General features: G+C 33.9%; 7 protein-coding genes and 3 pseudogenes across 7 annotated transcripts; 1 reads left to right on the forward strand and 9 right to left on the reverse strand.

The window, feature by feature from the left end:
- Nucleotides 1-690: 690 nt before the first annotated feature.
- LOC114740279 (eukaryotic translation initiation factor 3 subunit A-like) lies at nucleotides 691-6,240 on the reverse strand. Its single transcript, XM_028928397.1, is given in 15 exon segments — nucleotides 691-764; nucleotides 876-1,077; nucleotides 1,334-1,414; nucleotides 1,585-1,677; nucleotides 1,679-1,795; nucleotides 1,873-2,079; nucleotides 2,184-2,405; nucleotides 2,655-2,816; nucleotides 2,914-3,141; nucleotides 3,505-3,534; nucleotides 3,635-4,003; nucleotides 4,088-4,303; nucleotides 4,870-5,351; nucleotides 5,486-5,560; nucleotides 6,140-6,240. Coding segments are annotated over 14 exon segments (2,514 nt in total). The 5' UTR covers nucleotides 5,532-5,560; nucleotides 6,140-6,240; the 3' UTR covers nucleotides 691-705.
- Nucleotides 6,241-14,812: 8,572 nt separating this feature from the next.
- LOC114740278 (UDP-glycosyltransferase 74G1-like) lies at nucleotides 14,813-17,352 on the reverse strand (annotated as a pseudogene).
- Nucleotides 17,353-19,010: 1,658 nt separating this feature from the next.
- On the reverse strand, nucleotides 19,011-20,879 carry LOC114740280 (UDP-glycosyltransferase 74G1-like). The gene is made up of 2 exons (XM_028928398.1): nucleotides 20,223-20,879; nucleotides 19,011-19,876 (listed from the first exon to the last, which is right to left on the reverse strand). The coding sequence occupies exons 1-2, from the start codon at nucleotides 20,874-20,876 to the stop codon at nucleotides 19,154-19,156; spliced, it is 1,377 nt and encodes a 458-aa protein (XP_028784231.1). The 5' UTR covers nucleotides 20,877-20,879; the 3' UTR covers nucleotides 19,011-19,153.
- A 4,293-nt stretch (nucleotides 20,880-25,172) lies between these two features.
- Nucleotides 25,173-30,302, forward strand: LOC114740282 (serine carboxypeptidase-like 12). Its single transcript, XM_028928399.1, has 14 exons — nucleotides 25,173-25,243; nucleotides 25,331-25,476; nucleotides 25,640-25,716; nucleotides 26,325-26,447; nucleotides 26,582-26,684; nucleotides 26,839-26,876; nucleotides 27,225-27,323; nucleotides 27,443-27,529; nucleotides 27,617-27,763; nucleotides 28,340-28,411; nucleotides 28,877-28,995; nucleotides 29,785-29,898; nucleotides 30,038-30,083; nucleotides 30,219-30,302. Exons 1-14 carry the CDS (start codon nucleotides 25,173-25,175, stop codon nucleotides 30,300-30,302), a joined length of 1,326 nt encoding a protein of 441 aa, XP_028784232.1.
- Nucleotides 30,303-30,760: 458 nt separating this feature from the next.
- On the reverse strand, nucleotides 30,761-32,469 carry LOC114740284 (UDP-glycosyltransferase 74F2-like). The gene is made up of 2 exons (XM_028928400.1): nucleotides 31,791-32,469; nucleotides 30,761-31,545 (listed from the first exon to the last, which is right to left on the reverse strand). Exons 1-2 carry the CDS (start codon nucleotides 32,454-32,456, stop codon nucleotides 30,772-30,774), a joined length of 1,440 nt encoding a protein of 479 aa, XP_028784233.1. The 5' UTR covers nucleotides 32,457-32,469; the 3' UTR covers nucleotides 30,761-30,771.
- Nucleotides 32,470-35,302: 2,833 nt separating this feature from the next.
- Nucleotides 35,303-38,042, reverse strand: LOC114740285 (UDP-glycosyltransferase 74G1). Its single transcript, XM_028928401.1, has 2 exons — nucleotides 37,242-38,042; nucleotides 35,303-36,184 (listed from the first exon to the last, which is right to left on the reverse strand). The coding sequence occupies exons 1-2, from the start codon at nucleotides 37,899-37,901 to the stop codon at nucleotides 35,462-35,464; spliced, it is 1,383 nt and encodes a 460-aa protein (XP_028784234.1). The 5' UTR covers nucleotides 37,902-38,042; the 3' UTR covers nucleotides 35,303-35,461.
- An 899-nt stretch (nucleotides 38,043-38,941) lies between these two features.
- Nucleotides 38,942-40,933, reverse strand: LOC114740277 (UDP-glycosyltransferase 74G1-like). Its single transcript, XM_028928396.1, has 2 exons — nucleotides 40,236-40,933; nucleotides 38,942-39,880 (listed from the first exon to the last, which is right to left on the reverse strand). Exons 1-2 carry the CDS (start codon nucleotides 40,887-40,889, stop codon nucleotides 39,158-39,160), a joined length of 1,377 nt encoding a protein of 458 aa, XP_028784229.1. The 5' UTR covers nucleotides 40,890-40,933; the 3' UTR covers nucleotides 38,942-39,157.
- A 5,328-nt stretch (nucleotides 40,934-46,261) lies between these two features.
- Nucleotides 46,262-48,945, reverse strand: LOC114740276 (UDP-glycosyltransferase 74E2-like). The gene is made up of 2 exons (XM_028928395.1): nucleotides 48,738-48,945; nucleotides 46,262-47,167 (listed from the first exon to the last, which is right to left on the reverse strand). Exons 1-2 carry the CDS (start codon nucleotides 48,918-48,920, stop codon nucleotides 46,379-46,381), a joined length of 972 nt encoding a protein of 323 aa, XP_028784228.1. The 5' UTR covers nucleotides 48,921-48,945; the 3' UTR covers nucleotides 46,262-46,378.
- A 3,302-nt stretch (nucleotides 48,946-52,247) lies between these two features.
- Nucleotides 52,248-60,577, reverse strand: LOC114740283 (serine carboxypeptidase-like 17; annotated as a pseudogene).
- A 4,953-nt stretch (nucleotides 60,578-65,530) lies between these two features.
- Nucleotides 65,531-68,951, reverse strand: LOC114740275 (gibberellin 2-beta-dioxygenase 8-like; annotated as a pseudogene).
- Nucleotides 68,952-70,244: the final 1,293 nt, after the last annotated feature.

Consider the following 70,244-nt stretch of genomic DNA (forward strand, 5'->3'; position numbering starts at 1 on the left):
TTGATTTCAACATACCATCAAGGATAAATAGGTCTGGGACATGCCTCATCTGGAATTCCGATTTCAACTTTGGGTATCCAATACACTCAACCTCATACATAAGATTACAGGCCTGTTCCTCAACTGAAACCACGGCTCTATGAGCATTATGCAATAAATTGAAGTCTTCCATAATAAACAAGAACCTAGAACTCAAAACATGATAGGTTACAGACAAAACTTGATAAATCGTTCAATCATCGAGGAGCAAGCGCAAAATTAAGCAATGCCCCACCAACCGGTTGCCCCCCTGTTCTATTGCAAAATCAAGAGCCAAGTTGATCAACGATCAGCTCCACGCCTGGATGAGGACCATGCTGACGACGACCTTGAACCCCCACCAGCACCAAAGCAGGTCTTCGGTCATCACTACGCCATCTGTCACCATCCTGCCTGCTAGGGTTTGTCCATCGATCAGCTTCTAAAGGAGCACAGGGTTTGGGACTTCAGCTCTCACGACGGAACTTAGGTACGTATTTCCCAGGGGCAGAGGCAGCTGCAGCCCCTGCCGCAGCTGGTGCAGTAGCGGTGGTTCCAGCCTCCAATGGGCGGGCTGGAGGTTCAAGAGGCTTCATCACAGCTGCTTCACCCCTTCTGCCAACAGTGCTTCTTTCTTCTTCCTCTCCGCCTTCTCTTCAAGTTCCCGCTCTCTTTGCCTCTGCTTTTCTAGTATCTCAGCCAATTTCGCCAAGTGCTCAGCCTCTTCTTCTTCCGCCTCTCAGCCTCTGCAAAGTCATCAATGCCGATGAGCAAGGAAAATATACCAAGAAAGGATCTGACCGTGGAGCAGAGCATTTATAATCAAGTGCTGAGGAAATAGTTTCTGGTAAGGTTACCTTCACGCTTCCGAGCTTCCTCCTCTTCACGCAATTTTTCCTGTCTCTCTTCTTCTAACCTCAGATAATACTTCAACTTCCTCATCTTTTCCCTCTCCTGTCTCCTGGCCTGTAAAATCCTTGAGATTCGCTCCTCTCTTTCCCGACTCAACCTATTAAATTCTGCCTGACGAGAACTGACGACTCTCTCTTGATAAATCTCCTACATAAAGTTATCACATGCAGCATAAGTCAGAAGAAGGGCATGTTGGTGAGAAAATGAGCAGATTGATCCCACTTAAGTAGAGAACAGACAGAAAGCACACAAAGTAGAAAATTAAAAGACTCGAAACAGAACTCTCTAGTTACGTTCTCAAAATAGTTTCCATCCAATATAACGCAGATATCACGAGTCATCTATTACAATTCCTTAAAGACCGCTAACAGTTAACAAGCCACAGAAGTTGATGATTACTGACTTTATTGCCAACCATACGAGCCAGCCTTTCCTTCTCCTTGAGATCTCCCTCATGGCGCTGTTTGCTAACTTCAACCTCAAGCTGCATCAAAGCATAGTGGGTCAAAGAGAGGGAAGATATTATTTATTCATGCAAAAGAATATACACGTTACACAAACAGTAGTGCACATCCTTCCAAACAAAACAGAAGAAATAAACTATCACCCGGGGGAAAAAAAAAAAAAACACAAAACACAGGAGAGGTAAACTACCTGTTGCTCACGCTCATGGAGAAGCTTTTCTTCCACTAGGCGCTTTTGATATGCAGCTTCAATCAAGGGAGCAGCCTCCTCTCTTTTCTTTTGGCTCTTTCAAATAGTCCATTGTTTTAGCTAATTTTTGTAGTTTCTTTTCCATTTCTTGTCTTTCCCGGAGTTGTTCAGTCAACGTCAACTCCATCAGTGTTTGCTTGGTCAGTTTTTCCTGCCAGATATAACTCACTCTCAGTACGTCCTAACCAAAATAATTGGAAATCTAGTCAGAAGTAGACTTCAACTTACACCCTCAATGATTGGCTTCTTTCCCTTCTTTTTAATACGCTTCTCAGCTTCCTGAAGCAATGCTTGAGCTTCTTCCATTTCTCTCTCTTCTATTTCTCTGAGAATTCTCTGATTCTTCCTCTGCTCATACTCATTGGCAAGTCTTCTTTGTTCTGCTTCTTCAGTTATTTTCTGCAGTCTCAATCTCTTTGATTCCTCCTCTCTTTCCTTTAATATATACAGGATTAAAGGGAAAATTTAATCTCTTAAAATAAAAAATGATTAAATTGAAATTGCAAGCTCTCATGCATCACTAATTCACAAGACCATACCATTTCAAGAAGCTGCCGTTCTTGTTCTTCTTTTCGCTTCTCAATAATTGATTTCCGTGCAAGAAGCCTCTTGTGTTCCTTGGCAACAACTTCATTCAAGGAGGGAAGCAAAGCTCCAATTTTTGATGGTTTTCTATCAGGAGGATAAATCATTTGTCTCGCCTTGTTCAGATGTTCAGCAAACTTAGCCAAGTGATCCCTTAAGCCATCAGACTCTAGATTCTGCAATAGAAAATACGCAATTACTATTTACTTTAAGTACAGTAGGGCTAGTAAGAGCAGGGATTCTAGAGATTTCACGATGATGTTAAATGAGATTAATTTTCAACATATCACAAGTTATTTTTCTGCAAAAGCAAAATCTATTGCCAAGTGCATCTATTATTGAACCATTATGAGGTGAAATGGCGTGTTGTCTTCTATGATATCATGCGTTAGTAAGGCAACTAAACCAACTGAATGGCAACATACCGTCTTGCAGAAAACTACAACCTTCCTCATGTGATCAACTTTCATGGATACAAACTTATGCTTAGCAGCATCCACAGAAATCTTCTCCACAACAGAAAAATCAAAAAAGGGGATCATTCCAGATAAGGTCTCAATCTTCATTGTCTGGTAAACGTTGGACACCTGAAAAACCAAAGGATAACATTTAGCACACAGAATTCAGCATGTCCAGAAGAAATGATTAAATATCCAAAAATTGACACCATATATTAAAATGCACCTGCTGTAGCAACCTCAAGGTAGCTAGTTTCTCCAATGCTGGGACATACTGACACAGCTGCACCTCAGGGACAGAAGAAGCAGTGGAGAGCTTACCCCCCAACTTAGATATTTTAGTTAGCAGAGGCTGAACTTTCGATGGAAGATCCAGGGGAAGAAATTCATGTTCCAAGAGATGATAAATGTCCTTCACTTCCTGAGTCACACAAGACATTACACCCTTGGACACCTGTAGTGACAACCAGAAGACAAACATGAGGATGATTGAACCCTTTGTTGGGGTCAATATAACACATACTCCAAACCCTTTGTTTTAAGCCCATTATTAATTATGTCCAAACTGCAGGCTTAATCAATGGAAGGGAGGGAGCAAGACAAAATCAACAAGTAAAACAATCATAAAAAGGTGTCAATGATATAGAAAATTCTGGTGTCCAGAATTTAAACAAAGTTTCGCCACCTAATGCTTTTGGTCTCATATTTGCCACCTCACTAAATTCCCCTATCCACAAATCATGCAAAAAGCAAAAATAAATTATCAAGAAATTAATGCAGATCAAAAGTATAACTGAACAAAAAGTTTCAACCTTACCAGTTCAGCAAGAAGGGCTGACCTTGAAAGCTGAGGAAAAGAAAAAAAGGTGACAAAAGCAAAATAGTTAGATTCAAGGAAAAAGACATTGATACACTAACTTGAGAGAACGGTTAAAAACGTATGTTACCACTTCTCTGCTCTCAGGTTTACTTTCAAGGTTAAAACCAATGAGATTAGCCATCCTCAAATTCCTCTCTTTTTCATGCTCCAATTCCAAATGAGATGCACCTTGAGTGTGATCATGGGGAGGCACTGAAAGTGCAGCCAGAACAACAGACGAAGCTATCAATTGAAGATCTTTCTGGCTCAGATTCTTATTAAAGTTCTTCTGCAGTAAAAAGAGCCTGAACCACGCATATGCATGATATAGATGGCTTGACGATATCCAAAATATTTCTGTCAGCTTAGCATAGTAGAGAACCATCAATGATGCCTTGGGTGTTTTCTTGACAATGCACATAAGTCCATGTATATCTTCAATAGATCTAAAAGCTTCCTGCAAAATTAAAAAAAACTTTTCAACACTCCATTGACAGACACTTTAAAGACATGTAAGAAAAACTAGGAGAGAATGACTAACCTGCCAGAGTTCAAGCTCAGTTGCAACTTTCAGCTGCTCAAATCTGGTATCTAGATATAGTTGCAGGCTTTCAGGTGCTGAAAGATCAGGTCGGTCACGTTGGTCTCGATATTTATTAAGATTGGCAAGATGGTTTCTTATAATTTCACAAAGTCTGCGGAACTCTGTTGTTCGCTTATATTGCTTACAAAATTGAAAAGCCCGATGTGCTGTCATCTACACAAAGAAAGATAGTTAATTAAATGTTCAAAAAATTCAGATCAAATCAAGGAATATAAAATGTCAAAATAAAATAACATCCAGCAAAAGCAATAACATGCCAAACGCAACCAATCAATAATTCACTACTGTTAAAATTTTAAATTTAGAAACAGTGTATTATTAATCAATATGGAGCAGTTACATGGCAATTAATCACACTGTCCCCGACGCCAGGAAAATTTTTAAGCAGTTCATGAGGCTCTCTTATGTCCCAGATATCCCAATTAAGATTACTCTAAGACTTAAGAAGCATATGACTTCCGGATGGCTGGCACCCTCCATAAAGTGACCAATTAAAAAAAGGGTATTACATATCTGCAGGAAATTTCAAGTCCAACGACAGTCCATATATCAAAGGCAAACACAAATTTAGAAAGAGAGAGATCAATAAATTAAATTGGTTAGGGTGAAAAACTTTGGAGGATAAACATTAAACTACTTTATAAACAACAGCATCAACGCCTAAAAATATAGAAAACGCAGAAGCTACAGTAAAATAAAAGGGGGGAAGAAAAACTTACAGCATATAGAGCTTCCAGTTTTGAATTGTTGCGTAATATTTCAAGCACTGTCCTATACGTTTCCCAGAGAAATTTAAACCATGGAGTAACAAGCTCCCTGTCAGATCTCTCTTTTCCTTTCTCTCCACTCACATAACTAAGCATCAAGTCCTCAGGCCTTTTATCTGCCTCTAAATCATCAACATCGAGAGCCTCTTCCAATGCCTGTGCCTGGCTGCGAGCTTGTTCAGCCTTCTCCGTTGACAGATGCATGAAATGCTTGATCACCTCCTCCAGTGAACTGACATTAACTTGCTGACATATAATACGATACTGAATGAGCCCATCCTTCGCAAATCGCCCTTTCCGCATGTCTACGCACAGTTCTACATATTTAAACATTATCCTTTCAAGTGTCTTCTGCCATGCTCTATATCTTTTTGAAGTGATAAGGCTATGTAGAGTTTGCAAAGCATCCTGCTTCTGTCCAACATTAATCAATTCTGCACATTGAATTTTACATAGAATAAGTCCACGGCATTACTACATTTGAAAATAGAACCATATCTTCCAACAAAGACATGAAAGTCTCTATCTAAATGAAATAAGAAGGTAAAAGTTCATCGCTCAAACTTACCTTCCGCTCTTTTCAGAGCATTCTCAGGCTTCAAAAAAGAAGTCATTTTAGGCTTTCAGCAGAAATCAACTATCCCTGCTCCAAGATGAAATAGAAAATGACCAACATGAGAAAACATATCTCCTATTAACCGAACAAAAGAGAAAAACCACATCTGCGTAAAATATCAGGGGGGCCGGGGAAATCTGGGAACAATATAGAGTTGCGTTTACAACCCCCCCCCCAAAAAAAAAACCTTCGATTATATAGTGGGAAAAAAATCCATCCAAGTTCAACCGAGCAGAACAAAACATTGCCGAGAATCAGTGAATTAAGAGCTCACTGATGCGCCCATAACGACAGCCTTAACGTGTCACCAAAATCAGGTGCAGAGAACAGATAAATAGCATCAAGTTTACGATCAAGACTACGATAAACAATACAGGGGAGAAAATTAGATAAGCTGTAAACAAAGTTACAATTTTGAAGATCACGAACGATATTAAAACCCGAGAAATCCATGCGTCCAGTTAAGGTAGGATGAAAACCAAACAGAAGCAACAGGGATTCATCATTACGAGCGTTTAACATTTACAGAAACTCAAAACGGGTGTGGCCACATAAAAAGAGTGAGATTGAGAACGAAAAGGCGGAAAATCACGGAGAAGAAAGAAACCTGTGTTGGTTGTTCTCAGAGTAGATCCTACAGAGATGGCCGCCCTCCTACCACTCTCCAGCGTTGTTACCCTAGAGAACACGAGAGCGCAAAGAGTTAGCGATGCCTTGTGCCGAGGAGCTTACCTCTCCCATCATCACTTAAAATAATCCGGGCCGGATTTTAGGCCATTAACGGGTCGAACTTCCACATCAACATTCCTTTCGGGCTCAACCAGACCGCCCATCAACTGGGCCCATTAAGAGATTTGCACCTTGCAGGTTTTTCCTTAAAAAAACAGAGAGAGAGAACCCCGGGCTTCCATGGTTTTCCCTTCTGTTTTTTTTTTGGACTGAATGTTTCCCTACTTTTCTACTCTTCCTTCGTTTTTTTCTCCTTGAATTTCTCTCTTTTTTTTGGTGAATAATACGGGGCCCAAAGGCCCAATCTTATTAATCCTTCACAAAACATAGGATATCCACCCCCACAAAATCAGCATACAAGTGCTTTCATACAATCAGAGGCGGCACCTCAAAATAGCCTCCACCTCATCAATCTCAAAACTAAAATTAAAAAGTCTATCAGCACAGGAATTTCCTTCTCTATGCACATGCTTAATCCTTATTCTCTCAAAACTAGTCAAAACATTCTTTACAGCTTTCAAAAAATTAGAAGGATGATCAGTCTCATGCAACAAGCTACGTAAAATATTAATAACAGTAGAAGAGTCACATTCAACAATAAAGTGATTAATTCCACCACTCCTTGCCATCTGCAAACCTGTAAACACTGCCTAGATTTCAGCCTTGATAGCTGAACACTTACCCAATCTTTTTGAGAACCTCTGATCCACCTACTATCACACCCTCTCAACAAGCCCCCACAGCCGGCCAAACCATTTTGCCCCTTTGATGCCCCATCCATGTTCAACTTGATCCAGCCAACCTTTGGAGCCTCCCAACCAATGTACTGTTCTCTCTAGTTTGAACCACTTATCCCTCCACTTTCTCTGAATATCAAAATTTCTTGAACATATCTGTCAATACTACTACAAGGTTCCTCAGGCAAAACAACCCCTTCCTCAAATAATGATTTGTTTCTCTATTTCCATAGCTACCAACATGTAACACCAAAAACCACTCTTCACCTTTCATCTTTACAACCCAGGCACCATCTAAACCAGTCTTTCCCATTTAGCTGGAAAAAGTCAGCTTTATAGGTGAAACCCTCCCACCTATTCCAAACATACCTTGCAACACAACAATCTCTAAGTACATGCATAAGATTTTCATTAATCCCTTCACACCTGAAACAATACTTAGAACCTCCCAAAAATCTCTTCCTTCGTTCAGCAATTAGTAATCTATCATGAGTTGCCAACCATAGAAAAACTTGAATCCTTCTTGGACCCTTCCAATGCCAGGTCCTATTGTAACATCCTTATTTTTATCTAGTATTTAATTAAATTTATAAATAAATATATTTTAGTATTAAGTTAATTATAAAAAAAAAGTTAGATATAGGCAAATTATCATTATTATTATTTTAATAATGTTTTTGTGTGTTATTGTGTGTGTGGATGATATTCTAGAAAATTAAATCATAGTATAGAAGTCCCACATTGACTAATCTTTAGAGTGAAGGAGGTTGAGGAGCCTATATATAGGAGCTAGTGAGTGGAGCTTGAAGTGAGTAAATAATTTTCGCACATATCTGAGGTAGTCTCAGAAAAGTGCTAGTTTTGAGTTTATTAACCGTTGGATCGGACTGAAATTTGGTCAGCCCATTTGGGACATCCAAATCGTTAATTTCAACGGTTGGATCATCATTTTGATCTCCGAGTTACAATTTATTAGGTACGTTTTTAACTTATATCTTTTGGATTTAGCAGATAGAGTCCTGAATAGTAAATTAGCATTTTAAAGTTCATTCACCGTTAGATTGAGCTATAATTTAGAGGATAGTATCATGATAGATAGGAAATTAAATTCAACGGTTAGATTAAGGGATTAACTTCTGTAGTGAGAATAACCTGGTTCATACTAAGTCTATTTGTCTTAAGTCCTTCGAAGATGGAATATAAGTTATAAATTTACAGTTTGTCTATTTACATTATGAATTTGATGATTCTAATAATATAATATAATAATTAAAGGATATTTAAGTAAGAAAAATTTAGGAATCGAGTCTAAATCATATATATATATGTTCTCATTCCAAACCTTAGAAAAATGTCTTTTAGGCTAGAGTTCTGAGTAAAAAATTAAAGCTTTTAGAGGAGGAGTTAGAGGCTAAAATTTTGTGAGTAGCAAACTCTAATACTATAGAGATAATATTTAAATTTTGTTTGTAGATATAAACTCTATTGTGGCATTTTCGAGGTTGGACTCTGGTTGTAGTTGACTGTTAGCTAGGAGACCAGGTAACTAAATTTCTATCTGTTGCATGCTCTAGTATGAAGTTGGTGAGCGGCTTTATAACTAATTCTATAAAAGTATATTACGTTTTGTATAAACTGTCTTGTGGGATGCTATTTTAAAAAGGATTGGCATAATTTGTATTATAAGAAATTGGTGATCATGATTATGATGTGTTATTATGAAATTCTGTAGATTATGCATATAAATGTGTCATTTTGAACCTTGTGCATCTATTTTGGGTGGGGTAAGGAGGTAATTGGAGTTATTGAGATTCATATACTTGCCACGTGGTATTAGCCTCCATACGGAGCTCTATGGTTGGCTGCTATTATTGTCCCACTAGTTCTTCGAGAGACTGCGACACCCCACTAGTTCTTCGAGGGGGGACCCATGGTCCACCGAGTGCTCTGTGGTCTTTGGCTGGTCCACATCATTCGTATGGTGAGCTTGTCAGAGTTGCCAGTTAAATGGAAAGAACTTAGCCCATGGGTCCAGTCGGCGGAAATAAGGAGGATATAAGGATGGATTTGGGTTCAGGAATTGCATATGACATGGGATATTCATTGATATTTCCATCTTTTAAATAAATGACAAGTATGTTATCTCTTTTGAAAGGTATCAATTGACTGAGATTGGTGGAAATATTTGTCTTGTATGATTATTGTGAGTTTAAATGTTAAATAAATGTTTATCAACTATTATTAGCTCTGTGTATCCCACCTGATACCTCTCTAGCCCATGCTAGGGTGTGGGATAGGTAGGGATTTAGTTACTGAGACGTTGTCTCATTCCTGTTGCTTTACCATTTTCAGGAAACAATACGTTAGCGGGATCTTCGAGGAAGACTCCTGAGGCTCAATAGCTGTAGCTGACAGTGTAGAGCTTCTGGACCTTATTTTTATGCAATCTTTTCGTATATTGCCACGCATCAGGTCTGCATTCATTTGGGACTTATTTTACCTTCTTATATTTTTATGTCGTTTGACTTAATGAACGTATTATACTTTCTATCTTTAGTTTATTTTGTTTGGACATTGGACTAGAGTGCTGGTAGTGGGCCTGAGGCCCTTAGATTGCATGTGATTGAATTATTGTGGATCCATGATGTGATAATGACAATTTTGGCAAGTTTAGTTGTGGCTAGTGTTGACTAAGATAGTCAAGTCTAAACTGCTATTATAATTTATCATTCAGAGGCGTATTGTTTTATAACCATGTTGACATGATTACAAATATAGGTTATTCTTTTCTAACCATGATAGCCTTAATTAAGGTCGAATTCTTTTCTATCATGGTTAGCCCCTTAGTGATGTGATTGTTCTTAAATAACCATGATAGGGTATGTTTACTAGTTTTAGTCCTTTCTATCATGGTTAGTTCTGGTTAGTAAGTGGTGGACGTTACACCTATTCCATACACTATCACTCACACCTTGTTCATTTCTTAACTTCCTGTACATATAAAAAAATGCTATACTTGTTGTTCACACCACCTCCCCATTTTATCTTATCATCTCCCAATTCTTCTTTTGGTGGTAAATTAGGAAGAATGTGGCTACATTTCTCTTCTGATAGAAATCTCGTTATTCTATCAAGGTTCCAACTTCCGCTTGCTGTCACCATGTCTTTAACAGCAGCATCTGCTACTTCTCTGTCCAGATTAACATTACATTTATCCATTAATTTTTAACCATCCTCAGCCCAAACATCCAAACCTAACACGCTTGCCATTCCCAATTTCCCATTGAATACTATCCTTCAGGTTTGGCCATAGTCTTACTACATTCCTCTAGATCTCTGAATCAGAGCTCTTTGCAATCCACTCATTATGCAGATCCTTCCCTCTCTCATACTTTCCCTTCAGCACCCTAGAGCATAAATTTTTAGGCTACGCAACCACTTTCCATCCAATTTTTCCAAGCAAAGCATCATTCATAACTCCCATGTCTCTAAGACCATATCCTCCCATGTTTTTTGAAGAGCACATCATGTTCCAATTTATTGCATGAATCTTCCTCCTTCCTTCCACACTATTCCATATAAAGTCCCTTTGAATTTTTTCTAACCGTTGTCTCACTCCCACAGGAATATAAGAGTGCTGCATATGGTATATGGCCATCTAACTTATTATTGACTGAACAAGGGTAATGCGACCAGTCAAGGACAAAGATTGTCTTTTCCAGGCATTCAACTTATACTGGATTTTATCTGTTAAAAACTGGAATTTACTTTTTTGGCTCCTTCCTTGAGTAATATGTGCACCCAAATATCTGCCCAAATCTTCCATCCTCCCAAAGCCAGTCATGTTGCAAATAACATTCTGCAACTCCCTATCTATATTCTTAGAGAAATAAACACTTGTTTTTTGAGCATTAATTTGCTGTCCTGATAGCTCCCAAAATTCTTCTAAAGTTTCCAAAACATTTATGTCCTGATTAACAGAGGCTTCACAAAACAACAGACAGTCATCTGTAAACATTAGATGAGATATTTTAGTACCTTTTTTCCCTAATCTCAAAGGCCTCTAGACCTTACAATTAACCCTATTATCATATGGGTTAACTTTTCCATTCCTAAGACGAACAAGTAAGGAGATAAGAGGTCTCCTTGCCTTAGTCCTCTGGTTGGTCTAAATTCCTTGTTCTTCGACCCATTCCACATTATAGCCATTAGGGCTGCACATGGGCAGGGCTGGACCCTTGCCCGATGCCCAGCCCGAAAAATGAACGGGCTGAAAAATGCAGCCCATTGCCCTGTCCTGCCCATGAAAAGCCCTAGTAAGTTCGAGCAGGGCAAATGTGGGCTGGGCAGGGCGGGCTTTCATACCCAAAAAATCAATATACTATATTATTTAACTAGTTATTTATGTTCTTCTAGATAATAAAATGTAACTTTATATTAAAATGGTAACTTGACCTTAATTTAGTTATTAGCAATTGATATATTATGAAACAACATTTTATAGTTGCTAAGAGGAGTAAACTATGAAAAACAAAAATGTTATTAGTATACTTTATTAAACTTGATTGCTTTTCTAGTTTTTAAAATTTCTTAACCAAATGTAAATATTTTTTTTCCCCACAACTCCTAGATACTCATAAGATCATGGATCAATTATACAAATTGCTAATGGTCATAATGTTTACATTAAAAAAGAGAATGGTTATACAAATCGCAGTAAATGATAACACGTTTACTTTCAAAATCATTTGAAAATAAATAAGTATAATGAATATTGAATATTAATGTAACAGAGTGTTTGATTCACGAGATAAATATGAGACAAATAAAATATATATAATAAAATTATATATATTTTTGCGGGCAGGGCCAAATGGGCAGGGCAGCATACCGTGCCCGATGCCCAGCCCAGCCCGACAATATGCCCAGCCCGAACATGCCCAGTATATCTTTTGGGCCATTTTTTTTAGGGCGGGCTGGGCATATTTTTGCTGGCTTGGGCGGGCATAGCGGGCCACTTGGCTCCTTGAACACCCCTAATAGCCATCTTCGAAGTACTTATGCATTTCAGGATCAATAAACACAGATGTTCATCAAAACCAATTTCCTCAAGAACATACTTCATGAAGTTCCAGGACATCCAATCATATGCTTTTTCTAGATCTACTTTAATTACCATATGCCCTTTCTTACCTTTCATCTTACTCATAGTATGCACCACTTCTTTTGCAATGACAATATTATCTTGTATGCTACGTTTAGAGACAAAGCTAGCTTGATAAGGTGATGCTAACTTATCCATCAGGGATTTTAATCTATTGACAATGATCTTAGATACTTCTTTATATAAAACATTTCAAAGAGATATAGGTATGAATTGACTTACCAATTCTGGATTATCCACCTTCAGAATCAACACTAAAAGCGTTTTGTTGATCTCCTCAGGCCTTGAAGGATTATGCCATAATTCTTTCTCTTATATTGTCATAATTTTACAAGAATGAGATTTGAATTTGAAAAAGATTTTTCTTTGACCAAAATTTGAAAAGGATTTCAAAACTTCGACACATGAGGATATTTTGTAAAATGTCCAAAAGATAACCCCTTATGGATTTTATTGATCCTAACAAAAATTTATCTTTAAAAATTTAGGTTTATTTCGTTTTCTTTGAATTTCTAAAAGATAACGTCTGTTAACGGAAAAAGAACTAACTTTTGAAATATATGCACAAAAAATAATTGATATTAAAATTTTAAAAACTTAATGTTTCAATAAATCATACTTTGTATGAAATTTAAGCTTTTAATGTAAGTACATTTTTTGTGGAGTTACTATAACACTTAGCAAAATAGATAACCATACAAACAGTTTGGAGGAGTTCCCATCCTAAATGGCGTCCAGATAAAAGGATTTTCTAATACGTATTCATTAATATTTTTAACTTTATGTCAAGTAGTAATGCCTGGGAGATTTTTTTTTTTGAAAAATAATATGAATTTGATATCAATTTAACATTTAATATGTTCTTTTTATGAAGACAATTTAGGATCTATTTAGAATTGTTTAGAAGTAGCTTTTTAATTGTAATTTACAAAATATGAGGTAGATATGTAAAAAAAATTTTATCTTAATTTATATAAAATATGTTTATAAATAATTTTAACCGTGACAATAAACAGAGCCTTAATACTATTCCCAATAAGAGGAGATCCACACACCCATCTCACACCTACCCCCGTTTTGGTTTCCCGGGGCGTAGAATCTGTAACTGTTTTTATAGGAGGAGGCGTGGGGTGCCACGTCAGTTAGAAGCTTTGGCTAGCATTTAATTCAAGTATATAAAATACATACAAATTACAATATTGGCTAGTTGTGAATATATACATACACATACACCTGTGTCCGCTGTAATATTTCTCAGTTCCCATGCACTGTTAGGATGCAACTTTTTTACAAATTACTACATCCATTTTTTAATATGAAAGTTATTTGAATAATTTGAGTAAATTAAAAAATTTTATTAAATAAATTATTTATAATAAATAAGTGTTGTCCAAGATATTGAAAACTGAATTGGTGATTAAACTGGTCAAGACAGTAAGTTGAGGTTTAATAGGTTAGACAGAAGTCAATCTGGGAGTCAAACCAATAAGAAATAAGAAAATAAAAAATAATTTAAATTTTTATTACCAATTTAGTTCCTTGAATCACTGATAAATTAATTATATACTTATAATTTTTTTCTAATTTTTTGTAATTTCTTTGACAAATTAAAATCATAATATCATACTTTCAAAATTACTAAATATTCATTCTAGCAAAATATCAAAATAGATATATGAATAAGTGGTCACTAGTTTCCCTTCTTTTTCCCTTCAATTTAACACTTATACAAATCCAATACATACATTTTTTTTTCCGTGGACTTGCTTTGCTGTTCTTACTTTTTCAAATCCTATTAAGATTTTACTTCTCCAATTATTTATTTGTTTGGATTCAGACAAGGGCTGATTTGAGGGTGAGTAATTAGCTTTGCTGCCAAATAGCAAGTTAACCCTTCCAGAAATACGATCAAATTTAACTCTACTCGGTTAGATGGCTATTTCAGCATATTAACTCGTCATCAATGAAGTCAAATGTAAAGAATAGGTAGCAATAGAGCAGAAGCTCTCCCTTCTGGTCCTCCCGCAGGACGGAAATAGATGCTCTGTGCATGTTTACAAGAAGCAATGGAAGACACAACAGAAAAATTATGCTGTGGCAAGTCCTCCATTGGATCCATATTTTTTTTCCTTTTACGAGTGAACTGGATCCATATATTTAAAGGGGAGACAAAAAAAAAAATACTACTCCTCCGGTCCTTAATATAAGACCCATTAACTAATTTGATTAGATTAAGGAAGTTAGGTAAGTTAATTAATTACAAGAAAAGTGACACATTTTTCCTAAAACACCATAATCATCTTTCTTAATACCCCATCTCCCTCTTCTACTTGATTATGGTTGAGAGACTATCCATAGGGGTAATTTAGAGAAAATTGATAAATATGATAAATGAGTCTTATATTTAGGACCAAAACTAACTTAAAAATTGGGTCCTATATTAAAGACCGGAGGAGTATTGCTTTCAGAAGTGACATCATTTCAAGACTTTACCTGGATACATATAAAGTTGAATATACATATTTTTATTTTATCAACAAAAGCGTGAGAAGGTGCCATTAAGAAAGAGAGAGAATGTAACAGTCTCTCGTGTTCTGATCTTTCTGAACTGTGGCATATTGCTGCACCAGCGCATTTTTGAATTAACGTCTAACCAGCACAGCAAATCTGATATGCCAATGTAAAAGGTGTGTGTATATGAGCTACATGAAGTTTAGCACACTGATGCTGGGAAATCTTAGCCACAAATTCTGCAATATTTTGATCAGAACTTCCTCCCTTATCAATAAAATTCCCAATCAAATTCTTCCATTTGTTGGCATTGTCCTTCATCTCTTTTCCCTTTTCACTTTCCATAACTTGCTTTATGCAATTTTTCACCATTTCTCGTCTAAGAATCCCTTTCTCGTCCAATGGAGCTCTGAATCCCATTTTCCGAACATCTACAATAATATTCTTCGAGTTAGTGCTCTGATCACTCCAGTTTGGTACTCCAATCATTGGAACTCCTAAGCTCAAAGCTTCCAAGGTAGAATTCCACCCACAATGAGTCACAAAGCATCCCACAGACTCATGTGACAATACTCTTACTTGAGGACACCATGTCACTATCAAACCCTTCTCAGAGGCAATTTCTAGAATGTTCTTTGGTAGCTTAGCCTCTTCAGATTCCCTAACCACCCACAAGAAATAAGTGTCAGTATCTATCAAACCCCATGCTAGTTCCTGCATTTGTTCCTCACGAAGGGATGCTATACTTCCAAAGGAGAAATATACAACTGTTCATTGAGGCTTTGTATCATTGTTGGGTTTGAACAAGTTTATATCATAAGCATCATCGTCTTGGATCCTCTTGTCCAAAAACAGTGATGGCAGAGTTGGTCCTATCGTCCTCAATGGCCACATCTCTCTCATCCAATCAGCAACCTGACAGCTTTTGATGATTAGTTATGTAAAAACATATTGTTTGGAAAATATATTAAGGTGCATCTAACACCTTCAAATATTTTTTCATGTGCAATCAGCACTCTAAAATATTTTGTAGTGTATCCAGCATCTCAAAATATTTTTTAAGGGCCCCCGGCACCTGGAAATATTTTTTTTATCTTGGTGCTGAATGCACCAAAAAATATTTTTAGGTGCGTCTATAAAAAAAATATTTTGAGATGCTGGATGCACAAAAAAATACTTTACTTTGCTGGACACACCTAAAAAAATATTTTAAGATACTGGATGCATCGCAAAATACTTTAGGGTACTGGATGTAACTGAAAAAATATTTCGAGGTGCTAGATGCATGTTAACCCAATAATATATGACCACAAAGCACAGTTTCGAAGCAAGCATCCAGAAATTGGTCAAAAATATTTTGTACGGAAGTTTTATAAAACAAAATGAAGCATGGGTCTGGACACTTCAAAAAGTGCTTTTGAGCTTTACGAGGCACAATTCATCTCGCACATTTATATTTATACTATGCAAAATTACTTTTAAAAAGGAAAATAACAAAAAAAGGGGTTAAAAATTACTAAATCCTAAATCAAATTTGGTGATAACACTTTAGTTGAAATTGATAGCACTAAATTTGTTAATAACAACAAATTTTTATTAACAATCCCTATTTGACATTTAGTAATTTTCAGTTTTTCTTCAAATATCATTTTTCTCTTTTAAAAAGTATTTTTTCATAAATTAAAATAAATTTTTTCATATATTTACTTCGTATATCGTAAAATCATTTTTAAAACCATGATTTTTAGTTCTACTCAAACACTCCCTTAGAATAAGATGGTCTAAATAAGCCAAAAAGGAACTAAAACACGGAAGAAAATTACGAAAGTTGAAATTCTTGTAGAGCCTCCTTCGATTTCCTATGAAAGGAGCCAAAAAAATCTGAGGAGACGAAAAAAGGAGCGTAAGTGAATTTGACCACACGAAATACTCGCTGGGATGAGTACTTTAGATTCATTCCTCATGTAGCATGCCAGGAGTCCAATATCAGAGCAAATTAAAAATATAATTTCTCATATAAACGCATATCTCATGCTCCAGTTCATAAATAGTGTTGGCAAGGACCCAATCTGCTTTTCCAATGTTGGAAAAATGCTCAACAAGATAGTCCCAGAAAAATGAGTACATCCCATATTGAGCAAATAAAAACGATGGCAAATCTGAAGGTTCAAGTTCTGGTAAGTGAGGAAGCAAAATTTTGCTCTCCTTGATCGGAGGTTTCAAAGTCCCTTGATGAAGATGGAAGTAAATGATATTAACAGTACAAGACTGAGTCATAAACGCAGCACCAATAAGGCCAAATTTCTTGGCCACATCAAGAACCCATGGAAGGAAAGTATCATAAATCACACAATCTACAGGGAAGCTCCTTTTTGAGAGCTTGTCAAGAACTTCACATAGGGTCTAAGATCCTACCTCCCGAAAGCGTTTTATATAAGCTTCACCACTTTCTGCTGCTTTTCTTCCTCCTTCATCATAGCTATCTGAGATGGTTTCGAAAGCTATGGAAGATTTAGAAGTGGGTTGGATGGTAATGGTTTTCCAGGAAGAACGAGGGATAACAAATGTTGCCTTCACTTCATGGTGTTGTAAGCGCTTGGAGAACTGAAGCATTGGGTGACATGGCCTTGTAACGGATGTGGCACTAGAAGGCAGCGAGCCTTCCACTGCTTCTCCATTAATGTCTCTCGTGCTCAGATCATTTCTCATTTCCTTTTATATGGCCTGCAATCAAAGGACACACTAATTCGCCTATTCACACACTTCAATTAATTCATTAGACTTAAAAAAATTGTAGTTACCTCCTCCTCATCATCATTATTATATTATTAATAAAACTACAAGCTTGCGTTTAAAAAAATTTACGGGGTGGTAGTTAATGTTGATTGGGCTAAAAATCCGACCAATGATTCGGGGTCTATGTATAATTTTATTTGATTTTATTTAACCAATGAATGAAATATGTCACCACTTAAAACGGGCGACTTTATAAACATGACGCGCACTTAGAAAAATTTTAGTAGCTCAAATTTGATATCATTTTAGTTTAAAATTTCAGATATTAAAATTGAAATGAGGTCAAATTTTAAAAACAAAAAACTATTGATTTTAAATTTTAGGGACTAGATTAAAATGATATCAAATTGTAGGGATTAAAAATGTTATTAATCTAACAAAGAGTTGGTCTAGCAATGTAAAAGTCCACTAGAGTTCTTTGGGTCCTGAGTTTGAGTTCCAGAGGAGTCACCTTTATAAGAAAGAGAAGTCATGAATCTTAAACCAGATTAGTGAGATGATAATATAAAAAACATGATACCGATGACTCCTCACCGGGTGTTAGACAACAGAGTAACGTGTCTAGATAAGATCGAAGGAATTAAAATAATAAAAAAAATAGTGTCCAGCCCCAAATTATTTATCTTGGGGCGGGGCAGTGACAGACGCAATTGCAGACAAATTAATTTAGCGTAGGTGGTAATTATATTTTCTGACCAAAAGATTCCTTTCCTATTCAAATATGGAGGCATTGCCCATGCATGGAGCATAAATTAATTATTTGGTTAAATTATAGAAGTTGAAATTGCACTCAAGATCCTCATCTTAATTTTTAGGTGTACTTGGCATCCTAATTTTTTTAATAATAGAAACTTTGATCATTCACATTTATTCTCATTTTGTTTTTGGTCTTTTAAGTTTTAAAACATAAATTTCGGTTCTTCAAGTTTTTTTTATTTAAAATACCGGTCCCTATAATATAATAAAAATTTGAATTATTTTACCCCTTCAGGAACCAAAACTTATGGTTTAAAATTTGAGGGACTAAAATCAAAATGAGGACAAACTTAAAGAATAAAAAAATTATATTAACCTTTTTTTTAATAATCGAATTTTACTTATGATCTGTTCAATTTGATGCAATCTCACAAATTCTTCGGTTTTATGATTTCATTGTAATTTGGTTACTTCATATAAAAGTTGTTAATGATTTGATAATGGGAACGTAAAAGTTGTTAATTTTAACTGTTAAAATGAATAAAAGGAAAATGATGATTTCAAATAAATAAAGAAAGGATGAGATTGCACTAAATTTAAAAGATCAAAGATAAAATTGTACTACTAAACAAATTAAGATATGGTACTTTGCCCACTAAAAATAAAGGAGGCAACAAATGGACGCGTATCTAAGACACATCGGATGGATTTGGAACAACGTAAGTACTTGCTTGTTCATGTCTAAGATAAAGGCAAATGAATAAACAGATAGAGAGGCCTTTTAGCACAAAAATGATTCTCTTTGTCGTCCTTTTACAGATTTGGTCTCAACCCGCCATGGCTTGATCCGCTTCAACGGTGGAGTTTCATCCTGGCTTCCATGGCCTCCTTCCTTTGATATGCCAACATAAGAAGTGTTTATATGAGCCGCATGAAATTTCAAATCTTTCATTCAGACTCAACTATAGCTAAAGATCACGAAGCTCACTAGTGCTGAGAAATCTTAGCCACAAATTCTGCAAGATTTTGATCAGAACTTCCTCCCTCATCAACAGAATTCCCAATCAAATTCTTCCATTTCATGGCATTGTTCTTCATTTCTTTTCCCTTTTCACTTTCCATTACTTCCTTTATGCAATTTTTCAACATTTCTCGTCTAAGAATCCCTTTCTGGTCCATTGGAGCTCTAATTCCCACTTTCCAAACATCCACAATGTCCTTCAAATTAGTGGTTTGATCACTCCAGTTTGGTACCCCTATCATAGGAACTCCTAAACTCAGAGCTTCTAAGGCAGAATTCCACCCACAGTGGGTAACAAAGCATCCCACAGCCTTGTGTGACAGTACTCTCAGTTGGGGACACCATCTAACTATCAAACCCTTCTCTGAAGCAATTTCTAGAATGTTCTTTGGGAGCTTAGCCTCTTCAGATTCCCTAACAACCCACAAGAAATAAGTGTCAGTATCTATTAAACCCAATGCTAGTTCCTGCATTTGTTCCTCACTAAGAGATGCTATACTTCCAAAGGAGACATATAAAACTGTTGATTTAGGCTTATCATGAAGCCATTCTAAGCAAAGATCATTGTTGGATTTGAATATGTTTATATCATAGTCATCATCATCTTGGATCCTCTTGTCTAAGAACATGGATGGCAGAGTTGGTCCTATTGTCCTCAAAGGCCACATCTTTCTCATCCAATCCACCACCTGAGAGCTTTTAATTATCAGTTCCATAGAGAAGTACTAGCCTTGTAAATAAATAAGCCCACAAATTATAGTTGTGAAAGAAGCATCTAGAAATTGGTCAACATATATTGGCGTAGGGAAGCCTTACCACATGATGGATTGTGCCAAAAAGAACTAAAACAGCAACAATAACAAGCACTGTTTCATTAGGTGGGGTTGGCCAGAAAAGAACTAAAACACAATAAAATTAGGGATCTGGAAATTCTTGCAAAATCCCACCAATTCAAACCAAAAGTTCAATATGAAAGCTAACAATTTCACAAATAAATGATTCTATATATGCCTGAAGACCTGCATATTCACATACCTGATGCTCCAGTTCATAAACAGAGTTGGAGAGGACCCAGTCTGCTTTTCCAATGTTGGAAAAATGTTCAACAAGATAGTCCCAAAAGAACGAGTACATTCCATATTGAAGATATAAAAAAGATGGCAAATCTGAAGGCTCAAGTTCTGGCAGGTGAGGAAGCAGAATTTTACTCTCCTTGACCGGAAGTTCCAAAGTCCCTTGATGAAGATGGAAGAAAAGGCTATTAACAGTACAAGATTGAGTCATAAACGCAGCACCAATAAGCCCAAATTTCTTGGCCACATCAAGAACCCATGGAAGGAAAGTATCATAGATGACACAATTTACAGGAGGGAGGCCATTGTTGGAAGGCTTGTCTAGAAGTTCTGATAGGGTTTGAGATCCTACCTTCCGAAAACGTTCTACATAAGCTTCACCACTCTCTGCTGCCTTTCTTCCTCCTTCATCATAGCCATCTGAGATGGTTTCGAAAGCTATGGAGGATTTAAAGGTGGATTGATTGGTAATGGTTTTCCAGAAAGAACGAGGGATAACAAATGTTGCTTTCACTTTGTGGTGTTGTAAGCGCTTGGAGAACTGAAGCATTGGGTTGACATGGCCTTGAGATGGATGAGGCACTAGAAGGCAGTGAGCTTTCCATTGCTTCGCCATTAATTTCTCTCGCGCCCAGCTAGCTGGTTATTTGACTTATTTCTCGTCTCCTACTCTCCTTTATATCATGTAGCCTGGATTCAAACTTCAAAGGACACGTTATTGTTTTGCTTTAGTTCTATGGACACGTCGATGCATAAAAGAGAATGCCATTTAAAAATGATGCACTAATGGGAATCAATTTTTGTTTTTAAAATTAAAAAACAAGCACTAACATATAAAAAATATAGACGGAATCAGGTTTGTAATTTTTTTAATTTTCAGAACAAAGATCATTGACAGTACGAATCAAATCTAATGGATGTTTTTGACAACGTTGAACACGTAGAGTAAGGCCCACAAAACGACCACATGTGGCCTTTAAAGGATATTTTTTGTTTTTTAAAATATTCATGGATGAGTACCTGGCATTTTAAAACTCAATATTCTTTTAACATTTCGGTTATTATGAATTATCGATTTTTTAAATTTTATAATTTATAATAAATATTTGGTGGAGACTCACGGCTCACATTTTTAGGTTACCTGGTGGTCAATTTGGACACTACCCGGCGACAAATTCTTGTGTTAGTTCAAAGTTTTTGTTTTTCTACCACCCTGTTTTTAGTATTTATTTATATGAGATCGTATAATAGAGATAAGTTTTGGACAAAAAAAAAAGTATAATAGAGATAAGAGACAAATGTGGGGATTGAGCCCAATTTATTGGTTTCTTTTTTAATTTTCTAAGAAACTTGTTTATAAGTGCTGTTATTAATAGTATTGTAGAACTTGTTAATTGCGTCATTGAAGTTGTAAAGATACTATTTTTTTGAATTTTCTTGAAGAGTTGTTATTAATTGCTATACTGAACTTGTTAGTAGTATCAAAAAACTTGTTAATTGCATTACTGAAGTTGTAAAATTCCCAAAAAAATAGTTGTCCGCTGCTAGAGTTCCTGGTCCTTGGCCAACTACAGGAACTTCGGTGACAGTGGCCCACCTAAACTTCAGCAGCCGCCACTGGCATTAGAGCTGCAACGACCGACTGGTCATTAAGTGCACCTTAAGTGCACTTGACATGTTTTCTTAAAGAAAAGGAAAAAATTACACATAGGTCCTAAATAACACAATTTATTAATCTAAGGTCTCATAAAATCTCAAAATGAATAAGAAGTCCCATGGGACCTGAAAATAATACATTCTAAATAAAAAATTACGTCATTATTCCTATTCCGACTGACAAGTTCATGGTGTGAATTAACAAGTTCATGGAGTAATAAAAAGCTATTGACAAGTGAGGGAATATTAGTTGATAGGGGTGTGCATGGACCAGACTGGATCGGATTTGTTATCAACTCGAAGTCTAGTCCAGTAAAGACCTCGGCTGAAAAAGACAGTCCAAGATCTGGTCAGTCCAATACCAACCTGAGGTCAAGTTGGACTGGACTTGGTCCTTTGGATTGCCTAGACTCCAAGACCTAAATTTAATTTTTTTTAAAATTTTTTTCTTCAATAGGAGGCAAGATTGTAACTTACTATATAAAATTTTGTACATATTTTAATCAAAAGTTCATCAAATTTGATCATGCCCTTTCAATTTCCCTATAATGTCATATTTTATTAATTAGTCCTCATTAATATAGATCTTATATTGTAGAAAATATATACACATGTTCATTACTTAGAAAGTTAATAGATAAATCTTGATTATTTCAATAGACAAAAAACTAATATAGAAAAATTAAATCAAATTAAAATTATATAAATAATAATTAAAAAAACTGGGCTAGACTAGACTGAACTAACTGGTTTGAGAGGCCAGTCCCTAGTCTAGTCCAGCCCGATGAGACCAGTCCGGTTCAGTCTGGTCTAGTCTTGTTTTGGGCTAATTTTTTTGGATCGGACTGGAGCGGGTTTGCTCGGATTGGAGTGGACCATACCAGACCATCGGGTTTTTGCACAGCCCTATTAGTTGACAACTAAATTGAATAATATAATCTTTACCTAAGATCAAATTATTACAAAAGAGTATTATATAATAATTTTAAGCTAAAATCATGTATGACCAAAGCATACATATTAATATTAGATGAAATGATAGGTTTATATCATAAATTTGTTGCAAATAGCCATTATCAAGCTTATGAGTATAGATTAACAAGTTGATAGAAAGCTATTGACAAGTTAGGGAGTGTGAGTCCATAGCTAAATTTATCGAATAATATACCATATATATAAGATCAAATTATAACAAAAGAATATGAGAATTTTTCCTAATTTCGTCTTATGTGGAGGTTATATTATCCTATAAATTTACTTGCGAACTCACACTCCCTCACTTGCCAATAGCTATCCATCGACTTGTTAATTCGTACCCATAAGATTGTTAATGGTTGTCCATAACAAAATTATGATATAAACTTATCATTCCGTCAAATATTAGTGTGGATGCTTTGGTCATACATGATTTCATTTCAGCTTAAATTATTATATAATACTGTTTTATTATAATTTGATTTTATATGAAGATTATATTATTCAATTAATTTAGTTGTCAATTGACACCCCCTACTTATCGATAGTTTCCTATTGACTTATTAATCCACACTCATAAGCTTGTTAATTGAAACAGGAACAATGACAAAATTTTTATTTAGAATATCTTACTCTCAGGTCTCATGAGACTTCCTATGCATTTTAAGATTTCAAGGGACTTTAAATTAATAAATTATGTTATTTAGGACCTATATGTAATTTTTTCACAAAAAAAGATAATGCGGTCATTTCATCAAATTTGTAAATATCAATTTACTCACTTATATGCTGAAATTTTACTTATTTAAATGATTACTTTGAAATTTAGAAATTTTTTTAATTTTTCCTAATTAACTTATAACTTCGCATTTCAAAAAATTTTGAAGTAAGTACTTGAAGTGATGTCAGTTAAACTACCTTCCGGATCAATGGTTCAGCGTTATATATTCAAATCTGACTATAAAATTTAATTAATTAATTTGTAAAAATTAAGAAAGTTGAATAAATTATTTTAAAGTATTATATTTATTATTTTTAAATTAATTTAATTGATCTATAAATTAATATATAATTTAATGACACATACAAATATTTTAAAAAGATCATGTATATTTTAATAAATTAATTTTTTAATTTTCTCAATATTTCTGAATTAGTCAATTGAGTGTTTAAAATAACTTATAAGCATTTTTTAATATAATTTACGTACTATGTAATAAGGATACAAAAAATTTGTCTCAATTTATGTAATGCGGTCATGGACTTCTTTATCTCTTTATACTTGTATTCACTGGTTCTTAGATCTATATTTCCTTAGCTCCATATCTAGTTGGCTTCCAGCTCCTCCCTTGTGTTAATCTCGACGTGAAAACTCAATCAGAAGATGAACAGTACCCAACTAGTCTTGTTGGCCACCAACACAAGAAGAAGCTCCAGTTGGCGAACTCTCCCTTTTCCAGCGTGATGAAGACGATGATTAGTGCCCCCAAAATCATCTTAAAAGCACGATTTCATAAGCTATAATGAGTAGGAGAATCTTACTTCTTCAATCAGTTTAAAAATCACAGCTTTTGGTTATAATTGAGATTGAACAAAAACTAAACCAAACATAGACCAATCATAATTATACCTTTAAAAGCTACTTGACCAGTTCTCAGGTGCTCATGCAAACAGAGCCAATATGATTTCAAAGAGGGCTTTAAATGCACAACTTTATTCAACATGATCAAAGGTTAGAAAAAAAGCATCATTTTATTAAAATACGTAAATGCCATTGCCTTGTTTTTCTAGATGGGCGACGACAACGATGACCCCTCACGATATACGAGAGAAGAAAGTATCAAGTCTACATAAGATCCAAAACCAGTTGAGTAAAGAATTTCAAGTTGATTTTGGTATTGATGAGTAAATTTTGATATTTATTTAGTGTCCAGCCAAAAATTACTCATCCCGGGTCGGGGGAGTGACACTGTGACAGATATAAATAAGAACAAATTAATTTTGCGTAGGTCAGAATTGAATTTTCTGACATGTTATGTTCCCCATGCAAGGAGCAGAAATTACTTATTTCGATAAATTAAAAAAAAAAGGAGGCAACAAAAAATACTGTGCGTACTCGCTTGTTCAAGCCTCTGATAATAGACTCAAAAGGCAAAGGGAAAAACAGATAGAGAGGCCTTTCAGCACACAAATGGCGAGGCTGATTAGCTCAAACCACAGTGCGTCTATCACAAAAATGCTTCTCTTTGTTGTCCTCTTACAGATTTGGTGTCGACCCGCCATGGCTTCGGCTGCAACAGTAGAGTTTCTTCCTGGCTTCCATGGATCCCTTCCTTTCCAGCTTGAAACTGGGTATGTGTCTCATTTGTTCATCGATCTCTAATGATTTATCAGCTTCATTCATTAAATGAAGGAGATATTGATTTTGTATTTGGCCAGGTATGTGGGAGTTGGGGAAGGAGAAGAAGTGCAAGTTTTCTATTATTTTATTAAGTCAGAGAACAATCCTGAAGAAGATCCTCTCCTTCTTTGGCAATCTGGGGGTCCTGGTTGCTCTAGCTTCGTTGGACTTGTAAATGAAATAGGTAAGCCATCTTCATCCTCTTCAAGTTTAATCTTCGCGGGTGTCCTTTATTCATCTAAATAATGATCATTCATATAAATTGGGTTATTGATCTGAAGTCCTTTAATTTTGTTTTCCCACAAAATGATCGGTAATGATTGTTTTCCCATTTGTTTGTTATTTAGGTCCGCTTGCATTTATAAACCAACAATACAATGGGAGCTTGCCTAGCTTAGTCTTGAGGTCTCAATCATGGACTAAGGTTTGAATTCTATGTCATGGATTAATTCCTAATTAACTTGCTTTTAGTTAATTTGGAGGCAACAAGCATATATGTTGATTTTGATTTGATTTTGTCTATATTTTCATGATGTGTAGGTTTTATAGGGCCAATCTGGCTTCCTTTGTATTTTTTCCCTGAAAAAAGCTAATACTAAATAATGTGACATGATAACTCATTAAAACAGATTTTTCTTTTTTAAAATATTCTTGACACAAGATTGGATTAAAAATCTACAGTTTGAATATGCAGTAGCAATATTTATATGCTATTCTGCATCTTAATATAGGATGTAATTATTGAGTTGATCTTATTTCTTAATATAAGACATATTTCTCATATTTATAAATTTTTCTAAATTACTTTTATTAATATTCTCTCAACCATAATCAAATAGGAGAGTGAGAGAGATATTACAAAAGATGATTATAGAATTCAAGAAAAAACTTGTATTTCTTATAATTAACTAACACATCTAACTTTCTTAATTTGAACAAGTTAGTTAAATAGGTCTTATATTAAAAATCGAAAGAGTATTATGTAACAACTAATTGATTTTATGTGTACAAACGCTTTTACTTGATCTGCAGGTAAGTAGTATTATCTTTGTAGATTTACCTATTGGATCAGGCTTCACTTACACCAAAGCAAAAGGAGTTGTTGGGCAGAGTGATTGGATCCTAATTCATCATGCCCACCAATTCTTGAGGAAGGTACATTAATTCAACATATATTATCATCAAACATGAACAATGACATGATTAACTTCTTGACGTACGTTCTATGAAATTATATGATATAAATAATGTTCAAATAATCTGTAACATCAATTAATTTTGATTCGTAGTGGCTGATCAATCATCCGGAATACCTGTCACATAAAGTTTATCCAGCTGGTGACTCCTATGCTGGCATTCTTATCCCAGCCTTGTTTCAAGAAATTTCACACGGTACAATTAATACTATCCCTGGTTCTTAATGCAAGATTTAGTTTGTAGTTCAACAAACTAAATCTTATATTAAAAATAAGGACTATGTATTCATGTGGCCATGCATATACGTTAACATGATAACCTAATGGTTCATTACCTATGCTTGTTTCAGCCAATGAAAATGGGGTTCAGCCACAGATAAATATCCAGGTTTCAAATCATAGTTCTCTCTATTTCTTGTTCTAAATTAAAGACAAGGTTATAAATTTCAAGAGTTAAAGGACATATAGCTCCCATTTAGTAAGAAGTATTGAAATTGATATGTAGGGATTGAGATTGAGATTGAGAAAATCTATTGAAAGAGTATTTAACATAAAGAATGGCTTGTTACATGAGATTGGACAAACCCATGGTATTTTCCAATCTCACGTACACGAGTTTATCCAATCCCATGTAACAAGCAATTACTTATGCTAAACACCTTTTCGATAATTTTTATTTTTAATATTTCATATCAAACAGGACCACACAGTAGTCTCAAACTTGTGTCACGTATAGGGATACATACTGGGGAATCCAGTGACAACTAAACTTGAAATAAATTATGCAATCCCTTTTGCTCACGGAATGGGACTCATCTCGGATGAACTCTACGAGGTAAATATATATATCATAGTGCGCAAGTTATATTTGATGTAGCTAGGTAGATGTTCTTAAAATGATTATTTCTGAAGAAGAATAACATATCTGAGTTATTATTGATTCCACAAGAACAGTCATTACAGCAGAACTGTAGAGGAAATTACCAAAACATAGATCCCAGAAACTTGTTATGTGTCAGAGATTTCCAGTCATTCCAAGAGGTAATATATATAATTAACCAACTATTGAACTAATATTTTAAACAAAATTGGGTTAGTTTCAGTTGTTCGGTTTCTGTTCGGTTTCAGTTAACTGCAGAAGTGGATCATGCTCAGATTTTGGAACCAGCCTTTTGCGGTTATGATTTAAACTCGATGCCTCAAGGAAGAACTATTTTGAAGAGATCTCTAACTCAGAAAGTGAAGGCCAGTGACTATACCGCATCAAGATGTCGGGTAATTAATATTATTCCTAATGGTTATATTCATTTGGTGGACTTACTTTGTTATTGTTATCTTCTGAATTTATACACCTCCATCCGCTAGCAACTTTGTGTGCGAAGATCAAAATTCGGTTAATTACCTTAGCTAAGCCAAATAAATAATTGGCCTCTTTTATAACCTTAAGCTCGAGGAACACACACATATATTTATATAGGGTTAAATACCTTGAAAGCGTCAACGAAGAAGCACCTAGCACCTAGAAGTTCTTCTTTGCTCTCGTTTATCTGGGGAAGTTTGTTTCATTGCGTTTTTACCCTGAACGGTCACCTACCGTAGGTTTCAATGTTGAAGGCACGAGTCAAATTATATAATTTGACGATCAAACTTAAAGGTACATACCAGCCCGGGCATATTTGCTATGGCAATAAACTTTTAGGACATATAAAAACAAAAGAGAGAAAAAATTTTCAGGTGTTAAGTGCCTCTTTCTGGATACTTTTGGGTATTTAAACACCTTTACCCATCTATATTTATTGATGTCTACTAATCTCTGTGGTTGTTCAACATTATTGCCGATGTTTTTCACAGAGATACGAGTATCTTGAAGCCCAATATTGGGCCAATAATGATGACGTTCGCAAAGCACTCCATGTTCGAAAGGTTTGGCCGAGTATATTATTATAACCTTCTAAATTCTAATATTTAATTAAAAACAAACATTTCAGACCAGAAAAAAAAAATAACAACAAACATATATACTCCTCTGTTCTTAATATAAGACCCATTTAACTAATTTGATTAGATTAAGAAAGTTAGGTAAGTTAGTTGATTATAAAAAATATAAAATATTTTTCCTAAAACACTATAATAATCTTTCTTAATACCCCTTTCCCTCTTCTGCTTGATTATAGTTGAGTAAATATCCATAAGGGCAATTTAGAGAAAATTAATAAATATGAGAAATGGGTTTTATATTTAGGATCAAAACCAACTCAACAATTGAGTTCTATATTAAGGACCGGACGAGTATATATACATACATATATATATATATATATATATAAGCCTGATAAACTTTTATTTTTTCTTTGGTATCGTTTTTATTGACTGATCTTATTGTTGCAGGGGACTGTAGGACATTGGGAGCGTTGTCGTAATATTACAACGTATAAGTCTGATATCAATAGCAGCTTTCATTTTCACGTAAATCTCAGTGCAAAAGGCTATCGTTCTTTAATATACAGGTAATTCACGTTTAATTTATTACATTCTAGCTCCTGTCTTAATTTGCATTACAAAATGAATTTTATATTTATGATCAGAAAATAATACTATTCCGATCCTTAATATAAGACTTATTTAACTAATTTGATTAAATTAAGAAAGTTAGGTAAGTCAGTTAATTATAAGAAATACGACATGTTTTTTCCGAAGCACTATAATCATCTTTCTTAATATTCTTTCTCCTTCTTCTACTTGATTATGATTGAGGAAGTATCCATAAGGGTAATTTAAAAAAAATTGATAAGTATGAGAAATAGGTTTTATATTTAAAACCAAAATCAACTCAACAATTAAATCTTATATTAAGAACTAGAGGAGTATATCATTTTTTTCTTCTGCACAAAATATTGAGCGTCCCTATTCTATATATCTTTTTCATTCCATTTCATTTCTTCTTTCAGTTTTATTGTCTTGAAAACAGAATTTTACTTGTGTGTGCATATGTAGTAAAGAATTGTGTTGCTTTTCAATTATCTACGGAAAAAAAAATAGAATTACTGACAGAATTTAGCAATGAAAATTAACAAAAAATTATCGCTAACATTTAGTGGTGAAATTAGTGACAGAATGAAATTCTGTATGACTACTATGTCACTAATTTAGAGACGAAAAAAATTTCATTTCTAATCTATCAGTATATTTAGTGATGAAATAATTTTCTGTGACTAATAAACTGTTTTTTTTTTTAGTGATGACTGATTATAAAAACTTACATATAATTGGTTGTTTATATATATACACACACACAGTGGGGATCATGACATGATAGTTTCTTTCTTATCAACACAAGCATGGATCAGATCTTTGAATTATTCCAATGTTCATGACTGGAGGCCTTGGCATGTCAATGGCCAGGTTGCTGGGTATGTTGATTTCCATGTCAATTTCTCTCTAACTTTCAACACTCAGAAAACTGCTTATTTTCTTAATCTTTCAACACACACACACACACACCCACCTTTCAAGTTAATTGCTTTGCGATCAAATTATTTTTTGCAATAGGTACACGAGGACGTACTCCAATCGAATGACATTTGCAACTGTCAAGGTATGAAATATGTACTTTTTTAGTTTTAATTAAATACCAAAACACCATTATTGACACTATTTTTTACCCTAGGAGAAAGAAAAGTGAAGGGAAAATAGTGATTTGGGGGAATAATAATAATGATAATAATTGCAGGGTGCCGGACATACAGTTCCAGAGTTCAAACCTGAAGAAAGTCTTGCCATGTTCAAGAGATGGATAGCTAACGAGAATCTCTAGCAATACTGATATCTTGTGATGTTTGTAGTATGTCCCATCTTTTCCCAAAATAATTATAATAAATCACAAGTCTCTGTTCTTGTTGAACTTCTATTTCTTGCATGACTAAATCTTGAAAATTGACATTTACGCCCCAAGAATTTAATTCACTGATGCAGAAAAAGCTTTTAACGTCAATTAAAAGTATCTTTTAACACTGGTTTTACAACCGATGTAAAGAATATTGATTTTCTAATAGAAAATCATTATTCCAGAACCGGCATAAAAGTTTTGTTAAAAAAATAATCATGATCAATCTTTTAATAATTTTGGTTGTTACAAAGGATCAAAATCAGTTGAAACATTTTCATTCAGACAAGAGTGATAGCTTAATAGATGCATTTAATTAAAGCTGCAAGTAATGGATATCTAAAATGAAACTAATATTTGCAGGTGATCTTTTTCAATACAACTTTTTAACTTTCGGGGCCTAAATGTCATTTCTCGTATTTTCTCTAAGCACATCATATGCTCCCTCAGGTCTTTCAGAAATCATAGTGATGAATTCTTCAATATTTTTATCTGAACTTCCCCCTTCCTCCATTGAACTCTTGACCACGCTCATCCATTTGATGGCATTATTCTTCATCTCTTTCCCTTTTTCACTTCCCATTACTTCCTTTATGCAGTTTTTCACCGTTTCTCGTCTAAGAATTCCTTTCTCATCCACGAGAGCTCTGATTCCCACTTTCCAAACATCCACAATATACTTCAAATTCGTGGTTTGATCAGTCCATTGCGGGAATCCGATCATAGGAACTCCCGAGCTCAGAGCTTCTAAGGTAGAATTCCACCCACAGTGGGTAACAAAGCATCCGACAGCTTCATGTGACAGTACTTTTAGTTGAGGACACCATGTCAATATCAGACCCTTATCTGCAGAAACTATTTCTCGTATGTTGTTTGGGAGCTTGACTTGTTCAGATTCCCTAACAACCCACAAGAAATAATTCTCAGTTTGTATCAAACCCCAAGCTATTTCCTCCATCTGATCCTTACTAAGATTTGCTAAACTTCCGAAGGAGACATAAATTACTGATGCTTTAGGTTTATGATGAAGCCAGTTCATGCAAAGATCAGTGTCGGGCTTGAACATGCTGATACCATAGTCCTGGTCGTCTTGGATCTTCTTGTCCAAGAACATGGATGGCACTGTTGGTCCTATTGTCTTCACTGGCCACATCCTCCTCATCAAATCAACGGCCTGGCCAAAAGCTTTCATTTATCAATCTCTATGGTTGAATTAGAAGGGCAATTACTAACAATCTCAGATACATAAGCAGGATTAAACTCGATCCCCTTTCGCCAAAAACAGAAACACAATTTTCAAAACAGAGATTTTTTTTTTAAGGCCACAATTGAAAACCAAGGCAGATATCAAACAAACTAAGCTAATAATTCTACCAATTAATAGCTCTACTATATATATGCATTTAAACTCATACATACCTCGGGCTCCAGTTCGTAAACAGTGTTTGCAAGCAAGCAATCAGCTTTTCCAATATTGTTAAAAGGATCAACCAGTACGTCCCAGAAGAACGGGTACATCCCATATTGCAGAAACAAGAAGGATGGCAGATCCGAAGGCTCAAGTTCTGGTAATCCAGGAAGCAAAATCTTACTCTCCTTATTATCATCAATGGGAAGTTTCAGAATCCCTTGATGAAGATGGAAGTAAATGGTTTTAACAAAACAAGGTTGGGTAAAAAACGAAGCAGCAAGAAGGCCAAACTTCTTAGCCACATCAAGAACCCAAGGAAGGAAGCTGTTATAAATAACACAATCCACAGGCAAATTACTGTCCAAGAGCTTGTGAAGAAGCTCAGATAGAGTGATTGGTCCTACTTGCCTGAAGCGTTCTTGATAAGCCTTTGACTTCATAACCTGGTGATCGGCTCCTTCGTCGTAGCCATCAGAGATGGTCTCAAGAACTATGGAATCAGAGATGGTGGGTTCAGTAACAGAGGCTTGTTTCCAGAAAGAACGAGTGGTGACGAAAGTGACCTTCACTTTGTGGTACTCCAATCTCTTGCAGAATTGAAGCATTGGGTTGATATGGCCTTGTGCAGGATAGCACACAAGTAGGCAGTGAGCCTTCTGCTGCTTCGACGCCATTGTTGATGCTCAAGATTTCCGTATCCGGTTTGATTTTGGGCATGTTTGGATTGGCGTTGGAAACGGCAAAATATCTTGAAAATACTGAAAATGAGATTGCCAATTGAATTGAATAAAAAATATTGTTTGGTTGGCTTAACCTTTTCAACTAATTTCTGATCTTTAATTTTATTTGAACTCAACAGAAAAAAATATAACTAACTTTTCAAGCGGTAATTTTAAACAGTAATCATTAAAAATAAATATTTCAAATTTACCCTCACATTTTTCTTTCTATCTCATCTCCTTTATTTACATAATAAGCTTTTTATTTATCAGGCATAATAAGTTTTTATTCAGACCAAATAAATTTTAATTTATAGTTATGTTTGTCCATTATATATATTTAATTAATTATCTACGATGTATTTTCAAATTTATCTACAATGGGTTTTTAAATTTTTCTCCGTAACAAATTTTTTTATTTTATAATTTCAAAAATAAATTATTTATATTTTATCATAATAATTTTATTTATTTTTTAAATTATTATCACATTAAAAACATAAAATTTTAAACATTATTATTCAATAAAATCTATATCTTTTTCAGTTATTTTATAACTAAACTAATTTTTTTATTAATCATTCAAACAATTTTTAATTTTTTAACTGATTTTTTAAAAACACCTACCTAAATATATCTTCAATTACAAAAATTAATTAGAGTAAAAGTCATACTTTTTGACGGTGGGTTAATTCTAGGCAATTGGATCATGTGGGAGTACAGTGCATGTGGATAAGAAAGTGCGACCTGTGGCCCTTTCAGTTTGTCAGGTTTATGGACAGGGTATCGTCATTATCATGGTCTGGCCAAAAGTCTCTTTTCTTTTTTTAAGAGTTATCAATTGCGGAATCGTAAGGTGTTTAGATTGGTTTTTTTAAAAATAATTTTTTATCATAAAATAAATGAGTGAAAGTAGTTTTGTTTCTATTTATATGAAAATATTTTTTTATAAATGTTATTTTAAAACCAAACTAAATTTTAATATTAGTTAGCTTCTCAATTTTTTTAAAAAAGCTACAAATATTAATTAAAATAGTTACAAACAGGAATCTTAATTTGCAGTGGAGAACACAATTCTTGTATATATTGCAATTTAATTTATATTTGAGTAGAAACTAAATTATATTTTAAAAGTAATTTTGTAATATATTAAGTAAATATATAAGAAAAATTTTATTTTAAAATAAATTTGAAAGATCTACGCGGGCACCTCTTATTCCCAACGTTTTTCGTCTAAGAATCTCTTTTCCCTCCATGAGAGTTCAAAGTCCCCCTTTTCAAACATCCCCAATATATTTTTTATTTGATTTTATGTGAACAATGAATAAAATATGATATCATTTTGTTAAACTAAACAACATTGCTCTGTTTTCTTACAGATGGAAGAAGATGCACGACGACGACAATAAGGATGACCCCTCGCAAGATACGAGGAGACAACAGAGTATATATAAAAGATCCAAGGAGTTAAAATAAAATAAAGAAAACTAAATGTCATCGTTGCACTGACCACATTATTATATATAACTTCAAGTTGCTTTTAATTAATAACCAAATTTTGATATCTATTTAGGAGGTATTTGACAACCCTTAAAAGTACATCTCAGAAGGATTTTTTTTGTAAAACGAGACAAACTGCTTCATATAATTACTTCGTAAACCGTAAAAACACTTTTAAAACTATGGTTTGGTTTCCATCCAAACAATCCCTTAGTGTTCAGCCACAAACTACAAGACAAAAATTAAAAGAGCAATATTTCAACATTGGTTTCTTTTCTAATTCGTTTGCTTTTTTCATCTGGCCTGTTTCATACGCTGTCCTCTTTAACTCTTTTCATAAATACATACACACACACGTACATATACCTTTAAACTGAATAACAAGACTAAACAAATAATGTTAACAACAAGAATCTCTTAGTCAAGAGATGGTAGGTGATCAAGAAGACAAGAAGACACCAATTATCTTCTATCCTGGAAGATGACCTAGTTAGTCTATCTGCAAAGATAAACCCTTCTCATGATACAAATTGACCTACCAATCTTTTAGGATCTGTTTGGTATAAAGCATTAAAAATAAAAGGTAGAAATTATGTATAAATAAAGTTCACTGCAACTTTATTTGTATATGTTCTCATTTTATTTGTAATAATATTTCATATTAATATATATATATATATATATATGCGGGCATAATATTTATGCACGATGGTGCCAAAATTTTGGATCTTGATGGTGATGGTAATTGATACTTCCGTAGTATATATCCAGTGCTATAAATGATATATAATCCGAAAATATATACGGAAAACGACCTTATATACCTTTGTGGCAGTGGTAGGCGCATAAGGATGAAACAAATCTGAAAAGATTACAACTTTAATGAATATTGAACAATATCCTAGTTTTTTTAGGGATACTAATTAAAAACAATAATATTTTTGACAAAAAAAATTATACTCTTTTAATTCTTAATATAAGATCTAATTATTGAGTTAATATTGGTATTAAATATAAGAAGTATTTCTTATATTTATCAATTTTTTCGAAATCACTCTTATTGATACTCTTTCAACCATAACCAAGTAGGAGAGGGAGGGGGTATTAAAAATATGATCATGATATTTTAAGAAAAACATGACATATTTTTTATAATTAACTAACTTACTTAACTTTCTTAATCTAATCAAATTAATTAAATAAGTTATATATTAAAGATTAGAAGAATATAATGAAACATGTTAAAGGGTAAGGTCCCCCCCTTCTTTTTTTCCCCGTTGAAAGCTTACGGTCTTGATAATGAGGAAGAAGGGAGCAATGAAATTGCCCTTGGAATGCTTATTTGAAGTCCTAACATTTTATGCTAAGTAGGACTTGCTACATGGCATACAAAATGTTATGTCGACAAAGATTTAATATCAAATCTTCCTTGTCGTCTACAAAGACGTTGACATTAAAAGTCACTTAGAAATCCTAGTTATGAATTCTGTAATATTTTTATCTGAGCTTCCCCCTTCCTCCATAGAACTCTTGACCACATTCATCCATTTGATGCCATTATTCTTCATCTCTTTCCCTTTTTCACTTCCCATCACTTCCTTTATGCAATTTTTCAAGGCTTCTCGTTTAATACTCCCTTTCTCATCCATGGGAGCTCTAAGTCCCACTTTCCAAACATCCACAATATACTTCAAATTCGTGGTCTGATCACTCCAATGCGGCACTCCAATCATGGGAACTCCCGAGCTCAGAGCTTCCAAGGTAGAATTCCACCCACAATGTGTAACAAAACATCCGACAGCTTCATGTGACAGTACTTTTAATTGAGGACACCATGTCACTATCAGACCCTTATCTGCAGAAACTATTTCTTGTATGTTCTTCGGGAGCTTGACTTGTTCAGATTCCCTAACAACCCACAAGAAATAATCCTCAGTTTGTATCAAACCCCAAGCTATTTCCTCTAATTGATCCTCACTGAGGGCTGCTAAACTTCCGAAGGAGACATAAATTACTGATTCTTTAGGCTTATCATGAAGCCAGTTCATGCAAAGATCATTATTGGGTTTGAACACGCTGATACCATAGTCGTGGTCGTCTTGGATTCTCTGGTCTAAGAACATGGAAGGAACTGTTGGTCCTATTGTCCTTATTGGCCACATCTTCCTCATCCAGTCTACCACCTGGCGAAAAGCTTTCCGTTTTGTCAATTTTCTATAATAGTGCCTTCAAACATTGTTGGTGGCCAAGTGGCCGAACTATACTGATGGGAAGGAGGCATGTGATAATATCAAATTTGACTGAGAAGTCCTATGAAATTCTACATTACGGACAGGCATGCAGTCACCCAATTATTTACTGTCATATAAAAAGTGGCAAATTAAAGGTGCTTAAAAATGGGACATACACACATACATGTATGTGCATATACTCCTTTTTATTTGTATTATAAGACACTCCCGCCATCTCATCAAACCCAGTAAGAGATGATCAAGTAATTAAATTTGTTTCAAAATTAAAAAAAAATAAATTTATCCATATATAAAATCATGAATTACGTATTGAGAAATGAGAAGAAATTTTTTTATATCAAATCATTTAAATAGGGCCCATTTTAGAAAAATATAAATACTACCATACTTATAATAAAAACCATTAATTCTTTCCAAAAAGTGCCCCATGTGAGGCATGCAATTTTAGAAAAATGTAATTAATATCATACTCATTAGAATTAATATCATTCAACATGTTAAAATATTTTTCAAGCAGCTAGCACGCAATATTCTAAAGTAATTTTTGGTATAACTATGTGCTTAAAGTATTTTTCTCAGCTGTAATAAACACCTTAAACTTGGGATAATAAGTGCATATTAGACTGATACTTTAAAGTACTAAAGCACCAAAACCAATTATTGTAGGACATTTAATATTATTGAAAAATACTTTATGGTGTTAGATAGTGCTACCGAAAAAATACTTTAGATATTGGATGCTACTTAATTTTATGTTATTTTTAATAAATATTAATAATTAAATTAATGCTTATGAACTTTCCTCTCGGCAAGAAATATGTGGATTGGGTTTGATTTTAAGACCACAATTTAAAACAACAAAGGCTGGTATCAAATAAAACTAAGTTCACAACTTCATCCTCAGTGCCTATTCGACGTCACGACTTCCCGGCTAGGGGTGCAGCACCGAAACCAGCAAGCCATGAGTCTTTGCATATAACGTACATACCTCAGGCTCCAGTTCGTAAACAGTGTTTGAAAGCAACCAATCAGCTTTTCCAATATTGTCAAAAGTATCAACCACTAAGTCCCAAAAGATTGGATACATCCCATATTGCAGATACAGGAAAGATGGCAAATCAGGAGGCACAAGTTCTGGTAACGCAGGAAGCAAAATCTTGGTCTCCTTTTTAATGGGAAGTTTCAGAATCCCTTGATGAAGATGGAAGTAAACACTATTAACAAAACAAGGCTGAGTCAAAAACGCAGCAGCAACAAGCCCAACCTTCTTAGCCACATCAAGAACCCACGGAAGGAAGCTGTCATAAATAACACAATCCACAGGCAAATCACTGTTAAAGAGCTTGTGAAGAAGCTCAGATAGAGTCACTGGTCCTACTTTCCAGAAGCGTTCTACGTAAGTCTTTGAGTTCTTAACATCTTGATCTGCTCCTTCGTCGTAGCCATCTGAGATGGCCTCAAGAGCTATGGAATCAGAAATGGTGGCTTCAGTGATAGAGGCTTGTTTCCAGAAAGAACGAGTGGTGACGAGTGTGGCCTTCACTTTGTGGTATTCCAATCGCTTGCAGAATTGAAGCATAGGGTTGATATGGCCTTGTGAAGGATAGGATACTAGAAGGCAGTGAGCTTTCTGTTGCTTCGACGCCATCGTTGAAGCTTAAGCTGAGAATGATTTCTGCGTATGGTTTTGATTTTGAAGGTGAAAGTGGTTTTTTATAAGGGAATTATTATATGGGAGCGCATGTGGATAAGGAGGAACAAAATATGAACCTCTCAGTGTTTCAGAGTTATCACTGTCTTTTTTTTTTTTGGGGGGGGGGGGGGGATTTCAATTTCATAACCTCAAATTTTCATTAATCCAAAAGCCTCAATACATATGACTCAGTAATTTAGGTAACAGCCTGATATTAGAAGCAAAATCAAACTTGATTTCCTGTCCCAGAAAGAAACTTGATGATAACTTAATAAAATATAAAAATAAAATCAAATTTGCTTTCCTCCACTTGAAAACAACTCTCTAATAAAATATAGAACCAAAATCAAATTTGGTTTCCACCCCCAAGAAGGAAGCTTACAAAATAATCAAACAAGACAACAATTTACTTTCTTCTAGAATAATATGATTTTCCATATTTTCTTTCACTGTGTTTGACGGCGCAACTTTTACCTTTTATTATTAGAACAGTTTGAAGGGATTGAAAGTTGAATAGAGTTTATTATAATGTTCAAATCCACAGTTGTCCTTAATTCAAGGTACTTTTGGCCTCCAGTTTTTGTTCTGCTTTTCATAAGTGCCTCCAGTTTTTGTTCTGCTTTTCATATATATATATATAAATATATATATATATATATATGTATGTATATTGAATTATATGTATTGAATCTTACTCTGTTTCCTTCCTGTGCCAAACATTCCTCTTCTTGCATTTGTCTGAAAACAAAGGGAGAGATTCTGTATTAAAGTTGGATTATTGTTTACTTCATACCCATTACATTGAAATGTAACATCATAGTATCTCCCGTGCATCACATGTGGAGATATACTTGTTATCTTTTAAATGTGCATTATTTCTTCTAAGGATATGATGTCACTTTTTGTTTTCATTGATGACTTTGTCACAAACGAAATTGATATAATGGACAATCAAAGTCCAACCAAGTTTTAATGCAGTATTAGCTAACAGAAAATTGCAATTTTCGGTCATTACTGAACATCTCTGTTTCAGTAGAGCCCATTTGTATTGCCACTAAAAGATTTCAACAACAGAGATTCGCAACCAAATAGTTATTGAGGTGACAATTGAAGTGTGTTGGAGAGTTGTGACTACATTATTTCCTACAAATTCTAACAGACACAAAATGTTCTGTTGACAGTTTTATTCATATAACTGAAGATCATGAAGCTTACTGCTGAGAAATCCTAGCCACAAACTCTGCAATATTTTTATCAGAACTTCCTCCTTCATCAACAGAATTCTTGATTAAATTCATCCATTTGATGGCGCTATTCTTCATCTCTTTCCCTTTTTCACTTTCCATAACTTCCTTGATGCAGTGTTTCACTGTTTCTCGTTTAAGAATTCCTTTTTCATCCACTGGAGCTCTATGACCCACTTTCCAAACATCCACAATATGCTTCAAATTAGTAGTTTGGTCACTCCAATATGGAACCCCAATCATAGGAACCCCCAAGCTAAGAGCTTCTAAAGTGGAATTCCACCCACAGTGAGTAATAAAACATCCTACAGCCTCATGTGCTAGTACTTTTAGTTGGGGACACCATCTCACTATCAAACCCTTTTTTGACAAAGTTTCTAGAATGTTTCTTGGGAGCTTAGCCTCTTCAGATTCCCTAACCACCCATAAGAAATAAGAGTCGGCATCTATCAAACCCCAAGCTAGCTCCTGCATTTGCTCCTCACTGTAAGATGCTAAACTTCCGAAGGAGACATAAACAACAGATGCTTTAGGCTTATCGTTAAGCCAATTCATGCAAAGATCATTGCTGGGTTTGAACATACTTATGCCATAGTCATTATCATTAGGGATCCTCTTGTCTAAGAACATGGATGGCACCGTTGGTCCAATTGTCCTCACTGGCCACATCTTCTTCATCCAATCAACTACCTGAAAGCCTTCAATTGTCAATTTCTGAAAACAGCATGAATTGGGGTTCTCCTTATGATAGAACCATCCTATAAAGTGACTCGTGAGATGGCAAGACCAGGAATCAAAGAAAATTTAGCAAATAAGTGATGAGAATATTTTTGAAGCTCAAGTTCTGCCTGAGAAGGAAAGAGGCCTCTAGAAATATTAAGAACAGATTTCGATTCTTCAACAAAGTATAGATGTTCAAGACTTTGTATGAAAGAGGATTTGTTTCAAACATAGTAAAGATACTCAAGACCAAATTTTAAAAACCAAAGCCAATAACTCGTCAATTTACAATTCTAGGTTCAATTTATGCATAACATATACGTACCTCAGGCTCCAGTTCATAAACAGAGTTTGAAAGCACCCAATCAGCTTTTCCAATGTTGTTAAAAGGATCAACCAGCAAGTCCCAATATTGAGGGTGCATCCCGTATTGAAGATACAGAAACGTTGGCAAATCCGAAGGTTCAAGCTCAGTTAATCCAGGAAACAAAATTTTGCTCTCCGTAATGGGGAGTTTCAGAATCCCTTGATGAAGATGAAAGTATATGCAATTGACAGCACAAGTTTGAGTAAAAAACGCAGCACCAACAAGTCCGAATTTCTTGGCCACATCGACAGCCCAGTGCAAGAAACTGTCATAAATAACACAATCAACAGGACAGCCTTTTCCAGAAAGCTTCTCAATTAGCTCAGATAGAGATTGAAATCCCACTTGCCAGAAGCGTTGAACATAAATCTTTGAATTTTTACGTGCTTCTTCTTCCACTCCTTCATCATAACCATCCGATATGGTTTCAATAGAAATATTGGAGTCAGAAGTGAGTTCAGTGGTGACAGTTCTCCAAAAAGAACGAGTGGTAACAAGGGTGGCCTTCACTTTATGGTACTCCAAACGCTTACAGAATTGAAGCATTGGGTTGATATGGCCTTGTGCAGGATAGGCCACTAGGAGACAGTGAGCTTTCCATTGATCCGCCATTGATGGATGGATGGATGGTTAAAGTTCTCTGTATGGGGGTTGAATTTGAAGACGATAATAATGATATGAGTCAATTATTGGTGAAACCTTATTGGTTTGGTGAGGTTGCGCAATTTGCCCGTAGCAATTTAATAATGTGCTGACAAGTCCGTCCATGGCATTGGTTTTCAAGGAGCATTTCAGTTTGGTTTTATCTTATGAGATAAGATTGTGGAAAAGTATGGCCACGCATGATTTGACCCTGTAATGTTTCATGATCACCCTGTAACTACTCAAAATAAAAGGAACAATAGAGAATAAAACTGCTATATATATATATATATATATATTAATCATTAGACAGCTGTAGGCTACAATCTAAAAAGTTCAACCACAGAAGGAGATAGACAGCAGAAAGGAAAATACAGAGGAAAAGGGAAGAATGGGTACAGAGAGAACATTAGATAACAAATTCAACACCTCTTAAACCCTAATGTTTAACTTTATACCTCATAAAAACTGTTCAAGCCTATACTGAAAAATAAAGCACGTTCATGGCATTATCCCCTCCCCTTCAAAATTGACCTTTTCCGCAAGGTCAAAGAACTGTGTTTGCATGTCAACAAGATATTCCCAAGTAGAAGACTTGACAGTCTTGAACCCATATTTCCTTGGCAAGAAGAATGTGTGGAACCCAATATGGAACACATTTATGGTTCTAAGATATTCATCCAGTTTTAAATATAAGACTCATTTTATAATATAAATTACACTGTAAAATAAGTTTTATATTTAGGTATCCAGTATGACCCAAAAAAGGAACAATCATGGATGAGGATTCAAACCGTTCCCCAAAAACAACAAAATTGCACGAGACCCAAGAAACATGGCTGGAAATGCTTGAGTTAACTCCAAAAGTTACAATAGCAACCATAGTCAAAGTTACGTGAATAAGGGTGTGTTTGGATGAAACCAAACCGTGGTTTGAAAAAGTGATTCTGGAGAATAGATTCTGTGAAGAATAGATTCTGGAGTGATTTTGAAAAGTGAGAGTGTTTGGATAGTTGTTATCAGAAGTACTTTTTATATACACAAATTACTAAAAAAAAAGACATAAGTTAATATGATAATTACAGAAAAATAGATTTTATGATATATTTTAATTTGAAGGAATAAAACTATTAATAATATATTTTTTACCAACATAATTAATAATACATAAGATAATATAATTAATAAATAATTAATATGTATATATATTTATAAATATAAGATTAAATATGTTTATAAAAAAATATGTTTATAAAAAAATAACAAGATACATATCCTATAGGCTCTCACACTCTCCCTCTTTTCTCCAAAAGCAAAAAATTTTTGCTTTTTTCAAAACCATAGTTTTGGAATCAAAACCATGGTTTTGACCCAAAACCATGGTTTGGTTTTTGGGATGACTGTTTGGGTAGGTTTTTACCCAAACCATGGTTTGGACCCCCAAACCATGGTTTGGGCAAACATCCAAACGGTGCCTAAGTTAGCTTGAAAAGTCATTTTGAATGTCCCACAAGAAATAAAAAAATCGGGGCACACCATTGAGAGGGGTAGCTTATCATCATAATGACTCCACAACACATAAGCTCATAAATGTTGAATAGCATGGACTGGTACAGAACGAATTATAGCATCCATTGAACTTTTAACAAAAGCTAAGCAGGAAAACTAGCCAGTGAAATAAATGGAGTCATAATAGGGTGTCTAGATTGGCTTTTTGAAAGTTTTCTTACAAGATACCAAATAAATATATAAGATGAGTTTTGTTTCGATGCGCAATCTTGAATCTTAGTCATGTGTGGCCCAGTCCATTTCATATGGGCAACGCAATTTCTAACAACCCAACACATTTAACTTTTTGACACATCAAATGAGTTAAACCATATTCTTCCCTTGACCCATGGTTGAAATATTTACGAAGGTAGATGTCCAGAGATCAACTTTAAACCAAGTTCAAACTTCTGGTGGCCCAAGTTATGAAGCTTCCAGCCCAATGATTTGTTTATATAAGTTTGTCTTTGGTCCCTGGCCCATACTAGAAAATTAAAGCATGTTCATAACATAATCTGATAATCCTTAAATAATACATGATAGTTTACAAAACTTAATAAAATATTGTGACTTATTGTAAAAATGGTCATTGACTTTTTCAATTTCAGTTTATTAGACTTTTGCATCTCCTTTTTCCTTCCTATAAATTATGCTCTTTCGGTCTTCTTTTTTTTCACAAAAAACAATTACTATTTTTACTCCATTTATTAAAAAAAATTGCAAAATGTCTTAAATTTTTTTTCACCAGTTTCTTATTTTACCTCTATTAGTTTAATGTTTGATATATTTACTACCTTATTTTTAGAAGCACTATTTATTCATTTTCTTATTCTCTCTTTTATTTTCCCTTCCATAATTTTATACATTTATTATCTTGAACTAATTTTAACTAATTTTTTAATCATATAATTTGGCCAAATGTTTTTCATGACAAGCGAGGGAGGGAATATCAATGAAAGCAAAAGGATAATTTCTAAAAGTTGTAGAAACTTTAACGGAAAAAATATTGCTACATTAAAGAAAAAAAGTTAAAGTACAATTTTAACAACAAAGTTTATCTTAAAGGGTACTAGGCACCATAATATTTATTTGGGTACAAAAATATACATAAAGTTGTCAAAATGGGGTATTTGACACTAGGCCGTTAATATCCGTTAATTTACTGTCAGAGGGGCTCACAAAGTCAATTTTGAGGTGCATTTTTAGCAACAAAGTTTACATCAAGGGACACAAGGCACCATGAAATTTGCTTGGATGCAAAACTATACATGAACTTTCTAAAAGGGAAAAAATAACAAAATTCTTCAACTTTCATAAACATTAATTAATTTTATTCTTTTGGATCCCACTAAATTCTATATTTTCTTTCCATTAATTTTCACTTCTAAGTCGATCTATCTTTTCTCATTATAGTCAACACGTACATTTTTTTGTCATGTCGTTTTCTTAGCCTCCAAGGCCTTTATATGTATTTATACAAAACAATGCCTTTTTCTTCTAGGATATGAGGTTTATTACTTGCACCTAAGTACTACCTCTAGTCCTTAATATAGGACGTGATATATTAATTTGAGGAGATTAAAAAAAATAAATAAATTAAATTTAAAGTTTTTTATTTATCATTTTTCTTCAAATTAATTTGTTTCGCTTATAAACTAATATATAATTAAACGATTCATATAAATATTTTAGAGAGATCATGTACTATATGCTATATTTAATTAATTATTCTACTTCTTTAATTTTTTTTTCAAATTTGTCCATTATACTAAGGAGGAGAGAAAGTATGAATGAGTAAAGAGAAAAAGTGATATTGAGTAAGACCCAAAAAAAAAAAAAATTAACGGACGTTGGAGAATTTTGTTATCTTTTTTTCTTATGAAAAGATCATGTATATTTTTGCATTTCAGTAAATTTCATGGTGCCTAATGCTCCTTAATGTAAACTTTATTATTAAAAATACATATTAAAACTGACTTCATAGGTTCCTCTAACAGTAAACTAACGAACAGTAACAAGGTAGTGCCAGATGCCTCCTTTTAATAATTTTATGTATATTTTTTACCTAAATAAACTTTATGGTGCATTGGTACCTAATGTTTTAGGATAAATTTTATAGTTAAAATCACACGTTAACCCTTAACAAAATTTATTGAAACCGAAGAGACTCAGAAGTCAGAACCAGAGGAACACACCTCAAACCCAGTACCTAGGGGCAAGATGAAGAGACTCTGATCTTCTCCAGCAAAAGGGAAGGGGAAAGCTTGTCTCTCTAGAAGCACACTCTCTCTCTAGAGGAACTCCTTCAGATCGGTTCCCTTGGAATCGACCCTAAACTTTTTCTTCCATTCAAAGGCGACACGAAACGATGACCTCTCTGCAACAATCTGAACCCATAATAATCTGCCATACAGGATTCACTATTACTCTGGTCAAAAGTTCAGCTCCAAAATACGGGGAAAATAACATCTTGGGAGCTTTCTGGAAAAGCAATAATAATCCTGTAATAATATGAGTTAATTGTACTTACTTGTAATATTTATATGAGTTAATTGCACAGAAGCAGAATTCAAAATCATATGAGTTAATTGTACCTGTAAAATTTATAGCCGCTAAGACGATACAATAATAATAATCCTGTAATAATGTTGAAGGGTGTGAGAGTTGGTAGAATCATAACATTCTAAACCCCCATATTCTGAGAAGGGTAGAGAGAGAGAGAGAGAGAGAGATATTACATTCCACAAAAAAAGAAGTAAGTGTGATCGGTTTGGTAGGCAGCCCCTGTAATACATCATGCGTACCGTCTTGGTTGACCAAGTTTTATTATATTACCACATGTTGAAGAGTTAGATATTACTTCTCGATCTTAATATAAAAGTTAATTAACTAATTTAAGTAAATTAAAAAAATTTGTTAAGTTAGTTATTTGTAATAAAGAACTGTCATCTTTTCTAGAATACCCTTACTAATCATATGTATTAGTTATAACTACCAATTGATAGGATCATTAATATGTACAACTACTACAAGGATTACATTAAAAAAATGAATAAATATGAGAGATGAAGTGGATTGGGATATTGTATTTAGGACCAAATGAAAAGTTAAACTAACTTTTATATTAAGAACCGAATATAGTAATCACTAATTTGAGGATATTAAGCAAATTATTTAAAGTGATTTTTGTAACAAATCTGCATTGACTTTCTTAAACTACCATATTTAATCAAGTGCATTGGAATTACCACTTAAGGGGAACTCCTTACAAATTAATGGAGATATTTTGGAGAAAAATTTAAAAATCTAGGAGACAAAATAAATTGAAATCTTATATTTAGAAACAAATTCTACCCCTATCTGGCTCTTTTAATTTATTGAGGGGGGGTGTTTGGCTATTGCCAAAAGCACTTCCTAAAAGCATTTTTTACAAAACGAGATAAACTCCTTCACATATCTGTTTCGTAAACTGTAAAAATACTTTTGAAACAATTGTTTGGTTTTTATCCAAATACCCCCTAAGTACTAGAGATAGTAGTTACTTAAGCCTATTTTGTATATATCGTTGCAATCATTGGACATATTACAAGGATAAATTGTAGTATATTCTCATTGTTAGTCACTAACAAAACACAAGGGAGGGGACAATGTACTAGCCTTGTTAATTTGATCCCATGATGATTATTAGAAGAGGGACTTACTTTAAGCTAACAGGTTAAATCAAGTTTAATTTTTCTCTCCTAGCTAACAGCTTATAAGTAAGCACAAAAAAGTCAACTTTGGATTAATTTGGGTAGACAAAGAAGCATAAAACAAGAGACAATTAAACTTTAATCCGTAGTTAACTGACATATGCAATGTACTACTGTTGTTGTCTCACACCGCTCTGTAGCCAGCTATAGCAGATCAGATTATGGACAAGCAGAGAGGACAATACGATTTGTAACACGAGAAGATTCATCATCAGTTTTATCCATTTCCATAACTTTTTTATGACTCTCCACAAACTCTCGAATCTGTTTCTGAGAACTTCCACCTTCATCAATGGCTTCTGAAGCTGAAACCTTCCAAGGAATGGCATTTCTCTTCATTTCTTTCCCTATCTCACTTTCCATCACTTCCTTAATACAATTCTTCAATGTCTCACGTTTCACAATCCCATCTTCACCAGCCTCAGCTCTCATTCCCATCTTCCAAACATCCCTAACATTCTTTGCATTTAAGCTTTGATCAGTCCACTGAGGCACAGCCACCATTGGAACTCCCGCACACAAAGCTTCCAACGTAGAGTTCCAACCAGAATGAGTCAGAAAACAGCCTACAGATTCATGGGAAAGCACTTTCAGTTGAGGACACCAGGAAACCACTAGGCCTTTCTCTGATCTCTTCTCAAAGTCTTTTGGGAGTTTGGATTCTTCGTATTCTCTCACAACCCACAGGAAGAAGTAACCACGGTGCTTTAAACCCCAAGCTAGTTCCTGCATTTGATTCTCTTTGATGTTAGACATACTTCCAAACGAGACGTATACCACCGAGCCTTTGGGCTTATCGTCCAGCCATTTCAAGCAGCAATCTTCATTCTTGCAGAGATTGAAACCATAGTCTTCATCTTCCTTCAGCCTTTTGTCTGGCAACATAGATGGCACTGTTGGCCCCACTGCTCTCAACTTCGGCCAAATTGTTTTCAGCCAATCAGCCACCTAAAAGTCACATATTTACACATCTGTCGCAATCAATGGAGATATATATATATATATATATATATAGAGAGAGAGAGAGAGAGAGAGAGAGGCAATGGATTAGTTGGGTTGTTCGTTAATTAATGGGATGACTTATGTTAAGGACAAAGGGTACAAGTACTCTCCATATGAAATATAAATGCAGTATTAATTAAATGATGCATTAATATAGATATACCAAGATGTGCAAACGTAATTTGTCTCTCTGCCATCTAATTATATAATTTACTTCATTATTTTGTGCCAACTATATAATTTACTTCATTATTTAGTGGCGACTTCAATCTGATAATTCGTTACGTAGTGGCAATCTATGGACACATTAAAGGAAAAGATTATAAGCATGTGATGCGCAATTATTGGCTGTGAAGAAGTGGCTCTTTTGTTAAACAGTTATATTGCACGTGCCCCATAATATTTTTCTATGGCCATTATTGGCATTCGAAAACATATTTAACAATATTTCGATTCTAAATTAACTTTTACATTCAGTTGTGATCTCAAAATACTCATTATTTCGGTCCTAAATGTAAAGCTTATTTTATAGTATAAATTACACTATAAAATAGATCTTATATTTAAAATCAGAAGAGCATTTCATACTTTTATCTAAAATATACTTCTTTATTTGACCCCCCAAAAATGTGGAAAACACATACGGCGTAGAATAAAAATGAGGTAAATACTCTTAAATTACTAAATTACAAAATAGGCTAATAAATTATACAAAACCCTCCCTACTTTTATATCATATGTGAATAATCTCTTTACCCTTCGAAACTTTACAATAAACCACACTGAATTTTTACATTTATACACATAATTCTCATAGTATTAGTTTTGTTCATTATTCATTTGTAAATAGTTTAAACTTTATGGAATTTAAATGTAGTTAACCCAAAGCTTGAAAAGTTATATACTACCTCAATCCTTAATATAAGACATCGTTTGACTTTTATTTTGATCCTAATTAAAAAAACCCAATCCATTTTGCCTCTCAATTTATGCATTTTGTCCAAACTAGTCCTTCTAATAATAGTAGTTTTAGCCAACACACTTGATTAGTGAGGATATTTTAGAAAAGATAATACCTATTTATTATAAATAACTAACTTAACTTATTTCCTTAATCTCTTTAAATCAGTCAATTAACTCTTTTATTTAGGACCGGAGGTAATACATATATAAATAGAGGGGTATAAAATTGGTAATTTGAAGTTATCTGTAAAGGTTTATGGGGATGTATTATTAAGTTTTAGATATTATATTAAGAAGGTTACCTGTACATGGTTCTAAATTCATGGAGGCTTAACGTAGTATAATTTAGCCTCCAAAAGATAAATGATAACAATCTCATTTGCAAACAAGCATATATAAATGAGTCAATTTTGCAGGCAAGACAAGGTAAATCAATGCGCGGAATGAGATCAAAGAATGGAGTAGTTCCAAAAGTTACAGGGAAAATCAAAAAAAAGAAAGAAAGAAAGAAAGGAAAAATAAAAATAAAAAACTGAAGTAGCAGAATGCTGACCTCTTTTTCCAGCTCATAAAATGTGTTGCAAAGGATCCAATCAACCTCGTCAATGTTAGAAAACTGGGCCAAAAGAACATCAAACAAGTCTGGATGAGTTTGGTGAGCAAACACAAGAGAAGACAAATCCTTAGGCTCCAACAATGGCATCCCAGGAAGCTGAATCTCCATCTCCATCTTCATAATATCCAGTTTCTTCCTCTGCAAATGATAATACACACTGCTGATAGAAAGAGACTGAGTCAGAAACGAAGCACTGCTCAACCCAAACTTCTTAGCCACCCCATGAACCCAAGGCATGAACGAGTCATAAACAATACAATCTGCATTATTTCCAGAACTAGCAAGCTTCTCAATGAGCTCACCAAGAGTCTCTGAGCCAACCTTCTCAAACATATCAAAGTATCCCTTGAAGCTATCTGCTTCAGCAACTCCACCTTTGTCGAATCCGTCAGAAACAGTATCAATGGCTATGGAAGAAGGAAGTTTCTGTAATGTGTTGTTGAAGCAGAAACGAGTGGCCACTAGCGTCACTTTGGCTCCTTCTTGCTTCAAACGCTTGCAAAACTGAAGCATAGGGTTTATGTGACCTTGAACTGGACATGGCAGCACCAGAAAATGAGGTTGCTCCGTATTGGCGGTGGTGCCGTCACTCCACATTCTTTTTCTTTATTCTCTTCTTCTGATATATTAATTGTTTCTTGTGAGTGTCCCTTGGAGCATCCCACCACAAGATTTTATAGAAGAGAAAATGGCAGGAAGCGATCTCTCTGTTGTAGATAACGACAGTAGCAAGTTAATTGAACAGTGATCATGTGACGTGGAATCATATAATTAAACCTAACCTAATTATATACTATCAAATCTTTAATATAAGACTCGGTTGACAAATTTGAAGAGATTAAGAAAATTATTAAATTTATGTGAATCATTATATTATATATCAATTTATAAGTAACACAAATTAACTTAAAAGATTATGAATATAAAAAGTTTAAAGTAATTTGGTAACTTTTTCAGTTTTTCCAAATTAATTAATTGAGTCTTATATTAAAAATTAGAAATAGTATTTATCAAATTGCACCCTGAAGGGAGTACTGCGAGGTCCACGATGAACTGAAAATAAACACATAAAAGTAAAGGAAGCGAGGAACCTCAGAACAATCACGAGGCAATAACGCATGTTATTTTCATGGATGTCATTTTCATGAAAAATTTTTTACGTGTTTGAGATGATTAATTAAATACTGAAGGGAGTAGCAGAATTTGAGGATGAGACCAAGTGAAATAAGAAATTAAGAAGGAAGTTTCATATACATAGAAGTATGAAAATATTTTAATACAATGAAACTTTAACGAGGTCTTTAATTGTTGCCTCCGTGGGATGCGAGGGTATATAGTTTAACCATAGAACATGAATCACGATGAGCAAGGAGGACAAAGGAGAGACTGAGAGAGAAATGATCAAAAGCAGCACTTTAGCCATTGAGAAATCAGAGGGGAAGGTCGAAAGAGGAAAGAAAGGGTGGGACCTATGTGGGGCCCACAAATCTCTGTGTCTTCAATTCTCTCTCCACGTGGACTATATGAGTCTTCTGGGAAGAATCTAGATCCGTAACTTTTGCATCTATTCAAGGTTTGTTTGGATTGATTGAGTTATAAGTAACTTTTCGAACATGATTTACGGAATACTACCTCCGATCCTAATTATAAGATCCAGTTGATTAATTTGAGGAGATTAAAGAAATAAGTTAAGTTAGTTATTTGTAACAAACAATTGTTGTCATTCCTAAAATATCCTTGCTAATTAAGTGTGTTGGTTAGAACTATTATTATTAGAAGGACTATCTTGGAAAAAAATGCATAAATATGAGAGACAAAATGGATTGGGGTCTTATAATTAGGATCAAACTAAAAGTCAAACGGGATCTTATATTAAGGACCGGAGGTAGTATGAGATAAGAATGTAAGGAGAGTTATCTTAACTCATATGAACTTGTTTAAAAGTTTGTTTTGATCGGAACTTTTTATTACCGTCTCCTTATAAACTTTTGTCACCTGATTAATTATATGGCAACTAACTCTTGTTATTGACAATTTTAACTTATTTTTAAGTTTTAATTCTACTTACTGTTGTTTGTTCTGATTTACTTAAAACATTTTTTTACTTTATTTTTTTTTAATTAGAGAAACTTTGTACGCTGGCCTGCATTTGATATTAATTACTTATTGGAATTCAAATAATGATAGGAGTATTTTTAATCATGGGCATTAGCAATACGTCATTTAATTTTTTTTATATTTTTCCAGATGTTATAAGATCATGGGGTATTAAGATAATGAGTGGTTACATTATAATTAATTAATTAAGAGATATGGGAATTAACAAGTAAATATCATAAGGTCATATTTTTTATCTTCGATGAAATATTTTGCTGAAGTGAACTTAACATTGTTAAACTTGCTACTACCACTAGTGGCAAATATAAGAATCAGTTGGGAATTCAATTTGATTATAGATATAAAACCTTAATTCACTTTATCTTTCATATTTATTTATTTTTAAGTAATTCCTAACTATTACTAGGAAAGACAATATCTATTTATTATAAATAATTAACTTAATTAATTTTATTAATATTTGGAGGTGATTAACAAAAATGTTAACTTGAAACTATTTCTGTTAGGAAGAATTAGAACCAAGAACCTGTAGAGAAAAATATTTAGTTAAAAATATCCTAAAAATTAGAAATATTTTAAAGGACCATATAGTAAAATATACTTTTAGAAAGGCTAAATCATCCATAATTAATCTGCCTATATTCTCTCGTTTCCATTCAACAATGCCTCCTTAAAGGTATGATATTGATGATGGCAAAGGTTAAAAATCTCTTCCTTTCAACTGTTCAAATACAAATTGAGGATCTCTTTCAAAAGACAAAAATATATCTCCAACATCTGACTTATAAAATACTTGATATCCAAATAAATAATAATCCACAAAACCTCTTTCTAGCTGATACACTGTTCAGAGGGAAATGAGAAGTATAATTCAATTCCAGTATTATTCTATTAGAGTTTTCACTTGAGTTGAGGGATCCAAATTAAATTATCAAATGCACAAATGCTATCTGATGATCAAAAAGCCCTACCTATTCCAACATTAGAAGGTGAAGAATCATCTCGAGATTTGGCAAGGAAGCGAATTTGGCATTGATGCTGAGCTTGAATAGCTTGTCAGTGGTGGAATCGAGTGTAGAAGCCATTGAATGAGCACACGAGCGGAAGAATCACAGAGGGAACGAAGGAAGTGGACAAGGGTAACGTGCTATTTAAAAATCTATATTTTAACATTTAGTCCTTTTAAATAATTCTAATTTTTATGATCCTTTTGACTAAATATTTTTCTCTACAAGTCTTCTGTTCTAATTTTCCCTTTCTCTTGTGTTGTTTGGGAGCTTGTCTTGTTCAGATTCTCTAACAGCCCACAGGAACCCACGAAAGAAGAGATAATGAAAGTATGGGGGCCTGGATTGATATTGTCCCCATATTATTTATCACTTGAGAATAGTGAGATTTAATTTGAATTTCATCATTTATATAATATTAATTAAATATCATTTTTCTTATGTGATTGAAGTTCATCAATATCTAGCTAGGCTTCAAGAACAGATGATGTTGCTAGAGAGGCTCATTGGAAATCCACTTGCTGAACATGGCAAGGTACTCCTCAGGTTTGAATTCCGGGGCTGTATGTCCTGCGCCCTGGACGTAAATTCATCAAAAACATAATAATTAAATAGAATAGTTCCATTATAAAAGAGGAAAATTAAACAGAATAATTCCCAACCCATAGCATAGACACATCTTTTACTTTTTTCTTTTGCCCTTATCACATTAAGCTAGTTTCAATCAGCCATCTTTTAGTCCCTCTCTCTCTAGTTTCAAACAGAATAATTCCCACCCCATTTTTTGAATCTCGATAACAACTGAGTATTTTGATGAAATAATTACATTTTACCTTGACAGCTGCAAATGTCATTTGATTTGAACAAGTCCTTGTATACCTATTAATCCAAAGGAACATTTCCAGTAAGTATAATTGGAATAATAGATCATTCATAAAATAAATTAAGCATTAATTAATTAATTATACAATATATAACACAAGGCCTACCCAGCAACTTGGCCACTGACATACCAAGGCCTCCAGTCATCAACAATGGAGTAGTTCAGAGATCTGATCCATGCTTGTGTTGATAGGAAAGGACATACCATGTCATGATCACCACTGCAAAGAGCAAACTTTTATTAAGTTGCCAGAGCAACATTATCAACAAAATTCAGAACTACTTTGCCGGGAAATTTGGGGGAAAATCCCAAATTGAAAATTTTATTGGTGAGGAGAATTTGAAGTTCTATACATAGAAAATACAGTACTTTGCAATTTTTGTATACATACAGTGCCAATACAGATTTAGCAAGGTCCTCCTCATCAATAAAATTTTTAATGGGAGACTTTTTCCCCATTTTCCCCCACTTTATTTGACTTTTATTCATTTGATATTCTTATTCCTTCAAAAGGCAAAAGGGTTTGAGGTTTTAGAAGAGAACAGGTTAGGCAGGAATCTAACTGAATACCTAGGATTGCCCAACAGTTGAGCCGAGGTAAGTGTCGCTAATTTATTTATTTAGAACAATAATAGCAACCAATGGATGATAAAATATTAACCTGTAAATCAATGAGCGGTAGCCTTTTGTACTGAGATTTACATGATAATAAAAACTGCTATCAATCTCATGCTTAAAAGGTATGTCCCCATTGCAAAGCGTCCAATTTCTTGCAGTTCCCTGCTTCACATGTAATAAGTCAAATGAAGACAAAACAAGAGACTAATGCACCATAAAACACCTAAATCATCTGTAAATTAAATGGGATGGACAAAATAAAAAGAAGCATCTCCATAAACCAACTTATTCAGGATAATTAATTAATCAGCATTCACAGCCAAGACTTGGGCCACTGAAGTTGGAGGTGAAGCCATTTATTTATTTTTTTTTTTGGGAGATTTAGTCTTTAATTACAGCAATTTTACTTAACAAGCTAATTGGTTGCTTAATTGAATTGATGATGTTGTAGAATAACTATGGTTGCATCTATGTGTCATCTAGACTAGGAATTTATATAGTAATTCATTCGAATAATTAACTGTATAGTTTGAGAATACCGGAAGCATATGTGGAGATGGCTCTCCGAACATTGCAAGACAATGCTTTTTATGTGAAGCTGTCCAAGAGTGCATTTTCTTAGCATCAAGTTGAACATGTTCATGCAGCCCAAAAATCAAAAAAGAAGAATGAATCAATGATTGATCGGCCCATGCCTAGAAATATTAAACAATGGAGGGTTCTGTAGACTTAAACAGGCTAATAGAAAAAATCATTAAAATTAGGTGTTGGGCCTTCTGTATTGCATGGAACCCAAACTAGTTGGACCCTACACTGTTCATGGGTCCAAACGTACAATGCAGCTTTCACTAACGTTTATATCCATAGACTGACTGATACATCGATGATTTATGCTCAATGCCTAAGCCTTTTGAACTAGCCACAAAGAACTTCAGACGGAATGACAAGGTTTAAACGAAATCAGAAATTTTGAAGGTGAAAGTTACACTTATATTTTGCAATAAAAAAATTTCAAGAGAGATTGTTGTGGAAATTGATTCTTCTTGCATGAAGAAATAAGCCACCCTAACTCCAGATCACCCACTCAACCTATAGGCAGCATGTTTAGGAAGCTCGATAAGAAATTAATGATTGTTTCCACCAATGTAAGATGGCTTTAAGCTATCACCCAAGAAATTTTGAAGTGAAGGCACTGCTGGGCAAAAATTTGCTGATGTCGGTTCTCAAAGAATCTTTTGGCAATAAAACAAAAGAAAAAGAAAAAGAAAAAAGTTATCAAAGAAACCTGGAGAAGCTCATTCCCCCAATAGCCTAACTTCCTGAACAACAGTGGTATCCCCTCAGATTGATGGGGTTCACCTATTCCATTGCATAAAGAAGTGATTGATGCACTCTACAAAAAATGGAAATGATAAGTTGCTAGCTTTAGTTCCTGTCAACTTCTCTCATGGACCAGCTATTTTCATAATTGAAACACAGTTTGTTGGTACTAAACAGGGTTGCTGTTACAAAAAGTAACCTACTAAGCGGCTTGTACCAGCAGAATTTTATGCCACTTGAATAGGTGACCATGTAAGAACTTAAAGACACAAGGAAGGTGTGATCTTTCACCTGAAGAATATGAAGGTGAAGAATGAAAAGTTTGTTGCTCATTAGCTAATATGTTCAATAGATTAAGTTCTTATCTAAGTAACAAATGAACCAATATCTACCCATATCAGTCACGCCATGGCAAGAGATAACTGTGAACTTCACTGGTTTTCCAAGATCCTAAGGGTATAGCCCAATTCCTGTGGCTGTGGATGGTTTCTTCTTGTTAGAATAAATTTGGTCCTGGCCAAACATGTTCAAGTCTCTTATTCATTATCCTTACAGGCCCTGATTCATGCTTAGCTGATGTCAGTTGAATGATTTAAACAATAGCTGCAAACACACTTTTACACTTTCTTTTGCTTGATGCCGACCTTGACCCCTATTATTTAGAGGTCATATCTGGTATTCAGAGTCCACCTTGATTTGGTGCCACTCTTGCTTCCCACACCGAAATAGTACTTCACCCCTCAATGTCTCAAGGGTTATACAATGAAATAAAAGATAACTCCAAGTAGAAAGCAGTATGAAGCCGAAACAAGGATATACCACCAAAAGAGAATTGGTTATATATGTGATCAAACCTTTTGAACGTGCAATGCTTGGCGAACAACATCACTGTTAGCCCAATAATTAGATAGTAAATATTTGTTTCCCTGTAAGAAAGGAAAAGGAAGAACGCAAATATTAACATCAGAGTTATTAGTGAATTAAAGTTATATAATGAATATCATGGTTATTAATTTACCAAATTAAGATAGAATAAAGCATAATAGACTTTTAAAACATTAAAAAACTAATTATTTCATGGCAGATTACTGTTTTTCATTTCCTTTTCGTCGAATGTCATCCTTTCAATTTAATTCTTCAGCAATTTTTTTACTTCCACTTGTTATTGTCACATGAACTAATTTCTCAAGAACGTCTGTTAGTTTTTTTTTTTTTTTTTTGCTTTAGGGATCCATTGCAAGAAAACAGTAAAACTTTTGGAAATTTTCTCACCAAATAAATGTTTAACAATATTTCACAAAAACTTTTGTAATGAGGCGCCAAAACTCCTCACAGACAGTTTCTAAAACTTCCTGCAGCCAGTTATCTTGAAAAAGTAGAATTTCTCGTGCTAATTCGCGGGTGTGTGAAGTTTTTGAACTTCTGCCCATATCTATTGTCAAGCAATCAGCACATGCGTGTAATGTGTAATGTGATCAAGTGCATTCCGGGCAACCATTACGTGCAATACTTCATCCAATTCAACGACTTGACTCTTAAAAAAAAACAAAAAAAGTAATCATGCAAATAAATGGATTAAATTGAGAGGCACTAATTGAATAAGTTGTGCTTGAGTTTATAAGACATAATGAAAAATCAAAAACGAAAAAGGAAGAAAGAATTATCACCGGAAAAAAAAAAACGAAAAAGGAAAAGCAAAAATAAAAGATTACCTGACATATATCTGGGGAGAGGAGTTTATTGGTTTGATCCTTTAGATAACTTAGATATCTCCTTTGTACACTTTCTTTTGGTGGACGCGTATCATGACCACAATACGGATGTAAAATGTGATCATGATATATATTTGCAATTAACTGGAACGAAAGAGAAATTGAAAAATTGAAATTACCAATAAGAACAAATTTTCAGACAAGAAACAAAGCCACTAGTGCTTTACCTCTTGAAAAGACTGGAAATCTCTCAAACATGACAAGTTTTCCGGGTCTATGTCTGTATATTATCCTTTACAACTTTTCTGACGTGACTGTCAAACATTTCAGGGGTGTTAGCATTAAATCCTGTTATTTCTTTGCCCTTTCCAACAATATTTTTAAGAAAATTACCCAAAATAACCTGTACTAATGAGCTTAATTACCTCATAGAGTTCATCAGAGATGAGTGCCATTCCATGGGCAAATGGGATTGCATAATTTAGTTCATACCCTGTAGTCACTGGGTTCCCTAGTATGTATCCCTGGAAAAGAATGTTTTAATATCTCAGAATCTTCAACATCTCTGAGTTCAGATGCAGTACAATGACAAATTGAAAATAAGGGTGAAAGACAAAATAGAGATAACCGATTGCAAACCTCCAGATTTATCCATGGTTGGATTCCATTTTCATTACCTACAGGCTCACATAATCAGAAGATTAATTGAATTACTATCTCACAGATTATGTGCATTGAAAGACACACCCAGATACTAACATATCCACGGGCTTTTTTTCCACCATAACATATAAAACTTTAAATTTGTTGCGCTTGAGACAGAGTGACACAATCAGTTGGAGACTATTAGAGTCATTTGCCTTCACAACAATATAAAATGTACTTTTAACTTGCAGCATTTACTGTGATATGAAGGAATGACTTAAGCACTCCCATTATTCAGATCATAACCTCAAGTTGTAGAAAGAGTTAACTTTTTTTTTCCACAAAAAAATAATTGGGAGATGAAACTTTGACAAAAATTGGAGGTTTGACGTAAAATTTTCGTATTATAAATTTGCTGATCCATTTGCAAGGTTATCACGATAGAGAGTTGTGTGTACCATTTGAAATTTCTAGAGAGATGGGAAGGATTGGAATTCCAGAATAGGAGTCACCACCCAAATAGACTTTATTTGATAGATATTCTGGATGATCAATCAACCACTGCAAAAGTAACAAATGTTACAATGTTGACCTTTTATACATCAACATCAACAACAACAACAACAACAAGCCTTATCCCACTAAGTGGTGTCAACTACATGGATAGTATGGCACTATTATGTTCTGTCAACAATGTTGACCTTTTATATCAGGAGAAATTTTAAATAAAGTAAAACTAAAATTAATATGTATGTTTTGGCAGGACCTCAAACAAAGCCACACTGTTAACCTCACTTGAATCAATGGACTTCCTAGTTCTCATTTTTCTAATGAATGAAAACACACAAAATAATAAGATTAAAGATGTGAGAAGAAAGAATGAAATTGAAAAGTAATCCCTTGACTTTCACACAATAATATGAATCTTTTTTATTTTTGGGTTCACATAGCAATCAACTGCTAAAATGTGATAGTTGTGCGATAAATGAAATTAAAATCACGCTAAATAACACGCACTCACTCTCACACCTTCCTCAAAAATGGATGAGAATGCTGAATAATATTCCAATCACCTTGCTGAACAGCAGCTTCAGTTTTTGCGTAAGTGAAGCCCGCTCCAGCAGGCAAATCTACAAAGATAATACTACTGACCTGAAAGAAATAAAAGCAGTGTGATAGCGTGAGGATCACCTTGCAAAAATATCAACTTTGGATTATGAGGAGTGTGCGTATACATATAAGTATGTTTTTTTCCCAAGAGAATATTCCTCCACAAATAACAAGCAAGAAATTAGAAAGAAAAAAGTTACTTTATTAAGTAATGACTGCATATCAGCAAGGATTTTTATTTTCTATTTTATTTTATTTTGCAATATCTCTCTTCTTTTCTCTACTATATGTTTGGTGGGTATCATGTATTTAGTGAAAGTAAATTTTATACATACTTTTTACAGCCTACCAATATTTCATGTTGAAATTTTGTTGTGAGAAGCAAAAGTAATAAACAGCTGCATAGCTATACAATTATAGATAAATATCTCACCTTTGTCCAAGTTTGTGGTCACAAATTAAACTAGGCAAGCTCTCATTGTATCTTTCTATGAATGCTAGTAGGCCTTCACAGAACACACCCAAAGACAGCGTTATACATATGGTCATACACACGCATGCACATAACCACACATATATGGGGCATGCTGGTATAATTTCAGACCCAAAATAAGCTTCTCCTCTGATTTTGAGTGGTGCACGTTTTAGGAAGATCTGAGATGCTGCATCATTTCCCCTTAAGGAAGTGATTTTGAAAGACAATGGAGAAGTCCTTTTGGGAACACCCAATATTACCGGAAGAATATAGGAAAGATTAGCATGGAAAACAATGGAGAAGAAATCTCATGAGAGAAGGAGATGGAAATAGAAGTTTGGTATTCACTTTAAGGATTTTAGGGAAAAACAGAAAGTTGAGAGATTTGAGTTTTGGGAGAGCAATGCTGATGTTTACCAACTTCATAGATAAGGCCTGTAAAGGAAGAGCAACCAGGACCTCCTGATAACCAAAGCAGGATTGGATCCTCTTTAGGATTATTCTCTGAATTTATAAAATAGTAGAATACCTGCACTTCTTCTGATTCTCCTACTCCCACATACCTGAACAAAAGATGCCTCGTCATTATAACATATTCGATGTTAATTCTTCTTTTCTTTTTCTTTTTTGGGACCAGCGATATTAATTCTTCATTTAACTTCATATACGAAGATGTCACATACTTTTCGTTCTTTTTTTTTTTTTTTTTTAGATTTTTTGTAAGTTATATTTTTGGTTCTTTGAAAATGCTTCCTATTTGTCTAAGCTTGCTAGGATGGGAAACATCTCAACGAGTGAATCACATAAAGACTTAAGGGCTAGACAGTTGAGCATAAGTTATTTAGATAAAATAAAATGTAAATTACCTCTCAATATATTTGAATGTAAATTACCTCTCAATATACTTGTATGAACAAGCTGTCAATCAGTATTTGAGTGGATGAAGGTGGATAGATGGAAGGGAATGGGAAGGAAGAAAGAGAATTGACTCACAAACAAGTATGATGAGAAGTGACATGTTTGATAGATAACAGTAACAAAGAGTGACTGTGTGAAAAAGATACTAAAGAAATGAAGATAAATATAAAATTACAACAATATCCTTCAACCAGAAAATGAACAAACACTAACACACCATTGGAGAGCTGCAGTTAGAGGCATTCGACGGCACTCAGTCAAATAAAAACATTTTGGGCAAACCATACCAAACCAAACAATTTCAAGCTTGAAATTCCAAAATCTGGCCATATAGCTCTGCAAGTTCATGCTAGCTGGTCAAGAAGCATTGCCCTTGCTGCCTCTTTTTAGTCCGATCAACATAACCGACGCGTCGGCGCCGACAAACGCCCGACTTCATCGCTGGCAACCACGTAGAAGCATCGAAAAGAGACCCACCAATTTCGGCATGGTCGTGGTCGCTGCCTCCAATTTCGGCATCGGTGCGGCGGCGTTCTTGGGAGAAAAGCTGTGCGCCGCTAGCGCGGGACCTCTGGGCATGGCAGTGGGGGCACGGACTTAGTAGGTGTGTTCTAAGAAAGAAGAAGGAGGATCGCCTCCATTGAATCCGGGCATGGTGAAAAGGAAGCTCATTTTCCTTTTCCTAATGCCCGGTTTCAAACCAAACGGACTCCTAACTGAAAGAGTGATAATATGTTCCCGGAGGGAAAAAGGAAATGGGAAGGATAAATGACATACCAGTTTCAAGTTGAAAAGGAAGAGGTCCATGGAAGCCAGGAAGAAACTCCACGGTTGAACGACAACTTACAGGTTGAAAGAAAATCAGTAAAAGGAGAGCAAACAGAAGCAATGCCATCTCGTAGTAACTACAGAAGATAGAAGCGATGTGATAGGAGCCCAGCCTCGCCATTTGAGATGAAGTTTATCACTAATTTCTGTGTAAGATGGGGAACAAGTGGAGAGGCTCTCATGACTCGTAACTGTGTCCTACTTTTCTTGCTCACCGCTTTTCGTCAAACAAATGGAGAGAACTGAGAAGGACATTCCACATTTGCAAACCGAGAAGGACATTTCACATTTGAGAACCAGCACCGTCAAATTACATTTAGGACCATAAATTTTAAAATTTTTAATAAAGACCTTTTTTTTCCAACAAATTTTAAAAAAAATTAATTTTTTTGGTGGTTATCTTTGCTCAAAAAATGATTTTTTTCTTGAAAAATTCTAATTTTTAATTTTTTATTTTATACAATATTTTAATTTGTTCTGTCAATTTTAAAAGTATATTTTTAATCTTTTAACTATAAAATATTAATATTAAATGGTGATTTTTTTAAAAAAATCATAATCATTTTAAAAATAAAATTAATAGATAAAATCCTATAAAAATTTGAAAATTAATTTTTTTGGTGGTTATCTTTGCTCAAAAAATGATTTTTTTGAAAAATTAATTTTTGTTCTTTAATTTTATACAATATTTTAATTTGTTCTGTCAACTTTAAAAAGTATATTTTTAATTTTTTAACTATAAAATATTAATATTAAATGGTGATTTTTGTTTATAACAATCATAATCATTTTAAAAATAAAAATTAATGGATAGAATCCTATAAAAAAGTTTGAAATTAATAAATTCAAAACAAGAAATTTTTACAAGACGTGTTTTTATTTATAAGTTTAGTTTTATCATTTGATAATATTTTATGAGCATTTAAAATCTCAATATCATTATTTTTTATTAAGGGATTTAGTGTTAAAAAATTAAAAATATACTTTATAAAGTTAAACATCAAATTAAAACATGATATAGAGGTAAATAATTCAAAATATACTCTTTAAAGACTAAAATATATTCTTTAACCTTTTTTTTTTTTTTTTGGAGAACAAGGCATGAGGGAAAGCGTTCCGTATCAGCAGGTCATCCAAGCCGCACGCGGCCCTGACAAGTTCCATTATTGATGATTTTTAAGATATCATGTCACAAGAAAAAAAATAAAAAAAAATATATGTTGAATTTCAAAATGATAATATATGATTATGATATATTTGAATTTGTCAAAATTTTCATAAGAGTAGTCAAAATCATTGCAAGCATACTTAACATTATCTATTTATCTTTTTTTAAAATTAATATTTAATATGTATTTTTTTGTATTTTTGCTGGTGATAATTATTTTGGAGAAGAGATGGACAAACACAAACTTATCCCCATCAACACGGGGCACATTGAAGAAGGCGGCTTCGGATGGGTTTGGGATCACAGCAGCAAGTCCCGAGCTAACTCTTGTAACGCCAAAATTAGCTTTTTTTTTTTTAGTGGATTGGCATAAAAGTCATATTTGGGTTAGCATTGTTATTTAATAGGCCTACGGTATAAAATCAAACTATAATTTAGAGAATAACTTCTGAAAAAAAAATTATTTTGAGAATAGATCTTGAAAGAATAGATTTTGTAAAAAATAATTTTAATAAAAAGAGTATTTAGATAATTGTTAAGCATTTTTTATACGTACAAATTACTAAAAAGAACATGAGTTAATATAATAATTACATAAAAGATAGATTTTATAATATATTTTTATTTGAAATAATAAATTGTTAATAATATATTTTACTAACATAATAAATAATATATAAAAAAAATATAATTAATAAATAATTAACATCAGTATATGTATTTATAAAATATAAGATTAAATATGTTTTTAGAAAAATAATTTTTTTTGCCAACAGAAAAATATTATTTCGCCTTAAAGATTTAAAATATGAAATACCATAATATTTTTCATAACTAGTTTTTTTAAACAACATACTAACTCTGATTTTTAATATAAGAGTTATTTTGATATTCAACTTAGTCTTAAATATAAAATCTCAATCTATTTTATTTCTTATATTTATCCATTTTTTAAAATGGTGTTTGTAGCGGTTACACATATTAAATATTTCATCTAATGATACTTCTAACAAATACACATGATTAGAAAAGATATTTTAGAAAAGATAATATCTATTTATTACAAATAGCTAACTTAATTAATTTTTTTTAATTTACTCAAATTAGTCAACTAACTCTTATATTAAAAATTGGAGGTAGTATTTACAATGTAAAAAAAAAAGACCCCATTTTCAAAAAAAACAACATTTTTGCTTTTTATGAAACCATAATTTGGGCCAAACTAAGGTTTTTAAAATATCAGTCTGTTTTGACCAAAATCAAATGAAAAAGCACTTAAAAAAAAAAAAAGCACTTTTACATTCCAGCTTTCCCGCTATTCATTCCAGGACGGTGGAGTCCAAACTCCAAAGAGGTTATGCTTTGACCTTATTCCCTTGGGTTTCATTCCCAACTTCACGAAGTCATATTTTAAAAACAAATGTATTATAAATTTAGGGAAAATTGGAATGCCTTCCTTTTTTCTTTTTTTTTTTTCCTTTTTTGCCAAGGAAAATTGGAACACCTTCAATCCATAAGAGCATTTAGGTGGGTCTTATCTTCACCCAGTAGTTTGATTTTTTTTTCTAAAAGAAAAAAAACCTAATAAAAATTAATTATTTTAATTAATATTTTTCTTGAATTATCAAATTGTATATATATATGATATACTACTTGCACTCTTTAATATAAGATCTCAATAGACTAATTTGAAAAAATTAAGGAAGCTAAATAAATTACTTAATTATATTATATATTACATAATCTCTCTAAAATATTATGTGTATTATAAAACTCATATCATTTTCAGTCATTTTAAAACTAAATTTACTTTCTACTAATTATCCAATCAAGTTTTAATTTTTTTAATTGACTTTTTACAAACACCAATCTAAATATAAATCACATTGTACTAACTAACTTTTACTTGAATTTAAGTTCACAAAAGTTAGTTAGAATAAAAGTCAGTTTTGCTGCCACTAATCTTAACACACCCAAAACGCTAGTTTCAATTGAGTTAATTTGTTCTCGCAGTTAATGTTGTTTTGGAGCTTTGAAAGTAATGTAGAATATTATAGATAATGATTAAACGAATAATAACAATTAATCTAATCTTGAATTTAATATAGACAAATAACAATCTCTTTTTTTAGGGGAAAAACAAAATATAAAAACAAATGAAGGTTCTAGCCACAAGGAGGGTCTCGGTGAGTATAAAGGGATGCATTTTTGTCTTGAGAAAAAAAAACTGAATTAAACTAGATTTCAAAATTAATGAAAAAAACTTATAGGAAGTAACACATCAATTTGCCCCGATGACTTAGTTAGCAAAGACTAATTAAGTATTTATTTTTGGTTGGCATGCTAAGAAATAATAATCTACTTGTGAAACGACCATTACAAAAATAAAATAAAGATTTCTTTTTGGACCAAAACAGAAATCCATCTTATTAATGCCAATACAAATCATAAAGATATATTGAAGATTGAAAATTCACAGAACCTAAGCAAACAAGTCAAGGCAACAAAATACATCCTCGCAATCATACAGTATTCCTCCGGTTTTCACTACAAAATAAGTCTTACATTTAAAATTAAAGGAGTAAACATTTAAGAAGTTAAAATGTTCACTCTAGCTATTCTATATTTTCGACCATATTCCTCAATTTTATTCTCTCCACCATTTGTTCCGTAACGTTTTTTTTTTTCAACCACGTTTTATATGAGATTCAATATGATCAAAGTGAGATATTCAAATATGGGTTCAGTTTTTTTTCCATCCATTTGAACTCTCATCATTGTTTGGAGAATCAAGTTCCTTCCACTTTACCCATTACTGTTGGTTCCACGACTAAATGAGATAAGTTGTCCCAAAAAATTCTTCAACATTACTATTCAATAATCACTTTCTCATCAAGCTGAGCCCCCACTCCTATTTTCCAAACATCCTTAACAAGTTTGAATTGGTACTTTGATCTCTCTACAGAGGCATAGCCACCATGAAAGCACCAAACTTCTCTGTGTTTCTCTGCAGAGAACGTTATGAGGAAGCATAGCTTCTACACGTTCTCTCGCCTTCCACAAAAAGTTGCTTTCACTATCAGCAAAACCCCAAGCTATTTTTTCCGTTTGCTCTCCAGTAATGGCTGCCAATGCCCCTAACGCCATAAAAACGACAGAAAGTTTTGGCCGACCATCCAACCTTTTGGTGCACATTGATCTTCATCTTCAAGTCCATTATACTGATATGTCGTCCAAGAATATGCATTCATGGGTATACATGGTGGGTTATATGGTCCTCAATTTTTTGGCCACATCTTTGCCATACAATCCGCCACCCGAAACCATTCAGCCACCGACCATTAAATACTAGCTTGGCCTTTTTCCCTAAACTTAAAAATAACAACCCATATTGTTGAAGGTAAATATCATTTTTGTTATCGATAAAATTTCTGATAAGGATTTCTTGCAAGCATGCTAATTGGTATCAATAGTTACGTGTTTTTTCTTGGAAATTAATTTTTTTAAATAGAAATTTATTTGTCGCTTTGGCAGTAAAAAAATTTCTATCGCCGGTCATCAATACATATTGTGTGCAAGAAGTTTAATTTAGTTTGTTCCTTTTTTTTCAACCAAGATGTTTGGTTGAAGTCTTGTTCATGAAGAACATTGTCTCCATGGTTTTTAAATCTGTGTTTGGAAAAATAAAAAGGGAGAATTATCAAGATGTCCCAAGAAAGAAATATAATTACAAAAAGTCTAATAACAGGTGACTAGCCTGAACTTATTATCATTACCTATTTTGGAACTTGTCATTACTTCCCCTTCACTTGTTAATAGACTTTAGAATAATTAAATCTCTTTTTTGATACCTGCTCGTAATTCTCCCTAATAAAAAGGTTAAAAGGCTGTGTTGTTCGTAAGCTATAGATATTGTGGCTTTGCTTGATTACCTTGTCAAGCACGGGCTCATAATTTAGCTATAAAGTACTTTTGACTTTATATACAAAAAAGGCGAGCTCCACACAACATTCAACGACTCTAGTACCACTTTTGAAGATAACTATAGTACCAATGCCCAAACTGCAATCTCTATAGTATTATTATTAATATCCGTTAATTCTGGAGAGACCTGGTAATTTTTGCATCACTAAGGTTATTGCACATAAAGAAACCTAGAGAGGCCCACTTTATCACCAGTTTGCTTCAAATCTTTCTCATTCTGCTGTATGTACTCTCTGAAAGTGAAGCTTCTGTATAGCCGGGGGGTGCCATGGCTCTCTATCACTGCGTCATTGAAGGCCTATAGAAATATGCTGCAGAGAACCTTTCTTCCTTCTTTGCAGCCACCACTCTATGTTTTATGCTTCTGTATGCTCCGTTGCTCAGTGCCTGCATAAACACGTATATGTTTGTTTGTGCCTATACATATATATGTGTGTGCGCGCGCGCGCGTGTGTATTGTATATTCAAACTTCAAAGGTAATTAAATATGTTTTCAAGCTTCTGTCACTAGAGAAAGCCCTAATATTAAGTAAAGTAATAACCTAGCTTGCCCAGTTCTTGTGGGGTTTGTAGACAACTTGTTTCCTTCCTTAATTATTATCATTCTTAATTCCCTCACTGTAGTTTTCTCGCGCGCACTTGATTAGTGTCATGACGAGAGGGGGAAGCCAAGCAAGTCATTCCATATTAAAAATATCACTTTCAGAGTTCTATGAAATTCTTTTATTTTTGTTCGGTTTCGCCGCATCAAACCCTTTTATATGTAGTATATAGAAAAAATGTGTAAAAAAGGCATACAGAAAAATTAGACATGTTTTTTCTATGCATTCCAGTTTAAGGTTAGCCATATTATTATGTCTTATAATTTTACATAATATATATTAACTAATATTCCTCCTTAGTTTCTCTTCCCATCAATATTCATTATGCAGGGAATCTTTATAGGCCTGGACAGATGATAATGGAAGAGAAGGAAATAGGAAAGAATAGAATGTTGCAAACCTCTCATTTAACTAACTTATTTCATATTTGTTATAATTAACTAACTTATTTAACTTTCTTAATCCACTCAAATTAATTAAGTATAGCTTTTATATTAAAAAACAGAAGAATCATAAATTTGTCCAAAAAAATCAATTGAAGTCTAATATTTGAGACTAAAATAAAGTCTATAGTAAACTCTGAGGTCTCATTCGGTACAAAGCATTGAAAAGGAGGGCTAAGAATTGATATTAAAATCAAATCACGTGTTAAAAGAATATTTAGTATGAATGATTGCTTGTTATTTGAGACTGGGCAAATCCATAAATGTGGGGTTGAGAAATACCATAGGAAAGGTGGTATTCACCAATCCGACTTAAATAGGATTGCCTAATCAGTATTAATCCCATTTAACAAAAAATTACTCATACCAAACAATCTTTAATATTTTTTAACACCTATCACAATCATTACCCCTCATTTGTTGTGCTTCGTATCAAATGGGATCCTAGAGTACAAAGTAATATTGACCACGAGTTATATACACATATAATACATACCTGAAATAAGTCACCGATATTGACCAAGAGAGCATGAGGATTAGGTTTCACTCCAAGCCATTTTCCATCTCTCATCAATTGCAATCCCCCAACTTGGTCTTGGTACACAATGGAGAGGAAAGTGGAGTCAGTGTGAGGCAAAAACCCAAACACCTGCTTGGGAATGGGGCATGGTGGATATCTATTTAGCCGAAGAAAACTCGTGTTTGGCAAACACCTTTCTCGGAAATAGCTGGATTTGATGTTCAACTCGTGACTTAGAATTTCCGCCAACATTTCTGCCAAAGCAGCCACCTTGCTAGCAAATGCTTCAATAATTGATCTAAGCATTAATTCATTATTAGTAATATTGTCTGATTAATTAAAGATGTTGAAAATAAAGAAACCAGATAATTAATTAGTAAAGAGCAAGAAAATTAATCAAGTTATTATTAGAAAAAATGTGTGTCATTAGTTCCCTGCCTTGGTATCATTTTTAATCATTGGCATTGGAAACTATTCTTTTGATAGAAAACCTTCTTAATATATACAATCAATAGGAAGAGTTTCAGAGGAAAAAAATATAAATTTAAAAGAGACAAAGTGAATTGAAATGTTACACTTAAGATCAAAACAAGCATCTCCATTAGTTATTGTTTAAGATCACAGGAAGGAGCATCGATCTAATTAAAATACACCAAATTATATATCTTATAATGTTCACCTCAGACATTTGGGTTGGTCGTCGCCCATATTTGTTTGTCCAAGTGGAACAGATATGTGAAAGGCTTCTGACCATAGGAGTTGCCTAGGATTACTAGCAAAAGGGTTGCCCCACTTGTAATGAGTAGTTGTGGAAAATTGTTGAGACTTATCTGCAAAAGGCCTGTGAAACACTTTGATTTCCTCTAACAGAAGCTGCTGCAAGAGGTGTTGTGAGATGCCATGATTCACAACCTGGAAAAAACCCCATTGTTTAGCAGCCTCAATGATTTCCTTCATGCAATCTTCTCTTTCAAGATGGTCAGTACTATTTAAACGGCCCAGATCAATCACAGGCACCTCACCACTACTCTCTAGTACTTTTGATAATATTGATGATGTTGATTTCACATTCTTCATTCTCTTATGTGACGAGCTTTGGAGAAGCGTCTTGTAGGCTTCTAGCAATGGAGGCTCATAATCCATTATCGATTGCTTGTAGCTTTCCTAAGAAATTGTAAGATAATAAGAAAGCATAGAATGAAATAGGACCTTTCATGGAAGAATGTTAACAAAGACTCAGAAAATACAACAATAACAACCAGCCTTGTTTCAGTAGGTGTACCACTGTACTTTTTAACAACCAATTTTCAGATAAATTATTAACCAAAAAGTCCTATTCAATAATTTTATTAAATGTTCTCTTCAGTTTATGTTTCTTTTCAAAGAACTTCATACTACCTGATCCGCCCATATCAAATAATTTTTCGCCCTTTTTTTCAACCAAGACTCAGAAACTGCTGCAGGAAAATATATTTCCGCTAGATTTGCCCTCAGAAAAGGCCAAACTTATTGCACTTTCGGATTGTAATGACTGTCCACATAATGTGCGTGTGTCTGTGTGTGTGTGTTTTTTTGTTTTGGGGGGGGGGGGGGGTTTAGATATATACTTTAGAACAATGGAAGAAAACCAAGCGCAGCAAAATCTGCTTTCATGGGTAAGCGCTTTTTGAGTGTTGAAACCTTATTCTTGGACTTTGGTGAGCCTAAAAGATCTGATTCACTTAGACTTTTCATTATTAAGAATTAATTTCTTGTAAGTAACTCACCAAACACTCATAACACAAAAATAACCGATTGAGCAGGCTAATTAACTTGCTCTCCAAAAAATTTAGAAAGTATCAAGCAATGGCATACACAACCTTCGAATATAGCCTACAAAACAGAACTAAATCGATCAGTGATTTCCAACAGATCACAAAAGAGGTGAACTTTTCAAAGCAATTAATGAGAGGAGGAGGAGGAGGAGGAGGAGATCAATCAACACCCTAAAAACTACCAACTAGAATATGATATGTCATGTTTCGGAGTACTAAAATCTAAATTACCTGATCACTTGAAAAGGAGGAGGAAAAGAACTGAAGGCTGATTTGGACTTGAGCCCAGAAGCAAGAAGAAAGAAAGAAAGAAATGGAAAAGTAAAGAAAGCTCCTACTAAATATAATATTAGATGGAATGAGAGTCCCAATAAGGCTATGCCTTATTTATACAAAAAAAATCTCTGATGCAGCTTGCCACAATGCAAGTCTATGGTGAAATTAAAGAACACGCGTTCAAAGCCAATAACACACAAAAGCGCACATATATTTTGATGGCAAATTAAGGACATAATACTTGTAGATAATTATACGTATTTTGCTAATTAATGCACAGATATTGCTTAACTTTTCAAATTTCAATATATATGGAGTGTTTGTGTTAGAAAACTTAAGCCTGTTGTGATTTTGTTCCAATTCAGTATTTTAAAAATATTTTATAAATCAATTTTTAAAAGTTAAAACAAAAAAATATTTGAAAAAAATATCTTTTGCCATCAATCATCTCCTGCCCATTGATCATGATTGGCTAATGGCTATTGCTGCCTTCTACCACTCTATAGTTCTCGCTACTGATCACCTCCTCCCATCACCAGTAGCCACCTCCAACCATCGCTGCTAATCGATCACCGCCATCAATAGATGGTGGCAATTGACACCGATCGATGAGGCAGCCTTAGGTAGTGGTCAACCATGATTAAGGATCGTTGTTGTTAACATTTCAGAAATTTCAGTATCTGCATTCTGTGTTACTTGTCGCAGCGAAAGCTCGTAAGAAGGATGAACATTACAGTATGATCAAACTCAATAGTCAAAATTAAATGAGATATTAGTCAGGGCGACATTGCTATGTTTTTGTAACTATATTGAGATTTTAAAAACTTCTCAATACCCATATGATACGCTTGGTAGGAAGCATTGAAAATGAGAGATTGGGACTGGGACTGGGATTGGGATTGTAATTGAGAAAATCTATTAAAAGAGTGTTTACTATAAAAGATTGCTTGTTATATGGGATTAGCCAAACCTATGTATGTAGGATTGGAGAATACTATGGGGG

Source organism: Neltuma alba, unplaced genomic scaffold, assembly GCF_004799145.2.
Source record: "Neltuma alba isolate B1F8T4 unplaced genomic scaffold, ASM479914v2 tig00003097_pilon, whole genome shotgun sequence".
NCBI lineage: Eukaryota > Viridiplantae > Streptophyta > Magnoliopsida > Fabales > Fabaceae > Neltuma > Neltuma alba.

What these genes read in the sequence shown, in the direction of transcription:
- LOC114740280 (XM_028928398.1), bottom strand. Translation starts at nt 20,876, where the DNA reads ATGGCGAAGCAATGGAAAGCTCACTGCCTTCTAGTGCCTCATCCATCT. An exon ending in TTTATGAACTGGAGCATCAG is followed by an intron (nt 19,877 to 20,222) that starts GTATGTGAATAT and finishes AAAAGCTCTCAG; the next exon opens with GTGGTGGATTGGATGAGAAA.
- LOC114740282 (XM_028928399.1), top strand. Translation starts at nt 25,173, where the DNA reads ATGGCTTCGGCTGCAACAGTAGAGTTTCTTCCTGGCTTCCATGGATCC. An exon ending in ATACCGCATCAAGATGTCGG is followed by an intron (nt 27,764 to 28,339) that starts GTAATTAATATT and finishes TGTTTTTCACAG; the next exon opens with AGATACGAGTATCTTGAAGC. An exon ending in TGACATTTGCAACTGTCAAG is followed by an intron (nt 30,084 to 30,218) that starts GTATGAAATATG and finishes TAATAATTGCAG; the next exon opens with GGTGCCGGACATACAGTTCC.
- LOC114740284 (XM_028928400.1), bottom strand. Translation starts at nt 32,456, where the DNA reads ATGGCGTCGAAGCAGCAGAAGGCTCACTGCCTACTTGTGTGCTATCCT. An exon ending in TTTACGAACTGGAGCCCGAG is followed by an intron (nt 31,546 to 31,790) that starts GTATGTATGAGT and finishes GCTTTTGGCCAG; the next exon opens with GCCGTTGATTTGATGAGGAG.
- LOC114740285 (XM_028928401.1), bottom strand. Translation starts at nt 37,901, where the DNA reads ATGGCGTCGAAGCAACAGAAAGCTCACTGCCTTCTAGTATCCTATCCT. An exon ending in TTTACGAACTGGAGCCTGAG is followed by an intron (nt 36,185 to 37,241) that starts GTATGTACGTTA and finishes GCTTTTCGCCAG; the next exon opens with GTGGTAGACTGGATGAGGAA.
- LOC114740277 (XM_028928396.1), bottom strand. Translation starts at nt 40,889, where the DNA reads ATGGCGGATCAATGGAAAGCTCACTGTCTCCTAGTGGCCTATCCTGCA. An exon ending in TTTATGAACTGGAGCCTGAG is followed by an intron (nt 39,881 to 40,235) that starts GTACGTATATGT and finishes GAAGGCTTTCAG; the next exon opens with GTAGTTGATTGGATGAAGAA.
- LOC114740276 (XM_028928395.1), bottom strand. Translation starts at nt 48,920, where the DNA reads ATGAAGATGGAGATGGAGATTCAGCTTCCTGGGATGCCATTGTTGGAG. An exon ending in TTTATGAGCTGGAAAAAGAG is followed by an intron (nt 47,168 to 48,737) that starts GTCAGCATTCTG and finishes TGTGACTTTTAG; the next exon opens with GTGGCTGATTGGCTGAAAAC.